Here is a 70,556-nt window from a genome sequence, read left to right on the forward strand (position 1 = left end):
TTAACCTTATCCAGGTATGGGGTTTGGGTATGATTACCAGCCAAGCAATCCTGGAGGCTTGGGGGTCAAGCATCCAACATGGAATGGGGAACATGGAGGTTGATGGGAGAGGGGTGGAAGGTTTCTGACCCATTCAAAGATTCTGCTGGTCTGTGGTGTCACTGGTCATTTTAAAGACTCCATTGGCTCAAATATTCATACACAACACTCCTTTTAACATATTTCTCGAAGTTCTCCAGACTTCTAACCAGATCAGTGATTTAGCTTGTGAAAGGTTAATGACCATGGAAAGTAAACTGGCGTCTTAGGAATGCAGATGGCTCAAATCAGCTGCTGGTCCTGTTCCCCTGGGGGGAACACTGCAGTGCCATTCCCAGCAAGAGTGACCTGTGGATACTGTGAGAACTCCTGACACCTGCAAATAAGCTAGTGTGGGCACCTGCACAGACTCTCTCTAGATCCTGGTTTGAAGGCTGATGCCAAACTCAGCCTCAAGAGGAGTTTACCTGGTGAGAAGCATCACTTTTTGCCAGACCCCAGGGGTGTCAAAAGGTGAGAGAAGTCACATTCCACTAATTTTTGAGTGCTCAGCATGGTACTGAGGTCAATCACTAGGAGCTGGTTAGAAATGTGGAATCTCAGGCCCAAATCCAGAAGCTATAGAATCAGAATCTGCAGAGTGCCAGTGGGTTAAGCTTCTGCCTTCAGCTCAGGTTATGATCCCAGAGGCACCCCCCCCCCCCATCGGGCTCTCTGCTCACCGGGGAGCCTGCTTCCCTCTCTCTCTCTCTGCCTGCTGCTCTGCCTACTTGTGATCTCTGTCAAATTAATAAATAAAATGTTAAAAAAAAAAAAAGAATCGGAGTCTGCATTTAAGTGAGGTCCCTGGGTAATCTATACATACATTGAGGAATGAGAAGCAGCACTCTAGACCGGAGCAAAAGGGTGCCAGAAATGACCTTTTCTTAGGTTAAGCTTCTTTGCCTTGGCAAAGACATAGGGTGAAGTTGGGCTTTGGAGGAAGACTCTAAGTCTTGGCTAACTGAGGCAAACCAGACTCGCTCACGTTAGCAGAAGCTAGGTGTGCTTTTTCAGGTTATGGACTGTGAGCTGTGCCTGTCCCGCTGAACACTCCAGACAAGAAATCTGGCTTTAGGCTCCTGGAACGGCTAGCTTTCTCCCAGTTGGTCTCAGACACAAAGTTACATTCTGATCCAGGTGCCCCTGTCTCTCTCTCTCAACTAAAGACTTTCAAAGGCAGGGAGATTTGTTCTGGTTTATAAAAAAAAAAAAAACTAAAAAACTAAAAACAAACAAACACCACCCCTCCACCCACCCCCACCCCCCCACCCGGCCAAACCCAAAAACCCATTTCCCAGTCCCTGGTGAGAAATGGATCAGATTTCCCTATAAACAGTAACCCTGGCCATGGCTTTCAATCTGACCTGTCCCTATACAGCAACAAAGGGTGCAAGAAAGAGCACTTGAGCCTTCAGACCTGCCTCAGTGCCCACTCTAAAAAGATCAAGTAGAGATTCACAGCCTCAATTGAAGGAACCCCAAAACTGTCAGGAAAAATCCTGGTAGACACAGCATGACACAGAGGAGGCCCACCAAATGGACTACAAAAGACCTATATAGCAGGGAAAGAGGATTTAAGTCAAGGGTGGAGAAAGAACGCTCACTGAGAAATTTTCCTTAATCATTTTTAATAGAGGAGAGAGAATTTCCCCCTCTATGCTTGGATACGGCTTCTTGTTTAATCTAAGAAAGCCGGACGACGCCGGACAGGGACATGTGTTTTCAAGTTTGGGGCCCAGATGAAACAAGCACATCTATGATCCTTAACAGTTGTAACGTTGTATGTTTTGGATCATACATACAATGGAGGGCTCAAGACCTCGGATCTGGCAGTGCTTGCCGGTGGTGGGACCATTGCCTGAGAAAATAAGCATGTGGCCCCCGAGGCTGCCAAGGGACCAGGCTGCCGCTCTCTGCCCGCGTTCGCCTGCACCCCTGCCTCAAAACGGAGCGCCACTATGTGCGGTGTTTTCGAGTAATTGGCCTGTGGGCCGGATAGTGGAGGAGGGTGGAAGGGAGGGGAGAAGGGCAAAGCGGGGTGAGGGCAAAGCGGGGTAAGAGCACCGCGAGCATGGTAGGGAAGTGTGAGCCACGAGGATTTCATCATGCAAACGGGCAGGCGGGTTTCATCAGCTCCTGTGCGCCGGGGCTCCCGGGCTGGGAGGGAATGCCCGGCTCCCGAGGGCAGCCCAAGTCTGGCCCCCACCCGTGCCAGCTCAGCTTCCTCTTCCTCATGCACTTTCAGGGAGGTCACACGGTTCCCCCTCCCCCCTGGACAGAAGGACGTGTTTTTCTGCACAGCCCTGCCCGCGGCCCCACGTCCCTCTGCGGAGATCCCACATGCGCATATGGCCACAGGGGCAGGTGAGGCACGGCCCGGGCAGGCGAGCGCCCTCACCCAAATCCTCCGTCACAGGGTGCTGGCCCACTGCAAAACTAGAGGTGCCTCAGGAAAGAGAAAGGATTCTGCAAGAGTCGTTTATCCCAACAGAGAACGCCCATCCCACCCCCTAAAAACCCCAGGCCAGGCCTCTCCTTACTCCCAGGCCACACTGATCCCACGCTGTGCTGCCTCAGAACGCCCCCACACCCACAAGGGGCAGCACACCTCAGCATGTGGTCGGTCTGGAAGCGAGCTATCTGTTTGGGCAGGGGCACTCGGCTGTCTCTCCCAGGAGGAAACTAATGGAGCAGTTTGCAGCCCGAGCTCGGAAGCACGCATCCAGAGGGCAGGCAGTGGGGGAAGCGGCCATCTGCTGGCTCCCGGTGGCCACCTCCGTAACCGTCGCTGCCTCCCTGATGCCTTTATTCCAGTCACCGCGCCCCTCAGCCCGCTCGCCCCGTCTGACTGGCGGCTCCCGAACCCTCTTGCACTGCCCAGTCAGTCCGCGCCACCCGCACCGGGAGCCCGCGCCTACCTCCCGGGGTGGTGCTGAAGAGCGTGCCGCCGGGGGTGGTGCTGTAGTCCCCGGGCGGCAGCTGCACGCCGTCGCCAAGGACCACCCGGCGGGTGGCCGGGATGGCCCGACTTGGGGTCTGGCTGCAGCCGCTGCCCCCAGACATGGTCTCTCTCGCACAGCGCCCGCAGCCGGAGCGTGGCCCTACGGCCGCCCCGGCCCCTCCCGCTTCGCCTTGTCCCGCCCCCCGCTCACCCCTTCCGCCTCTGAGCCTCGGCGCCCCCTGGGATTTGTAGTTGCCGCCTCGCAGCTGCCGCACCCGTCTCCGCACGGCAGCCCGTACGTGCGTTCCTCCACAGCCCAAGTCCGAGGCGCCCTCCCGATCGTCTCCCGCGCGCGGGTGCGGACGCCAACTCGCTTCGGCCCGCCCCTTTCGCTCGCGGGTGCCTCCCGGCACGCTGGCGGCGACTGGCTGGGGGCGGGGGCCGGGGGCTTGTGTAGGTCAACGCCTCGCGGGGTCGGGGCGGTGTTCAGGGCTGTGCGGTGATCCCCGCAGCCCCTGCCCTTGGGGAAGGCCCAGATTCCACAGGAGGACTTGGGGCGGGATGGTGCCCTCAACCCTTCTTATTCCGTGCTTTAGTTCCTCCGATGAGAAAGTGCGGTGTAATTAGTCATTCACCCCCTCGTCGGTTTTTTGAGGCTTCGCGGTGTAAAGAAATAACCAAGAATGGGCGTTCGGTGGCTTGGGGGACGGGGTGGGAGGACGCGTGAACAAGCGACCCAGCTGGGTCAGGAGGACTAACGCTAGAGCCGAGGTGGAGCTGACAGGGGCTGGACCTCGGTGGTGGCACGGGTGTGGGGGCGGGGCTCAGAGTTGGCCAGCGAGGTTCCCTGTGGCCCTTTGAGTTGGGTACAGGGGTCCACACGCAGCCTGGCAGTAGGGCCTCCTTGAACGAACGAATGAATGAGTCTTCAAGGAGCTCTCCAAGTGGGATCGGAAAATGCCAGAAGAGCGGAAAAGCCCGTCGTCGGTGAGAGAACAGTTTCTGTCATGACAGCGACATCATGCAAGGGGAGAGGAGACAGGAGAACAGTTTAAAAGAAAAATGGGGCGGGGGGGGGCACCTGAGTCGCTCAGTGGGTTAAAGCCTCTGCCTTCCCCTCGGGTCAGATCCCAGGCTCCTGGGATGGAGCCTGGCATTGGGCTCTCAGCTCTGCGGCAAGCTTGCTTCCCGATGGTGAAGGGTCTTTTAAAGCATGCCAAGGTGTTCAAACTTTGTCCTAGGGAGGTAGGAGATATCAGAAATCTCTTAAACTGGGAAGTGACGCGATTGGGGTGTTTTTTTGTTTTTTGTTTTTTGTTTTTTTTTTGTTTGTTTTGTTTTTCAGAAAGATAGCTGGAGGCTGTGGAGTTTGAGAGTGGACCCCCGGAGGTATCAGGCCCCAGATAGGAAGACTGGCTGGTCGCTAGGCCTCCACTTCCTATTATTAAGGCTGGTCTCCTGTGCCTATGCAGCAATTGAAATATGGCTAGTTCATGTTTACAAGTATAAAATACATAGACTTCAAAGACTTGGCATGAAAAAAATGTAAAATATCTCAATTTATGTTGATGACATGTTGAGATAACACTTTTAATATATTGGATTAAGTAAAATATTAAAATTAATGATACCTGTTTCTTTTGACTTTTTAAAGGTGGAATTATAAGAAATTATATGTATATATGTATATGGCTCCTAATATATTTCTATTGGACAGTGCTCCTCTAGAATGAGGGAGTAATGAAAGCAATCCTAAAGTTCTCAGAAACTTCCTCTTGGAAAACCATACAATCATCAAATTTTAGCTTTGGCCAGGTACACAGGAGGTCATCCAGGACAATATTCGTCACCATCTTATTCATTCATTTGTTCACTCATTCATTCATTCATTCATATTTATGAGGTAAAAGCTAATAATTAAGGAAAGAAAACTTTTCATTGGCACTAAGGTAAAAAAGAAATTCCAAAATAATTCTTATAATTTAAACACAGTTTTCTTAAAAGTCTGTCCTGGCCAAAGATTAAAAACTAAAATGATCTGGAAGAGTAAGTGGAATATGTCTTTCAAATGATCCTACATACATATTTTCTTCAGTTGAGGTTTTTACAAATAGAGCTAAGATAAACTAACATTCTATATCATAATCCTATAGTTCTACTGTGTAGAACTCACCACATTTTTTTTTAAATTCACCACTGTCTTGTTTAAAAAACAAAAACCAGAGTCTTTGAGATGCAGGGGTTTGCCCAAGACCACACAGCTATGAAAGACCTGAGGCAAAGCTGGAGGACCCAGGCTCCCTCCCTTCCAGGCCTGCCCTTTTGTCAACACACTGGAAAACAAAGTGGCCCATCCTCCTGCCTTAGGAGGAACTGGTTTGAAAGGGGGGTTATTCAGATGCCTTATTGGATGTGCATTTTTGGTTAGAGCTGAGCTTCCAGGGAAGGCACCCGCTTAGCTCAACTCTCACAATGATCTCCACACACAGGCTGGAGAAGTTTCCATCCCATCTTGTTCTATTTGACCTGTAGGTAGGGAGGGACAATGGACCAAATTTATCATTTTAAGTAAGTGGAATTTCTCTGGGTAGCAAACCACGCACACAGGTCTAGTCTTTAAGCAGCCCTGACTTCTCAGGTATTGGTCTCAATACATCTCTGCTGAACTGGACCAGTGCAGGGAAAGAGTGCCAACTCAGTGTCTTCTGGAGTGGCTGCTTGAGGAGGAAGTGGCAGGCACCACAAGAGTGAGTAACGCTTTCAGAGTCTTTAAACCACACTACAATACAGGCTGTTTTGGGATGCCCCTCGAGTTAGGGAGGAGTTTGAGGGGCCTAGGCAGTGGGAGAAAAGTGATCCATGTGTAAAAAAAAAAAAAAAGTGACCCATGTGTTAGTTTTAATCCATTCCTAACATTATTTGATGCTGAAAACGTTCCCCCTTCACCACTAGGAGTCCTTCACTTTAGCTAGTGTATCCTGTTGCCATGGCCCCAGTGGCCTCTGGAGGCTACTGCATTTTCTCATACAATAAGGGTTTCCTATGCTTCTTGCCCCAGATCAAGAGTCAACTATTTAAAAAAGACCTGTTCAAAACAAAAGCAAAAAAAAAAAACAAAAACAAAAACCAAAAACCAAAAACAAAACAAAACAAAAAACCTCATAGATACAGAGAACAGAGAACAGACTAGTGGTTGCCAGAGACAGAGGGAGGGGTGGGGGTGGGAAGGAATGGGTGAAGGGGGTCAAAAGTTACAAAAAAAAAAAAAAGACACTTTAAAGAAAAGAGGCAGATTCTTCACTGACTAGAGGATAAACAGACTATCATTGAAAAGAAACATATCTTACTGCGAGAAATACCTTTGCTGTTTGTTTACTGGAGGCAAAGCAGAAGTGAGAGTCATGGTGTCACGGCCCATGAGCACGAAGGGGCTGAATGCTGCGGAGCCCAAAGACACAGCATGAAGGTCACATGAGCTAACATGAAGGAGTCTGTTAAAAAACAAAATTTTACTGAGTGAATTTGAAGATCTAATTGGCTTTGTGAGGTAATTTCCGAACTGGGCAGGACCTAGCAAGTAGAGGGATGCCCCTAGGAGTTGTGCAAAATGGAGGGTTTTTCTAGGAAGGAGGATAGGGAAAGGATATTATTAGCAAAGGAAAGGATGGTTACATTTTTTTGAGGGGGAAGGGGATAGCAGAGTTCTTATCATGGGGATTACCTTACTAGAGCTGATTAGGAAATTTCAGATCCACTGTTAAAAGGTCACATTCCTGGGAGAGGTTCAAACTGCAATGAGGTTTTGGTTTGCTGTGGTTGGGGACAAATGATTCCATTTGAGGCTTCTCGTTCCTCTTTTAACGATTCCCAATGGCGAATTTAACATTCTAATATGGTTTATGGGCTGGAGAGATTACAAAAAATTCTAATGGCTCAGAGCAGGGTCTGCGGTCTTTAAACGGACCTCAAGATGTAGGTTCTCAGGCTTAAAATCATCTTCTTCCCGTGTGGGAACCACACCCTGGTGCTGGTGAGTGCCGGGAGTGGCCATCTGGGACTGGCTTGCGGTTGCGTCATCCCCCGCCCCCCAACCCCGTGAGTAGTGAGTGGCTCTGGGTGTGTGTCCACCTGAGAAGGTTTTGTGTGCTGCTCTGGAGAGGAACACAGCAGAGAGCCTCCGGTGGCAGCTGAAGAGCAGATCAGTGGGAGACCAGCGCCTTGGACCTAACCAGCCCTCGGAGATACATTTAGGGTCACTCAGACTGGGTCATTTGAAGAGAATTGGATAAAAGGGTGGTTTACGAAGGTGTGGGCTGGAGGTAGGGAAATCATAAGGTCAACTGCAGTATCTGGGACTGAAACCGGGCCTGAAGGAACACGGGGAAGGTGTGGGTACTGAAACCCAGAGAGAAAGAGAGTCCTCAAGAATGTGCACCTGCCAGCACAAGCCCAGACTCACTACGTGGAGTGGCTACACCAAGGCTGTTGCCTTCAGTCCTGCCCAGGCTCAGGGAGGGGGCTAGGGAACAGAAACTCAGACCTCTCCGACCTGCCCCCCAGCCCCGCACTCCACGGTCCATCTGACTCCCTACTGGGCTTATCCAGCTGGAAGACAAAGGACAAGGGATAGCCCAACCTCCTGGGGCATAGAGCAGGACAGAAAAGAGTGAATCTCAGCACAGTGGAGTAGAGAACACATCAGGAGGGCAGTGCTGTGTGGAGCGAGCCAGGGCAAATCCTAGTCTGGCAAATGCATGTGTGCACGTGCCCAAAGTGTGCTGAGCCTCACTATGCACTCTTCTTGTTTTGGGGTGATGGCAGTGACCCGTGCCCACCATCCCCTTGTGCACAAGGTGAGACGTCAAGGTCCTTTGTCCCCAAATGTTCCTCCAAACCCCCAAGCGTCTTCTCCACTCACAGACTGGTATTTGAACTTCTTCCATTTTAGCTTTTATCTTTGAGCTGAAGGTTCTGCTAAATGTAAACTGTCCTTGACATTCATGACTCCACAAGTAAGGAAAAAAGGAAGCGAACATTTCCTGAGTTTCTACTCTGTGCCTACACCCAATGCAAGAGGTTTGACATTGACAAAATCAATAAATCACACAACAACCTCAGAAGGCAAGTATTATCCACATGGCAGGCACAAGAGCAGGGGGCAGGGGCAGACTGAGAGGGAGCAGGAGCCTGACTTGGCACCAGACCCTGGGATCCAGGGGCCTGACCAGGAGGTAGCCGCTTAACCAACTGAGCCATGCAGGCACCCCTCTCCCCTCTTACAAGGGCACCAGTCTCACCAAGGGAGCCCTACCTCATGACCTCATCTAAACCTGATTACCTCCCAAAGGCCTCACCTCCAAATACCATCCCACTGGGGCTTGCCATCACTTGTGGATTTGGAGGCTGACACAAACATTCAGCCCTTAAACAGATAGAAATCTTTTTCTTTTTTAAAAGATTTTACTTATTTATTTGACAGACAGACATCACAGGAAGGCAGAGAGGCAGGCAGAGAGAGGAGGGAAGGAGGCTCCCTGCTGAGCAGAGAGCTCAGATGAGGTGTTTGATTCCAGGACCCTAGGATCACGACCTGAGCTGAAGGCAGAGGCTTTAACCCACTGAGCCACCCAGGCGCCCCAAACAGATAGAAATCTTGAGGACTTTTGCCTAAAGTAGTTCCACCCTGGTCTTCTGGGTGGTGACAGTGCCCTTGCCCAACCTGCCCAGGAAGGGCTCCAATATAACAGTCTTTCCTTTCCTTTCCCTGACTCTAGTTGAAGGCCCAATTTCAGTCTTCTAACCTCACTGGATCTCACAGAAAGCAATGCTCACGGTAGTACCATGTTTGATCTCAAAACCGACGCAATGGTGTTAATTCCATGGATTTGTAGACAAAGCATCCTGGGTTCAAAACCCACTTGTAATCCTGTGACCTTTTCCAATCACTCTGAAATTCAGTTTTCTCATCCGCAAAATGGAGGTAACACTACCTGTCACGCAAAGTTTACAGCACAATGTTTGGGACCATGTTGAACTTCTAGTGAATAGAGTTGTCTGGAAACCCGCCTCCTGATTCCCAGGTCTGGGCTTCTGCCTCTGACCCTCCATTTCCCTTCTTTGAAGCACGAACTGTGACATTTATTAAGTGTTCTAGCATGCCGGGGGAGGACGGGGGCGGGGGCGCTCGCACTGCCCGTAGATAGCCCGTCATCCTAACATCTGCGCCAGAGGGCTTGTCTGGTACACATGATAAAATGTACAGAAAAATAAAAAAGAAAGAAAGAACTGGGAGTTTGATGGGAAGGGGGTGGTGGCGGCTTGGATTTACTCTTTTATAGCCACCCTAGGGCGTGGGAAGTGCTAGGGAAACCCAAGAATTCTCTCAAGGGGGAGAATAATTAAACCTGCAGCAAGTCTGTGAGCTAGCTGCTGGGCTGGAGCGCCCTCCGGTGGCCATTCCGCTGAGCCTAGAGGTTCGGCTTTGTAAATTCTTTTTCCTAAGTCCAGTTTCTCGGACAGTCGGCCCCTCCTTTCATTCACTCAACAAATTTTTACTGAGAATGTTCCTTGCCAGGGGATAGTCTAGGCACTGGGAATATAGTGGTGAACAAAACAACCAAATCTTAGCAGTGTTCTTTCTCTAAACGAACTCGATATAGACATAGTAACTTCCGTTTAGATCCCTGAAGTTTATTTTTTAAAGATTTTGTTTATTTATTTGAGAGAGCGCACGCACACCGGGTTGGGGCAGGGAGGGGCAAAGAGAGGAAGAAGGAGACTCCACCCCCCCAATGCTGGACTTGATTCCAGGACCCTGGGATCGTGATCTGAGCCAAAGGCAGACACTTAACCGACCGGCGCCCGGGCGCCCCTGAATCCCTGAAGCCTATTATTCACTTCTTCTTTTATATTGCCAAAAGTGATTTTGTAAAAAAAACTGGCACACATGTAGCTTAAATAAAGGGGAACCAGAGAATCACGTAATATTGGTGTAAATTTGAGGAGTGAGGCTTTTGGCTCAATTTTAAGTGACTTGGCAATGTATCATAGTGCTTCCTTCCTTTATTACAGATTATGCTTCTGACTTTCATGTGCTTTTCAGGTTTGTTCTTGAGAGCATTTACAGGGGTTTCTCTAGGTCTGTGCTGTCCAATACAGTAGCTGCTAGTCACACATGACAAAGATTAAGTTAATTAAGATGAAAAGTTTCATTTTTTTAGTTGCACTAGTCACATTTCTAGGGCTTAATACCCACATATGACCAGTGGCCATCTTACTGGACAGGGCAGATATAGAATGTTTTAACTCATTTTATGAGGTCGGACAAAAATAATACTGAAAAATAGAAAACTATAAGCCAATGTCTGTATAGTATTGGAATTCCTAGCCACTGCAATAAGGAAGAAAAAGAATAAAAGGCATATAGAGTGGAAAGGAAGAAATAAAACTGTCCTTATTTGTAAATGATAGGATTGTCCTTAAAGAAAATCCCCAAATAATCTACAAAAAAAAAAAAATTCCTTTAACTGCTGTATGAGTTCTGCAAAGATGCAGGATAAAAGATCAACACAAAAAATCAACCACAGTTCTATATACTAAAAACAATCATGTAAAAACTGTAATTTAATGTAATTTACCATTGGGGTGCCTGGGATCGAGTCCTGCATTTGGGCTCTCTGCTCAGCAGGGAGCCTGCTTCCTCCTCTCTCTACCTGCCTCTGCCTGCTTGTGATCTCTGTCAAATAAGTAAATAAAATCTTAAAATAATTTACCATTTATATTGTTCCAAGGAAAATGAAATATTTAGGTATAAACTTAACAAAACATGCCGAAAATTACAAAATGCAAATGAAATAATCAAAGAAGACCTAAATAAATGGATATACCGTGGTCATAGATTGGAAGACTCGACATAGTAGAGACGTCAATTCTCCCCAAGTTCATCTATAGGTTTAATGTAGTTCCTATCAAAATCCTAGCAAGGAAGTGAAATAAGTCAGTCAGAAAAAGACAAATACCATATGATTTCACTCGTACGTGGAATTTAAGAAACAAAACAATTAAAGAAAAAGAGACCAAAAAAACGCCAACCCAGACTCTTAACTATAGAGAACACACTCTGGTTACCAGAGGGCAGGTGGGGTGGGGTGGGGTGGGTGAAATGGGTGAAAGGGATCAAGAACACACTGATCCTGACGAGTCCTGAGTAATGTATAGAGTTGAATCACTATGTTGTACACCTGAAACTAATAATAATATCGTATGTTAATTACACTGGAATTTAAATTTTTAAAAAAGACTTTATTTATTGGAAAGAGCTCACGAGCAGTGAGGAGGGGCAGAGGGACAAGGAGAAGCAGTCCCGATGCAGGGCTCCATCCCAGGACCCTGGGTCATTACCTGAGCCCAAGGCAGACGCTTAACAAGGGAGTCACCCAGGTGCCCCGCCCCCCATCCCAACTAGGATCTAAAAAAAAAAAAATCCTAGCAAGGTATTTTGTATACATAGATAAGGTTATTCTAACATTTAGATATAAAGCACGGGCCCTAGAATAACTAAAACAATCTCAGGGGAGAAAAAAAGGAATAAACTAAGAGGAATTTCTCTACCCATATAAGACAAAACATAGTGGGAAGCTCAGAATGAAAGGGAAGGAGGACCAAACCCTGGCCAGCCCTTCCCCTAAAGAGCCTGTCTGGCGGCTGAGGTATCAATGATCACAGGGGCCCCAGAAGGTCACAGGGGACACAAGAAGTCCTATTTCCCAGAGAAAATTCCCCATCCTCTTTTGGCATGGATTTACTCCATGATGCTTGGGAGGGAGAATCTGAAATGCTGCTGTTTGAGTGTGTCTCATGGAGAGTCATATGTTCTCCTTTCCTCAAGTGCACCCATAATTTGTTCATTTCATTTTTAAAAAAGATTTTCTTTATTTATTTGAGAGCAAGAGAGAGTGAGAGAGAATGAGAGCACAAGCAGGGTGAGCAGCAGGCGGAGGGAGAAGCAGCAGCAAACTCCCGCTGAGCAGGAAGCCCAGTGTGGGCTTGGATCCCAGGACCTGCAGATCATGACCTGAGCCGAAGGCAGATGCTTAACCGACTGAGCCACCCAGGCGCCCAGCACCCATAATTTGAAGGTAAACTTGTATCTTCTCGTTCCTGGTAAATAGCTGTGTGCTAGACATGACTCTGAATATATCATTTGCTCTTTGCCTTCTGTGAACTCTCATTTTAAAAGGAGAAGAGAGTGGTGCAGGGTCTGTTTCAAATTTAGGTTAAGAAGCAGGACTGAAATTGGGGCTCCTTAGAACAAGTCACACACACAGGTGAAATCAGGAATCTCAGTGATTGTTTATTTCTGGTTTTCTGTTTGATTCTTTTCTAAATCTGTCAGTCCTTTTCTAAAAAATGTCCTGTTTTCTTCATTACAGGCTGTATTCTGTTATCTCTTTGATAACTTTAATCTCTCTTGTTGTATAGTGTCTTCCAGATTATTCTATATTTCTAATTCTCGGGATGCTAATTCTCCTATTACCTGTGTCTACTGAATAATCTTCAGGTGGCTCACTTCTTGTGGTTCCTAAGTTGTTATGTATTCATCTTCTGCCAGGACTGTTTTACTTCTTCCAGTGAGAATGTTCTAGAAGTAGAGCTGTTTTGCATCCCCTTTTGCTAAAGCCCTGGAGTAAAACAGAACATGGGTGAACTTTTATGTTAATTTCTTGGCCTAGAATTCTCATATCATGGGACAGGTAGTGCAAATTTAGATCCACACAACATAGATTTGGGTTGGTAATTTCTTTTTTTCTTTTTTTAAGATTTTATTTATTTGACACAGAAAGAGAGCCCACGCAGAAGCACAAGCAGGGAGAGCTGCAGGGAAGGGGAGAGGGAGAAGCAGGCTGCCTGTGGAGCAGCAAGCCCGGTGCAGAGCTCGGAGCTCGAGCTCGATCTCAACACCCAGGGATCATGACCTGAGCTGAAGGCAGCCGCTTAACCAACTGAGCCACGCTGGCGCCCCTTATGTAATTTCTTATAGAGTGTATTTCCGTTTTTATCTTGAGCTCTGAGACACAGCAATCTTGCTTTCTGCTACTTTGGAGTGGTGGGAAGAAATTTTCAAGTCCCATTTGTGCTGCTTTATGCAAGGGTCTCAGTTCCAGCCCGCAGCCTGGCCCAGCCCCCACCCGCTTCTTGACCGCAGTATCAGGCTCACGTGACAGCTCTCTCTAGCTGTGAGTTTTAGAACTTGGAGATTTCCCTCTCCCCACCCTCTTTTTCTCCCTTAGCTTTTTTTTTTTTTTTTTGACCTTGGTTATATATATAATGAGAGAGAGAGAGAGTGTGTGTGTGTGTGTGTGTGTGTGATGGTTTATCCAGCACATTCATATAGTTTAGGTATTTGTTGGGTCAGGGGACCTGTTGCCATTAACCCATTCCTACATGTTATAGGAACCTCTTCTGAGGAATTTATTTAACAAATTAACTTCCGGAGTATCCACACTATATCTTGCCGTAAATATAAAATCCTCCCAGGATTCTAAATAAGCATGATCTTATATTTATTAGAGTAAGAAAAAATTTTTAAACACACATTGTTATAAAAAAAAGAATTTTGGGGACCTGGGTGGTTCATTTGGTTAAGCCGCTGCCTTTGGGTCAGGTCATGATCCCAGGATCCTGGGATCGAGTCTTGCTTGCATCAGGCTCCTTGCTGAGCAAGGAGCCTGCTTCTCTCTCTGCCTCTGTCTGCCACTCTGCCTGCTTGTGTGCTCTTGATCTCTCTCTCTCTCTCTCTCTGACAAATAAATAAATAAATCTTCAAAAAAAAAAAAGAATTTGATTAACTAGACCATTCTATTACACCAACATGCTGATTAATTACGGTCAGTCTTCCATCAGTTCAACCCTGGCATTTATTGCTGCAAAAGGATATCTTTGGTTTTAAAATTTTTCACTTGTGTTCTTCCTTCTCTAGGTAAAATCCTTTTTTTCTTTGCAGGAATATAACATATTACTTTTAATCCTCAACTTTGTATATATATACCTTTGCCCCCTCATCCATCAAGAAACAATTCAAAATTGAAAACTCACCTCCCTAAACCTCCTGGCTTAGCTCCTACCCTCCTTAATGTGCCCCTGCTCATACCCTACTTGAATTGCATCAAATGACTTTGCCTTTGTTAGCATGAGGGTTAGTGAGTATTCCTAATTTTTTTTAGGTGTGCTTCAATCATCTACAATAACATGGTGAGGGCATTGTTGCATCTTTTACTTACTTGCATATGTCACTAGGCTCAAGAAGGTGTTCTGTACCCAGTGGGTGTCTGGTTATTTTGCAGCTAGAACAGCCTGAGACGAATATTCTCACTCTACTCTTCTCAGGGCTTCTTGGTCCCCACCAGGCATCCTGTCTCCAGAGGCCATCGGCAGGCCAAGGTCCCAGCTTGAGACCTCAGAGGCTTCATCGCTTCTCTGTCCCAGCTGCTCAGGCTACTCCCCAGAGCTGGACAGGAAGAGCCTCTTGAATAATGATGACATCAGGACAGTCCCCCTTCCTCAAGCCAAACTCTGCTTTGGAGCCAGTGAGATGACCAGTCCCCCTGTTGGGCTGGAATTTCCTCTTCTGGTACTCAATGGCTTATTAATGGGTGGGGTCTGGGGGGAGGCAAGAGAAATGGGAAGAGTAACTAAATGAAAGACAGTGGCCAGTGACCCTTTGGTCTCCATGCTGGATGTGTTTGCGGAGAGGCAGCGTTTCATTGTGATGTTGGGGAGATGGAAGAGGTCATGCAGGATTGCATTACCAAATTTCTGTACCCTACAGAGAGGATCCCGACACTAGAAGTGGCTAAAAAGATAATTGCCTAGCCCATGGAGTAAGGGGTTCCTATTCCATGGGCTCCACTGTGTTTCCCTGTTGATTATAGAGGGTGTCTGAGTGCTCTTTCCACTCCCCACAAGCCTCGAAATTCCTGACTCCCACCACACTGTCCTCCAATGACTTTCTCTCTCCTAGGGCTGCTGCCTTTGGTCCCAAATGGCATCCCAACACTGGGATCACTTACTAATCTGAGGTAGATGTGAGCTCAGGAGTGGGAGTGGAACATAAGGTAAACCAAACCAAGCAAAGAAGCCTGAGTAAGATATGAGCCCTAAGTGACACCTAATTGTCAAGCATGACCTGGGCTGATTTGGTGGCTGCCGTGACCCGGTGCGAACAGGACTGACTGTGCTACTTCATCACGTGCTTCCCCTTGACGTGTGTTTTTCATGACCCCGCTCCCTGCTTCGCCCAGAGAAGGCTCCCAATCAAAGAGACAGCAGTAGCTGGCATTGGAGGCCGTTGTCCCTTTGGCTTGCCAGCTTTCTCCCAGCCCTCACTTGGAGCTCCAGAAGGGGGCCAGTCCAGCTCACACCCCCAAGCCGCCACCCTCTTTCCACTCTCAAGACAACTCCCTCACCCTCAGGGAAGCTGAGGGGACAGAGGAAGGACGGTCCCTGGAGAAGACCCCAGTAGGGCAGAGGTTGGACACAGTTGTCTGCTAGCATGAAATTTGGGAGGCAGTGGGGACAGGCAGCTGAGCTGTCAGAAAGAAAGTTTCTGGTACTTGCCTCTTCTTCTTCTTCTTTTTAAATGTAGATAGGGCACTGGGGGAGAATGTGGGGGTAGGGTACAGACAGGAAGGAGGGGGTGTGGAAGTAAGTCAAAACCCAGCAACTACCCATCTGACTTGCTGCATTCCTAAGGCTAGACTCATTCTACTCTGCTTGCAGTTGCAAAGGACAGATACAGGCATTGCAGGCTGCCTCCGAGATTGCAGATAGACTGTGCAGACCTGGGTGTCCCAAGAGTCCAGGTTGCAATGGCCCTGAGGAGCTTAGGCAAACTGCCTCATTACACAAACCCAGAAACTCTTCAGGAGGTCCCCGCTTGACTGAAATTTCCCCAGAGGGCTGGTCAACTCTAAAGGAGTCCCCTACAGGTCTACATTTGTTTGGTCTATAAGCACCAATGTAGCTGTTAAAGGTTTAATATTCCATTATTATTTGTTATTATTATTAATATTAGCAACCCTGAATTAGCAGGTTACTCTTATAGGTCCAGATCAGTCTTGGGATTCTCCAAGCCTTACAAGGCTGTTTGGTGGCAAGTTTTCCCTTGGCCTCCACTGCTGTGTCACGAACCCCATGAGCACGGGTGTGGCTGTGTTTCAACCAGATTTTATGTAGGGACACTTAAATTGGATTTCATATCATTTTCATGTGTCATGAGATACCCTTTTGACTTTTTTTATTGTGGTAAAAACACTTAACATGAAATCTATCGTTTTAACAAATTTTAAGTGTACGTATATATTTTTTTGACTATAGGTCTTTTGATTGTTTTTCACTCATAAAAAGTTTAAGAACTCCTTTAGCTTTCAAATCATACAAAAAAAATGGATGGTGGCCCAGAATTGGCTTCCGGACTCTCATTTGCCAGCCCCTGGTCTAGAAAACCTGGGTAAGAGCAGCCAACTTTGAAGATTCTGTTTCAGCATCACTATTGAAAAGCAAGGACAACAAAATTTGTGTTTTGTGAACCCGAGGGCCACTAGAGAAGAATCCCTAATTGCTTCTGTTACTTCTCTCTGTGTCAATAAACCTCAAAAAAAAATTTTTTTTAAGTTTCACATAGGAAGAGTCAATGAAGTTTCACTTTTGCTTTGTATAAGAAGAGAGTGTAAATGTACCAGCAATTTTATTACAGGTAGAGCAACAGCAAAACAACAGACATGGAACCAATGGTCTTGAAGCTCTTCAAGGATAAAGGTAGAGTCCTCTCACTCTCCAGAGTTCAGCTTCTCGATCTGTCATGGTGCTCACTGAGGCAGGCAGATGGGTCCTCATTCAGAACAAGGACTGCGTCTTGGTCTTTGTACTTCTGCCAGACCTTTAGGAAGCAACAGAATTGGAGGAATATTCTTGTATAGTCAATCCCATCACACCTGCCCCATGCAGACACTGGCGGTTTCCAACATGGCGCCATGAACCTTGAACTCCTTTTTGGTACATGTGTTTCCTGACTTCAGCGCCTTGATTCCTTGTCTTTTTTCTTCAAGGAGATCAGTCCATGTGTGGCTATCACAGAAGCAGATTTGAAATGGAAACCTCCCTGTATCTTTTCTACCATGATCCTGTGGCTTCTCATTTCCCACTGGTTTTAGAGGCTGGAATCTTCAAAAGAGACCAAATAAGCTGGTCAGTGCTTTGAGCAGATTTGCATCCCTGGGTTCAGCTCCACATCAAGGATATTAGTAGAAGTCTCTTTAGAAAGGGTTGGCTGGTCAGTGGCCGCTCACTTGCTTTAATACCCAGTATTTCTCTGGACACTAAGCATTACTTGTGGGCCTATGCAGAGAATCCTACCTGGTAGTCGGGTGGGATTAAGTCCATGAGTGTCAGGGGCTGGAGTTCTCGGCAACCCTCTTGGATACTCTTCAATGTTGAGGAACAGGTTTTCTTGTGGGGAAGAACTTTGCCTCTCAGTTCAGTTTGTTTGTTCCCTTAAGGATTTTCCAGGCATGCCCAGAACAACTATAACATAGCCACCCACCCTCCAAACCAAACCAAACCAAAATCTAAAAACCCCCCAAATTCTTAAGCTTATCTTTACTATTTCTACACTCAGCAATACTGAACAAATAGCTCTCTGAATCCACCAACTTCTTCATGCCCCCAGATCTCAGCTTATGCAGTTCCAGAGTGTTCCCTTTACCTAGAATGGCCTATTTCCTTTAATCTGGCTAACATCATCCTTTCCCAAAGAAAGCCTTCCCTTACCCCTGCCTCCCCTGCATCAGAACTTAGGCCCTTCTCCCCACCCCCCATTTCCTCTACATATCTGAATTTGCACATTTCTCTTACCCTAGAACAAGCCCTTCATCAGCCACATGACAAGATAAAAAAAAAAAAAAACCCACCATAATCTGACTTCAATCTGGACCAAAAAAAGCAACGATAATTAAGAAGAGTACTTGAAATAGGTTTCACATCCTCTAAACTTAATGATGAACTTCTCTGTAGGTGTATAGCTGAACTCAAAAGAGTAACTACAAATAGTTTGAGGCCACGGTGGTTGGTCTGACATTTGAAACCCTAGCTTCGGGAACATTTTATTCATAACATCTTGTTAGCAGGTACAAACCTAACTTTTGAATTATTGACAGATAAATATCTTAAAATATTGTTTATATTTTTCTCATTCTTTTTGTAAAAGATCTTATTTATTTATCTGAGAGAGAGAAAGAGAGAGAGAGCACACAGCCAAGAGTGGGGTGGGGGGAGGGGCAGAGGGAGAGGGAGAGGGAGAAGCCGGCTCCCAGCTCAGGCTCCCGGCTGAGCAGGGAGCCAGGACATGATGTGGGATTCGATTACAGTACCCAAGGATCACGACCTGAGCCAAGGGCAGACGCTTAACCGACTGAGCCCCCCCGGTACCCCTGTTTATTTCATTCTTATAAGACCTCAATTTTTGCTTCTTTACAATGTAGTAATAAATGTAGAGCACTTAGAATGACTAGGACATTTGTTATCACTTTTTATTATGGAATATTTTGAATAAACACAAAAGTATGGGAGATACTATTTCCATCTACCCATTGCCCAGCTTCCAGAACTGTCAATACATGGTCAGACTTGTTTCGTCTATATACTCACTGGATCATTTTGAAGTGAAGTGATTTGAACTCAGTGATCCTACCATTTCACCTATAATTATACAGTATTGCTAAAAGAGAAGGGCTTTTTATTAAAGAAACATAACCACAATGACATCATCATACCTAAAAAAATATCAGTAACTAATATCATCAAATTTCAGTGTTCAAATTTCTTGGATTCGCTCAGATTTTTATTCAATTTTTAAAGATTTTAAAAATTGTGATAAAACATATGTAACATAAGATTTACCATTGTAACCACTGTTAGATGGACAACTCAGTGGCACTGATTACATTCATAACATTGTGTCATTGTTACCATGATTTTTTATTTTTTTCATCACCCCAAACATAAATTCTGTACCTGTTACACACTAACTCTCCCCTTCTTGTCCCCTCAGCCCCTGGTAATTTCTTTCCTTCTTTTTTTTTTAGATTTTATTTATTTATTTGAGAGATAGAGAATGAGAGAGAAAGAGAGAGAGAGCGTGTGAGAGGGGTGAGGGTAAGAGGGAGATGCAGACTCCCCACTGAGCAGAGAGCCCTGAGCAGACAGCCCAATGTGGGACTCGTTCTTGGGACTCCAGGATCATGACCTGAGCGGAAGGCAGTTGCTCAATCAACTGAGCCACATAGGTGCACCGCCCCCTGGTAATTTCTAATCTACTTTCTGTCTCTATGACTTTACCTATTCTAGATATTTCATGTAAGGGCAATCATAGCATATTCGTCCCCTGGTGTCTGGCTTATTGTGCTTAGCACAATGTTTTCAAGTTTCATCCATGTTTTAGCATGTGTCAGAACTTTATTCCTTTTAAGGCTGAATAATATTCCATTGCACATATATATCTTTATACTGCATTTTGTTATCCATTCATCCGTCGATGGACACTCGGATTGCTGACAGCTTTGTGAATAATGCCGCTATGAACACTGGTGTACAAGTACCTGTTTGAGTCCATGCTTTCCGTCCTTTAGGGTGCATACCTAGGCGTGGAATTGCTGGGTCATCTGATAATTCCGTATTTAATTTTTGAGCAATGGCCAAACTCTTTTTCACAGTGGCTGCACCATTTTACAGTCCCACCAGCAAGCAGAGGGTTTCAATTTCTCCAGACCCTCTTCAGCACTATTCTCCATTTTCAAAAGTTACAGCCATCTTAGTGGGTATGAAGTTCTGTCTCATTGTGGGTTTGATAAGAATTTCCCTGGTGACTTATGATATACAGCATCTTTTCCTGTGCTTATTGACTATTTGTAAGTCTTCTTTGGACAAGTATCTATTCAAGTCCTTCACCCATTTTTAAATTGGATTGTTTGTCTTTTTGTTGTTGAGTTGCAGAAGCTCTTTATATATTCTGGATGTTAAACCTTTAACAGATGTATGATTTACAAATACTTTCTCCTACACTGAAGATTATGATTTCTTTCTTTTTAAAGGATTTTATTATTTATTTGACAGAGATAGAGAGCACAAGCAGGGACAGTGGAGGCAGAGGGAGAAGCAGGCTCCATGGTGAGAAGGGAGCCTGATGTGGGGCTTGATCCCAGGACGCTGGGATTGTGACCTGAGCCAAAGGCAGATGCTTAGCCCACTGAACCACCCAGGTGCCCCTGTTATTTCACTCTCTTTATAGTGTTCTTTGATGCACAAAATTTTTTAATTCTAATGAAGTCCAATGTATCTATTTCTCCTGATGCTTGTGCTCTTGGTGTTATATTTAAGAAACTGCCAAATCTAAGGTCATAAAAATTTTCCCCTCTGTGGGTTTTTTTTTCAAGTTTTATAGATTTACTTCGTAAATTTGGGTCTTTGATCCATTTTTAGTTAATTTTTGTATATAGTGTGTCGATGTTCAGAAATAGCAGAAGTAAAACCAATGAATCACCAAAGAAGTAATTAGTAGAAGTTTACTGTCCACACACAAAGAGGATACTTCATGAACTGGGAGCATTCAAACCAAACATGCAATGAGATTCAGAGGTATATTGTTATAAAGCAGCTTATATAGTGAGAGGGCAGGGACTGTTACTCTTCTCAGTGATTGGTTACAATGTTAGAAAGTTTTTAAATCATAGGGAGTTGGTTAGTGGTTATCTCATATCAATTTTGGGGAAGGGTTTTAAGTTTTGCTTATGTTTTTCAGAGGCATAAGCAAGAAGTGACCCAGGTCAAGTTAGTCTCACTTGTCTTGCAAAATAAGCTAGATTAAGCTTTGCTTGTATGATTTAACTGGTTTTGTCTGCTCAGGGAATTTTTAAGTTTGGTTTCTATTTATGTTTGATTTTAACAATTGTAATGTAAAGGTCCAAGTTCATGCTTTTATATGTGCATACCCAGATTCCCCAGCATCATTTGTTGAAGAGACTGTTCTCTCTTTATTGAATCGTTGTGCCCCTTCTTGACAACCCATGGACCATGTGAGGGTTCATTTTTGGGCTCTCAATTCCATTCCATTGGTTTGCATATTTATCTTTATGCCAGTACCACACTGTTTTGATTTCTGTTGCTTCATAATAAGTTTTGAAATCAAGAAGTATGAAGCCTCCACTTTGTTCTTTTCAAGTTTGTTTTGGCTCTCTGTAGTTTCTTGAGGTTTCATGTGAATTTTATTTTATTTTAAATTTATTTTTATTTAATTTTTTGAGGGGGGAGGGGCAGAGAGAGAGGGAAAGAATCTCAAGCAGGCTCTACGCTCAGTGCAGGGCCTGACACAGGGCTCAATCTCATGACCCTGAGATCATCACCGAAATCAAGAGTTGGATGCTTAACTGACTGAGCCACCCAGTCACCCCTAATATGAATTTTAAGATGGGTTTTTCTGTCTCTGAAAAAAGCATCATTGGGATTTTTTCCATTGGGTTTTGTTTTTGTTTTTGTTTTTTAGTACTCTCCACACCCAATGTGGGGCTCAAACTCACAACCCCAAGATCAAGATTCACATGGTCTTCTGCTGAGCCAGCCACACACCTCTCCATTGGGATTTTGGTGGAGTGCATTGAATCTGTAGATTGCTTCAGACAGTATTGTCATCTTATCAATAGTGAGTCTTCCAATCCAGGAACATTGGATTTTATTCCATTTTTTAAAGGCTTTCCTGATTTCTTTCAGCAATGTTTTGTAACTTTCAGTGTACAGGTATTTTGCTTCCTCGGTTAATTTTATTCCAAAATATTTAATTCTTTCTGATGCTATTGTAAATGAAATTATTTTCTCCATTTCTTTTTTGGATTGTTCAGGGGTAGTGTATAGAAATACAACGAATTTTTGCATGCTGATTTAGTATTCTACAACTTTGCTGAATTCATATATTAGCACTAACTATTTTTTGTGTGTGGATACTTTAGTGTTTTCTACATGTAAGATCATGTTATTTGTGAATAGAGATAGTTTACCTTTTCACTTAGGATGACTTTTATTTCTTTTTCTTGCCTAATTGCTCTGGCTAGAACTTCTAGCAACATGTTGAAAAGAAATGGTAAAGTGGGCATTCTTATCTTGTTCCTGATCTAAGGGGAAAAGCTTTCCATCTTTTATCATGTTGAGGAAATTCCTTTCTATCTTTAGTTTTTTGAGAGTTATTTTTTTAAAGATTTTTATTTTTTTATTTGAGATAGAGAGTGAGATAGAGAACATGAGTTGGGGGAGGGGCAGAAAGAGAGGGAGAAGTAGGCTCCCCACAGAGCAAGGAGCCTGATGTGGGGTTTGATCCCAGGACCCTGAGATCATGGCCTGAGCCAAAGGCTGACCCTTAACCAACTGAGCCACCTAGGTGCCCCTGAGGATTGTTATTATGAAAAGGTTTTGGATTTTGTCAACATCAATCTTTTTCTGCATCAATTGAGATGGCCATGTGTTTTTTTTTTCCTTCATTCTATTAATGTCATATATTACATTGATTTCAAATGTTGCATTCCTGGAATAAATCTTATTTATGGTATATCATCCTCTTAATATGTTACTAAATTTGGTTTGCTAGTATTTTGTTGAGGAATTTTGCATCTATATTCACAAGGGACATTGTTCTATAGTTTTCTTTTCTTGTAATCTTTAACTTTGGTATCAGGATAATGCTGGCCTCGTAGGATGAGTTAGGAAGTGTTCCCTTCTCTACAAATCTTTGGAAGAATTTGAGAAGCATTAGGATTAATTCTGCTTTAAACCTTTGGTAGAATTCACTAGTGAAGCCATAAGATTTTGTTTTGTTTTTTCTTTGTTGGGAAGGTTTTTTTTTTTCCTTTCATTAAGTTTTTATTTAAATACCAGCTAATTGATATGCAGTGTAATATTAGTTTCAGGTGCAGAATTTTTTTTTTCAGTTGTAGAATTTAGTGATTCATAACTTCTATAGAAGACCCAGTGCTCATCACAGCTAGTGCCCTTCTTAATTCCCGTCACTTATTTAACCCATCCCTCCACCCTGTTGGGAGGTTTTGGTTACTGATTCAGTCTCCTTGTTATAGATCTATCCAAATTTTCTATTTCTTCTTAAGTCAGTTTTTAAAAAAATATTTTATCCATTTATCTGACACAAAGAGAGATCACAAGTAGGCAGAGAGGCACGCAGAGAGAGAAAGGGGGAAGCAGGCTCCCCGCCAAGCACAGAGCCCGATGTAGGGCTTGATACCAGGACCCCGCGACCACGACCCAAACTGAAGGCAGAGGCCCAACCCACTGAGCCACCCAGGCGCCCCTTAAGTCAGTTTTGGTAGAGATTTGTGTTTCTAGGAATTTGCCCATTTCATCTATATTGTCGACTTTGTTGGTGTGTAGTTCATATAATTCTTTATAATCCTTTTTATTTTTGTAAAGTTGGTAGTAATGTCCCTTCTTCCATTTCTGATTTTAGTAACAAGTCTTTTCTCTCTCTCTCTCTATCTTTTTCCTTAGTCAAGGTGCTATGCACTTCTATCGCATTACATTGGGAGGCATGTAAAATCTGGCTGTCTCTCTTTTGGCAATTAAAATTGATTATTGGATTTGGGTATTGTCAGTCCAATTCACTCATTATAAAACTCTTCTTCAGCTTTCACCTAATGGTTTTGTCGGCTTTTGACAATCATTACCTACATCCATATTGCATAAGGGAATGCTGAAGTTTCAAAGAACATATTTTAATGAACTCAAATATGCCAAGACAGAATGAAAGATGTATTTTCAAAGTCCAACTTTCTGGTTCTGAAACTCAGTGTGGTAGAAAGGAAACACATCCAAGAGTGAAGAACCTGGAGACCAGCCACATGCTGTAAGATCTTAGATAAATCACTTGCCTCTTAAGCTTCAATCTGTAAAAGTAGGGCATTGACCGGGATGACCCGTCAAAGCACCTCACAACTTTGACTCTCCAGAGGTCTATTATTTTAATTTTACATGTAATCGTAGTTATGACCAGTTAGCCCAGTGTTCAGAATGCTGAACCCTTAGTTCCTCCACCTTATTTTACCCAGACTTTTGTTTTAAGTAGTCTCTATGCCCAACATGGCACTTGAACTCACCACCCTGAGATCAAGAGTGTCATGCTCTACCAACTGAGCCAACAAGATGTCCCCCCGAGAATGTTTCTTGATTCAAATTTTCATTGAAGATTATGGTTCAGGGCACCTGGGTGACTCAGATGGTTGGGCATCTGCCTTCGGCTCAGGTCATGATCTCCAGGTCCTGGGATCAGGTCCCACATTGGACCCCCTGGCTGTCTCAGCGGGGAGTCTGCTTCTCCCTCTCCCTCTCTCTCTTCCCCTGCTTGTGCGCTCTCTCTCTCAAATGAATAAATAAAATCTTTTAAGAAAAAGATTTTATTTTTAAAGATTTTATTTATTTATTTGACAGATGGAGATCAGAAGTAGGCAGAGAGGCAGGCAGAGAGAGAGGAGGAAGCAGGATCCCTGCTGAGCAGAGGGCCCGACGTGGGTCTCGATCCCAGGACCCTCGGATCATGACCTGAGCCGAAGGCAGAGGCTTTAACCCACGCCACCCAGGCGCCCCTGAATAAATAAAATCTTTTAAAAAAAATGAGATTATGGTTAATTCTGCTGCACTTCCATGGTTATGCTTGTCACGTGAGACATCACTTCAGACAAGCTGCTCAAAGACAAGGGACCATCCCACCCCTTTATCAAAGTGCTCATTCCCCCAAACACTGCCCACACTTGGGCCACGCAGAAAAATTTCTCCCCTTGTTCCTAAGATTGTCAAATATCTTCACATGTTCTACCTACCCCTTGCGCAAACTCTTGTCAGGAAAGCATCTTGTAAAGTCATTCACCCCAAAGTATAACCGACCCAGGGACTTTCCCTTTCAGAGTCTTTTCCTTTTAATACAAACTTCAGTAAAAAGTATACGCTTATAATGATGGAATTTTAAGAAGTTTTTTTTTTGGGGGGGCGCCTGGATGGCTCAGCGGGTTAAAGCCTCTGCCTTCGGCTCGGGTCATGATCCCAGGGTCCTGGGATCGAGCCCCACGTCGGGCTCTCTGCTTGGCTGGGAGCCTGCTTCCTCCTCTCTCTCTCTCTGCCTACCTCTCTGCCTACTTGTAATCTCTATCTGTCAAATAAATAAATCTTTAAAAAAAAAAAAAAGAAGTTTTTTTTTTTTTGAAGAAAGGCAACTTTTTATCCTCCTGAAATCATGTTATATCATCCTTAAAACAGGAGGATTGACAATGGTTCTAACAACAATTCTTTTCTTTTTAAATTAAAACTTTATTTATTTATTTAAATAATCTCCATACTCATCATGGGACTGGAACTCATGACCTCAAGATCAAGAGCCACACACGCTTCTGAGTTAGACAAGCTCCTCATCCAACAACATTTCTTGATCCATTGTTCTTCCTGGTGTGCTACAGTATCTTGGAAGCTGAACCCAGGAAAGATCCCCCTTGGGAACTTCTCCAGAGGGGATTCCTCACCATCCTCTTAGGCTAGTGAAACAGGCAAGAAAGGTACTCTTGGAGGAGGTCGTAGTGGATGAAGGGGGCAAGTCAATCAGGGAGAGAGTGTTCAAGAAAAGGTGGTGGGATATCTAGCCTTGGGAATGAGGAAACTTTTCAACAGGAAGGTACTACCTTTTGCCAATTCAAAATGAGAGGGGAGAACCAAAGTTCAATGAGTGTCCTCTATCTGTAAGTTTGAATGGAATTAAGAATGAATGGATAAGGGTAAGGCATCCAGGATTGAGGCTGAGAACAGTGAGTAAATGTCAGTGGGCCCTTTTCCAATGTGCCTGGTGTATTAGCCAAGGCAGGCAAGGCAGCTTAAAGAAGCTACACCAATCCAGAATGTTTGCTTATGCCAGTCCTACCATCCGGGATGCCATTTTTCCTTTTCTGTGCCTTTCTCTGTCTCAATAAGCTGCTGAACACTCAATTCCAATTCCCATCTTCGTGAAGTTTTTTCCTGATCATCCCCATCTGGAAGCAATTTCTTCTTCCTCAGAATCTGGCTATCACTGAGGTCCACTTCCACCCTTCTGTCCTCATCACATGGCTGTTATTCTCTTGTGTGTATGTCTCACCTTCCAGAGTGGAATCTGTTTGAAGGGCGCTCCCATGTCTGATAGCTCTTGGCCTCTCCCAGCACCTAGCCTGGTGCCCAGCGAATGGCTGTGGGCGGTTAGGGCTGACCGATGGATGGATAATCCATGCAATGGGGCAGGCATTCTTTCTCAGACATCTTTTTCCAAAAAAAGGACTTGCCTGCGGAATTTCCCTGGGACCGATGACAATGAAATGGGGAGAGCTGGCTAGCCAGTGACTGGTTCCTTCTGAGCAAGCAGGGCTAGGACTGGGTTTAATTTAGCCTGTGCTGCCTTTCATGCTTTAAAAGGACTTTCCCACGACAGACTCGGGACCTGGAGTTCGTGCTGTTAGCACCACTGCGGAGAGGTGAGTGGGGAGAGACGCAGCCAAGTGTGCTGGCCTCTGACCTGGTTCCGCTTCTGTGCTCGGCTGGAGCTTCTTGTAGCCGTGCGGTTTGCGGCTTCATTCCCAGCTCGCCAGATGGAGGGTGCCCATGTGCACACTCTGGGCTTTGGTGTGGGGGTGCGAGTTTGCATCTGTGGTTGGTGGACATCAGCCGGGCGCACTTGAGTCTGCATTGGCTGTGACGACTCTCTTTGGTGTACATCTGAGTATTTGCGTTTCTGCAGTGTGTGTGCCTTTGAAGGTGGGGTGTGCTTACGGGCCTGTGCGTGTGTGTGTGTGCGCGCGCGCCTGTGACACCTGTAGCCATCCAAAGTGAAGGTAAGCTGCTCTCCAACTGGTTTGCAAGAATAATGGCTCCTTTTTGTCCTCAGACCCTAACCATGGTGCCACAGGAAACAGATTCCAATTGGTCCATTGGCTCTTCCTCCTTCTTCCTGAGAGGGGAATGAAGGAATGGAGGGGGCCCACCATGTCCCTAGCAAGGACTCTTTTCCTTCCTAATGCCATTTCTTCTTATTTAATTTAATTTAATTCTTATTTATTTAATTTCTTTTCAGCGTAACAGAATTCATTGTTTTTTGCACCACACCCAGTGCTCCATGCAATACATGCCCTCCCTATTACCCACCACGTGGCTCCCCCAACCTCTCACCGCCCCCCCCCCCCGCCCCTTCAAAACCCTCAGGTTGTTTTTCAGAGTCCATAGTCTCTCATGGTTCATCTCCCCTTCCAATTTCTCTTAACTCCCTTCTCCTCTCCATCTCCCCATGTCCTCTGTGTTATTTGTTATGCTCCTCAAATAAATGAAACCATATGATAATTGACTCTCTCTGCTTGATTTATTTCACTCAGCATAATCTCTTCCAGTTCCGTCCATGTTGTTACAAAAGTTGGGTATTCATCCTTTCTGATGGAGGCATAATACTCCATAGTGTATATGGACCACATCTTCCTTATCCATTCTTCCTTTAAGGGCATCTTGGTTCTTTCCAATTCCAATTTCCAATTCCAGTTTAATGCCATTTCTTCTTGGTACTCTGTGGTTCTGAGAGGGCCCCAGGACCCACAGGAGCCCTGTGCTTTGAGTGTCCCTGGCATCATTTGGAATATTTTAATGGGGTCTAGATGCCAAAAGAGAAGACCCTTTTTAAAAATCCAGGGCTGTCTTCCACTGCCCCCACCTCCCAGGAGAGAGCAGACATTCTTAGCACTGTTTACATTTTTTTCTCCTTGCCTCTCTGCTACCCACGCCTTCCAGGACCTTTTCACTTTGGGCTTGCAGATAAACTGTGCCCCTATAAACAAAGCCCTCCTTCCTGGTCTGGAGGAGCGCAGCCCCACCCTGACCCAGAATCCCACCCTTCCTTTACCCATTCCTCTTCTACACCCTTCTTCACCACTGCTTTAACTCTTTCATCTCCTTTGTGGGGGGGGGGGGGTCAGGGGGCAATTCCAATTCCAGGAAGCAGAGGAGGTCAATGTTAATGACCACGCTTCTGGTCTCCAGCCCTCTCTGCACCTCCACTCCCCTACCCTAAACCCCAAACTGTTCTCCAGCAGAGAACATGGAACAAGCCGCCAGCCAAGGCAAGAGGCTGGAGATCCAGGACAACTGGCTTTGCTTCCCAGCTTCATCATGCCATTTCCTTTGCAGCCCCGAACAATTTCCTCACTTTGTCTGTATATCACAGTTTGTAAAAGATACCTGATCATCTGGCCTCCTCTCACTAATATCCCAGCTACCTCTCTGCTAATATCTTGTGGAGCCTCCAAGAAGCAACACCTGTGCTCCAGAAGCCCAGGACTCCTGGGGACAAGCTCAGGCATGTGAGAGTTGGCAAGTGTGACCTAGGCTTGAGTGCAGAGGGTTAAATTCTAGCTATCTCGCCAGCAGTGGGAAAGGGCCTGTGTGCTCCTCGGCAGCTGGGTAAAATGTACAGCATGTTCCCTTCTAAGTTGTCACCTTGGTATCCCCAAGAGAGACCCTCCTTTCTTTCTTTTTTTTTTTCTATCATGGGATAAAGCCACCCTATTCAAGGTCTATGCCCAAAGCTGCCTACCACAGCACTGGCAGGAATAAAGTGAAACCCAGCTCCTTCTTTGGGGCTTGGAGCTTTCCACCCAGCGGGCAGGGAAAGGGTCCTAGTCACCTGACTCTCCCTGGGGACTGGCACAAGAGAAAGTATGCAGAGCTGTGACTGAGAGCCTAAGAGACCCAGGCTGCCACACCTCCACCCAAGAGGTCCAGCCTGATGAATAAGGCTGAATGGAGAGCCTGAGGATGTCTCCTCCTCCTCCTGTTGCCCACTTATCATGAGAGGGGAAGACAGTCCCCTCCTGCCTAGAAGCAGAATGTCTTGCCTTCTCTTGGGATTAAAAAAAAAAAAAAGTGGCCTTTCCCCACCCATGACTTTTCAAAAACAGGAAACGCTTTCCTCTTTCCCCTGCCACAGCCTTTCCCATGGCATCTGGATCTTAGCTACCCCCAGACTTCATTTTCCCCTGATGGATTCATGGGGTTTGGCTTCCTTACTCTTTCTAGCCCGCATGACTTCTTGTTCCAGGCTCAGTTGGATGGGTCAGATCTTGTGAGGCATTGGTTTCTTTGTTGGAGGAGAAACCATCTTGGTTGTTTTGCTCCCTTTCCTTCCCGAGCACCAGCCACCCTTGCCTCAGGACCTGCTTCCTCCGGAAAAGGATGGGTTGATGTGAGAGAAGCGGCTGGAACACGTTCAGCTTGAGTACCTGGCTCTTGAGCCAGACCAGCTCCAGCCTTGTTTTCGATTTCCTTCCCAGGGAAGAGTAAGGAGGGAGATCACACATCCAAGAGGTGGGGTGGATCTGCCCTCTTCCCAGCGGAATCTTTCTCTGGATCAAAGAAAGGAGGTGCAAAGAAATCAGCCAAAGCATTATGCCTGGAAGGCCAGGAGAGAAACGTATCTGTGCTTGGTGGGTGCACCCTCTCATGCTCTCTCCCTCCCATAATGGATTGATTTCTCCCTTAACTCCCAGGGAGATGACGCCTTACTGAACTCCAAAGAAGTCTTGTCTGGGCTGCAGGTAGGGTGTGTGACCTTTCCCAACCCCTGGGGAGCAGCTTCTCCTAGAGTCAAGGACCTTAAAGATGACTCAGTGGGGCAACTGGGTGGCTCACTGCCTTCAGTTCAGGTCACAATCCCAGAGTCCCGGGATCGAGTACCGCATTGGGCTCCCTGCTCAGTGGGGAGTCTGGTTCCCCTCTCCCTCTGCCTCTGTGCATGGTATCTCTTTCTCTCTCTCTCAAATACATAAATAAAATCTTTAAACAAAACTAAACAAAGAGACTAGAACAAGGATGTCTTTTTCTCCTTCAGGAGTGAAGGAAATATTTCCTGGTCTCTTATTCCATTGATGGCCAGAAACAAATAGAAAAGACATTGCTAGAAAATCCTAAATGTGCACTCTCTCTCTGCCTGTATAAAGTCTGTCCCAGGGTAGCACTTAGGCACCAGAGGACCTTTTGTGTCCCAAGAATGAAGGCCCTTTCTCTGCCTCCCTTCAAGTTCCTTTCCTTGGGAAACATCAGATGTGTGTAGAATTGGCCATGCCGTGTCACAGAACACAAGGAAAGTCTTAGGTTAGGAGCTTCCTTTCAGTTCTAGAGGCAGGGCCGTGGTCTATGCTGGGGCCCAGCTGAGAGCAGGGCTGGGGAGTTGGGGGTCTGGGGGAACTTACGGAGAGGTGCTCTGGGAAAGGATCCAGCTCCTTGGATGCCTGTGCATCTGATAGGAATGCTTTAGTGGGATCGTGGCCAAGGCTCAGTTTCCCCTCTGGGCCTTGGCCTTTTAATTCTATAAAATGTTGTGTTGGATTTGATCTTTAAGACCCCTTTATCTCCGATTCTATGTCACTACCTTCTTATCCCCCTGGACTAATTGGAGGAGATAGGCAGGGTAAAGAAAGGGAAGAAATTTCCACCATGAACTCATGGTCTCTTTTAACAACTTTAAAGCAAAATGGAGAGATTATAGATCATAGACCATAACATCTCTAACACATGAACACCTCTAACATATGTAGTCTTGGAGGAGATGTCTCAGTCATCTGAACTCCCCACGCTTTTTTATACCCTATCACAGACACACAGACACACAGACACACACACACACACACACACACACACCCAACTGTGATGTGCATTAAGACAAGCTACTCAAGCAAGGGAGGGACAGCCACCCCCTTCCTTTCCCCCACAACCCCATTATCAGAACTTCTACCCATCAGGCAGCCTCTGCCTCTTCCAGTTCTACTGACCACATATTCTAAATCACAGACCATCACGCAACTGACCTCTTACACTACAGGATTGTTTGCATGCCTGGAACCCCCAACACATCAACAGTCCAGGGGGGCCTGAATTTGGCAGCTTCAGAGGCCCCCATTCACCGTCTGCTTTCAAGGGCACAGAACAAAGGTCATCTGGGGCCCAGGGCCAGGGTAAAGCTCTCCCTGGGCAATGTGTGCTTCTGTCCAGAGCTGGATGACCTTTACAGACTAGGCAACACTAAGTCTCCTGGGGCCAGTCATTTGGACAACCTCCCAGAGCAGCAGGTCACTTGCCTCCACTCTCCATCTGGCCATGGCCAGAGTATACATGGGTACGTTGTCTGGGGAGGGTAACTGGGCAATAAATTGCAAATATTAGTACCTTATGCTACAGCAATTCTATCTTTAGGAATGTGTTCTACAAATACTGTCATACATGTGTGAAAGGACACGTTTCAAGTGATTCAGTGCAACATCATCTATGAGTAGAAATTGGAAATGAATTGGATATCCACTAGTGACCAATTGGTTTCATAGGGTATGGTATAACCATGTGATGAAATATTAAAAATGGGACGCTATTGTGTATTGTATGGAAGGATTCCTGATATACATAAAGTGAAAATAAGCAAGGTGCAGAAGAGTGGGCATAATTTGCTGCCATCTGTGTAGAAAGGAGAGAACAAAAACACATATATTCGTATTGACTTGTTTACACAGAACATATTACTGGAAGAGAAAACAAGAGACTAAGAGTGATGACGCGTAAGGGAGTTGAAAACCCCTCAAGGAAGGCAACTTTCTTTCTTTCTTTTTTTTTTTTAAAGATTTTATTTATTCATTTGACAGAGAGAGAGATCATAATCATGTAGAGAGGCAGGCAGAGATAGAGGGGGAAGCAGGCTCCCGCAGAGCAGAGAGCCCAATGCAGGGCTTGATCCCTGGACCCTGAGATCATGACCTGAGCTGAAGGCAGAAGCCTAACCCACTGAGCCGCCCAGGTGCCCCCAAAGGCAACTTTCTATCACATGCATTTTGGTGGCTGAATAACGTGAACACATTACTTATTCAAAAGATTGAGTGAAAATAACACAAAAGCCCAGAAAAGAGAGAACAAAGTGGCAAAGGAGGGAGCCCTTCTCCCTGGCAGCCGCTTGGGCAGGGGGAGGCCAGACTAGAAATGAGAGCAGGAACTGGGGGTGAGTAGAGGGAAGCATACCATGTGCTTAAGCATGTCTCTGCTCGCTCATAAAAGCCTTCTTTAACAGGGGCCTGGAATTTCTCTGCTCATGCTTTCCTTCAGTTATTGGCCTAATCAGTCCCCAAACTCAAGCATACTCATGTGGCTTGGGAAATCTTGTCTTTTTTGAAAATGTAAACATTTTTAGACCCTTGGTCAGAATATCGAGGTCACCCGCTAAAGCAATGACATCCTTTGAAGTTGCTTGACTTCCTTGCCCACTTACCCAACTCTGATGTCCTGGAAAAAAAAATTGCAGAATGACATGTATTTGTTTTAGAGATTATTCTTTAAGAATCTTATGACACCCCTTTGAGATAACTGGCAACACTCTGGGGTGTTGCAAAACCCAACTGGGGAGTGATTGCCCTGATGACCTGCAAGAGGCCATAGCCAAGACTCAAGGCCAAGTGGGGCCTGCATCACTTGGGTGGGATTGGGGGCTTGGGGGCAGAGGCTAGGCTCTGGACCTCTACTCATTGGGTAGCTCCGTGGATCCAAAGACCTGCTTGGGGTATTGCATGGGTGTGGAAGGCATTGGTGTGGGGGCCAAGGACAAACCCTGCTTGTGGGTGAGCTGCTGGGTCCCTGGGAGACAAAACTGGTTCTTTCTCCTCAGGGATAATTTTAGGTCCTCACGTCCCCTCCCAACCCCTGGCTCAGCCTCCCAGAGGGATTGCTTAGACCAGTGACTATAGAGCGTTCTTTTGAAATATAGAGCTGTTCAAAGGAGACATGTGACGGTATAGCCCTGGAGGCATTTTCCATGATAATTTTTCCCCTTTTGTCCCATTGTTACAGGCGAGGAAGCAAGACAGCTCCAGGATCAGGTTCTCTGATAGAACTTAATAAAGGTATTACTGAGTCTTCCTGCCTCTCACCTTGAACCCAGGGGCTTCCTTTGCAGCCTCACCTCCCCACACCTTGCTTGACAGCAACTGGCTTAGAGATTGGGAAAGCTTATCTGGCAGAAACCACCTGAAGTCTGGGGGAGAGAAAGATTTTTAGGCTTGTCAGGTGATGGAGGCTCTGATGCACCTGTTGGAAAAACTTCAAGAGGCCTTAAAATACCAGGCCTGGGGTGGTGCCTGGATGGCTCAGTTAATTAAGCCTCTGCTTTTGGCTTAGTAGTGATCCCAGGGTCCTGGGATCAAGCCCCGCACCGGGCTCCCTGCTTAGCAGAGAGCCTGCTTCTCCCTCTCCTCCCTGCTCATGCTCTCTCTCACTATCTCTGTCTCTCTCAAATAAATAAAATCTTTAAAAAAAAAACAAACCACAACAAACCAGGCCTATCCTTTCACACACCAGAAGATGTAACATGTGAATTCCTCAGCTGAACATCTTCTAATTTTTGAAAGTTCATAAATAAAACCTTCAAGGAAGTAGAGTGAACATTTTACTATCCGGAGGGTAGTGATGGAAGATTTGTGGGTGGCTGGGGGTGAGGGTAGATAGGCTTCATGCCTCAACCTCACATCCGTCTGTTCACTTTCAACATGACTTTGAAGAATTTTTAGATGGAAAATTTTAAAAAATTTTGAAATTTAAAAAAATTTTAAAGAATTTTAAAATACAAAATTTTAAAGAATTTTAAAATAAGGGACCGTCTAGAAATTGTCTACATGGAAAAGTGTGTGGAAGGGACTATGTGCAATGGGAAAGATGCAGAAATTGAAAGTCTCAGCATCCGGGACTCCATGAAGCCAAATCAAAATTTAAATGAGTAGGCAATGCTAAAGACTCCTGGAAAATGTCGAATATCTCCAGTAATGGCAAAGAACAAGAACAGCAAAAAGACAACAGAAAACCAGAGGAGCAGGGAATAAGAGAAGGAAATAAGAGAAGGGAAGGGGCCCAAATCTCATCGGAATTGAGGTCTTGGGAGAAGAGAGAAGACACTGCTGCCCTCTTTTACTTACAATATTTTAGAGAAGGACACTCAAGTAGATGAGATGCTACCGTGGATGATTTTGCTTGCCCTGGGAGGGTTACCTTTTCCTCTACAAGATAAGGTGGCGGCGGCACGGGTGTGGAGGGGGCGGTCTTCGTTACCCATCAGCTGGCGTCGCTGCTGGATCTTCCTGGGAAACTGGCGCAGAGTTCCAGGAAACCAGGGCTGACCGAGTGCTGCGCTGAGTGCGTGCGGTGGTATGGCAGAAGTGGGCACAACGTGGCAGAGAAGTCCAGGTGTCGGGGCTCTAGACATAGTTAAAGGAAAACTCAGGCATCCATCTGTCTTCCCTCCCCTCCCTCCAGTTCCCTTCCTGACGCCCGGCACGCATAGAGACTACTGGCCGCTGCCCCTTTAAGGGCCTCCACTCCTCCCCCCCCCCACCCCAAGCAGTGGCATCAGGCGGGTGGGGTGGGGGGAGGCTGAGCGTTCCCGCCCGGTCAACTAGGGAAGATGGCCCAGGCCGAGGAAATCGCTCCCACGCCCCGCTGTCCCCTCCCCTGAGCTGGGGGAAGGGACCCATCTAGAAGGGAGACCCCCTCTCTCTTTCTTTCCCGCCCCACGCACGCCCCGGGAATGGCTCCGTGGTCTCACCGGAACAGCTCTCTGGCCTCGTGGCCTGCTGCCCCCACCCCGACGCCCAATACTGCCAACGCGAGTGGGCTGCCAGGGGTGCCGTGGGCGGTGGCCTTGGCGGGGGCGCTGTTGGCGCTGGAGGTGCTGGTCACCGTGGGAGGCAACCTGCTGGTAATCGTGGCCATCGCTCGGACGCCGAGACTCCAGACCATGACCAATCTGTTCGTGACTTCGCTGGCCACAGCAGACCTGGTGGTGGGACTGCTGGTAGTGCCGCCGGGGGCCACCTTGGCGCTGACCGGCCGCTGGCCCCTGGGAGCCACTGGTTGCGAGCTGTGGACCTCAGTGGACGTGCTGTGTGTGACAGCCAGCATCGAAACCCTGTGCGCCCTAGCCGTGGACCGTTATCTGGCAGTGACCAACCCGCTGCGCTACGGCGCGCTGGTCACCAAACGGCGCGCCCGGGCAGCAGTGGTGCTGGTGTGGGTCGTGTCCGCCGCGGTGTCGTTTGCCCCCATCATGAGCAAATGGTGGCGCGTGGGAGCCGACGCCGAGGCACAGCGTTGCCACTCCAATCCCCACTGCTGCGCTTTCGCCTCCAACATACCCTACGCGCTGCTCTCCTCCTCCGTCTCCTTCTACCTCCCGCTTCTGGTGATGCTCTTCGTCTACGCGCGCGTTTTCCTCGTGGCTACGCGCCAACTGCGCCTGCTGCGCCGGGAGCTGGGCCGCTTCCCGCCCGAGGAGTCTCCGCCGACTGCGTCGCGCTCTGTGTCGCCCGCCCCGGCCGGGTCGTTCGCTTCGCCCGCAGGGGTGCCCTCTTATGGTCGGCGGCCCGCGCGCCTTCTGCCTCTCCGGGAACACCGGGCCCTGCGCACCTTGGGTCTCATCATGGGTACCTTCACTCTCTGCTGGTTGCCCTTCTTTGTGGCCAACGTGATGCGCGCTCTCGGGGGCCCCTCTCTGGTTCCCAGCCCGGCTTTCCTGGCCCTTAACTGGCTAGGCTATGCCAACTCCGCCTTCAACCCGCTCATCTACTGCCGCAGCCCCGACTTTCGCAGCGCCTTTCGCCGTCTCCTGTGCCGCTGCCGGCGTGAGGAGCACCAGGCCGCCGCCTCCCCGCCTGGCGACCCCTCGGGCGCTCCTGCCGCACTGTCCAGCCTCGCGGAGTCCAGGCAGTGCCCACCGCTCAACGGGTAGGTAACAGAGGCGAGGTGGCAGGAGGCTCAAGATAGGAAGCATTCTGTGTCTCCTTTTGGTCATTTCGAGTTTGGCGTTAGGTAGGCTTTGGAGAGGTCTCTGCAGCGAAAGAAAGGGGGCCATGGAGTAGGGAACCAAAATGGAACCCAGGACCTTTTCCCGCATCTGACCCACCTGCCCCAGGGCTGAAGCAAAGGAGGGCAGCGGATTGTTCTTCAATCCAGGACCCACCCAGTGTGCGCCAGGAAGTGCTGCTGTCTCCTGAGCCTGCCTGGTCAGCTCTGGATTTTCTAGCTCAATTGTTCGGCCTTCCAGATTTCTTGCCACCACTTGGGCTGGCTTTTACTAGCAGAGAAGACTAGAGGCCTTCTCAAACTCTCAGCTCTGGTTTCTTTGAAAAGTTTGATAGCTATGGAGTGATAGTGAGAAACCTTTGGGTACCAAGGATAAACGGGAGTAGGGGAACCGGTGAGTGTCCTGAGTGTCGGTTCTCCCTGGAAGGAGCAGGGCTGGATTAGGGTTGGGGGTGGGTTTTTTTGCGCCTGGGTGGAGCCCAGCCCGGATGCTCTTTGTGTGATTACATAGGTATGCTTTCCAGGGTCCCTGACCTTTACTCTGTCCCCAATCTGTGCCCTTCACCCCAAGATATGTTATCTCCCTTTTCCAGGGCTTCCTGGGGGAATTTCTTAGGTCCTGAACGATAAGGAGAAAGAACTCTGTTGATCCAGACCTTTTGGAAAGCCTTTGGCCCCTGTTTAGAATGAGCCCCTCCGGAGTGCCCCAGCTGGAAATCTCTGACTTCCAGAAACTGATGACTTGGCCTTGGGATGGGGAGGGGGGCCTGTGGGGAAGGGGAAATCCTTACCAAGTGGGTTTTCATCAGCCTCTTGTCTCTCTGAGAGTTTTCTAAACCCCATCCCTGAACGTCACCACTACCTCAGCAGCCGAAGTATCCAGCAGTCTGAGCTCAGCTGCCGTTGGAGCTCAGGACTAGTTTTGAGGGCACACCTATGACCTTGCTCACTTCCATGCTGTGTGCTTAAGGCAAAGAGAGCACTCCTCCTTCCACTCCTTCTGCTGCCTGGACCTGACGGACTGCGCAGTGTTCTTCAGGTTCAGGGGCCTACCTAGGCTGGGAGCAGAAAGCTAGAAAAGGTCCGGGTTTGGGGTTTTGTCCCTGACTCCATCACTACAGATGTCTAAGCATTAGCTTCCCCCACTTTGGCACCAGAAGGACTTCTTCAGGGTTTTGGGGGGGGGGGGGGCTGGAGGGCAAACCATTAGAACGGATCCCTTCTCTTCCTTGGAACATCAAATTAATAAATATTACCAAATGCAGTTCATCCCCTACCTTCTTTTCTCCATTTCTTTCCCCCATAATCCACTTACTCCCTTCTTAGAGCTGGCTTGTGGCAGACACAATAAATTAGGACTAACATCTGCCCCCTTCTTCCTAATTGGGGTGAAAAAAAAGATGAAAAGTCTGTTTGGGTGAAAGAGAGTGAGCTTGAGCCTTTGCCGCTCTTATATCCCCATCTTTCCAAAATTCATGGAATCCAGTCGCAAGTGGGGAGCAAAGCCAAGCTGCCCACGGACTTGAGGGCAGTGCTCCTAGGAGGACATAGTTTGCTGTGCTCAGGATCAGGGCACATGGGGTGTATGTCAGCCCCCATGCTATAAGCCAGGGGTGCATTTGTAAGATCCCATTGCCATGGGGAACTAGTTTTGTCTAGTGTTGCCTGTGTGTGTGTGTGTGTGTGTGTGTGTGTGTGTGTGTGTGTGTCTGGAGGCACAGAGCATTGTTTGTGTTGGGCAAATGTCTTTAGTTATAAATATATTCTGATGTTTCCCATCCTTTCTACAACCTCTCCCTTTCCTGGGCTACAGAAATCAAAGTTATCCTTTTGAAGTAAAGCTGGAATTACAAGTTTGAGTCAGTTGATAATTTTTTCCCCCTTATTCCAATTCTTAAGAACCTTATCAGGCAGTTTCCTATGGAAAGAAAATTTCTGTGGAAATCACTGAATCGTTTTGTGAGTTCTTATTTAAACTCCATAAGCGGAGAGCATTGTCCCAGCTGATTTACAGGATGGCTCGTAAATCATCAAATGTTTACTGTGTGACAGCGAAGGGCAATGCACCAGAGAGGTTCCGGGGCTCCAGAGTTACAAAGCTTCGATCTGCCCTGAGGATAAGCTCAGTGGATTTCCACATATGGGTGTTCCCTGTGAATTGGACCGGGCCTCTGCAGTTCCCTTTCTTCCAGGAGTCCAGGTTTTATATCTTTGGATGTTTGCATACCAAAGATGACTTTCTCCTTCTCAATCCAAAGTTGTGTGAGATCTCTGGGGTCTGCGGTGCGGGAGGTTTCTTGGCAAGGCCTTTGCTTTTGAATCCTTAGTGGAGAAGGAAGTCTTGCTTTGTCTGGGGAGTAAGTACCAGGGCTCATCTCTCCATCTCTGGATATTTTTCCAACATTACCGAGGAAAGTTGTCCAGTCAGTCCTAGGCAGGGAAGAAGGATGATTTGGGAAGTTGGGAGGGGGGGAGTGGGGCTCTAGTTTATAGAAATGTCCTTGAACCTTATCCAAGAGCTCATACTGCCCGAGTCTTGCTTGACACACACCCATGTGCCAGCTGTCAGGCCCTTTTAGAGTGTTTAGACTTGCATGGGGCTGTGGACTCTGTCTGCAAATTGTCACCAGGGCATCTGACAGATGGGGAGTCAGCCATTCTGGTCATCCCTCCAGCAACTTGTGGCCAGGTGTCAGGCTGAGGGCGATTTACATCTTGGATGCTGAGCAGGCTGCTTTTGTTAGCACCGCCTGAGTACTTGAACTCTGGAAGACAAACAACTGTCCTTCGAACCTACAGAAGTGAAGACTTACAGACCAGTGAGAAGGAAAGAGCCCATGGAACCCTGGCCTTCCCAGAGTCTGTTAACAGGGGTTGGGTGTGGGCAGAAATGACAGGGTGAAGGGGGCTGAGCTCAGTGGAGAAGGAATGAGTGACTGGGTTTCCCAGAGGTGACTTACCTTCTGCATTAGGTCATCAGGTGGAACCGCTAAGGAGGAGGCAGAATTAGGGTAAGGAGGAGGTTGAGAACAGGCTTTTCCTAGGACTCTCCCTATGGTAGGTACTTCTGGAGGACGGGGGTAGTTGCAGACTGTGGGTCTAATGGGTAGTCATAGGGCTACCATCCCACACCAGCTTCCTTCCTCAGCTCTTAGAGAGTAGGAGCAGCTTCTCCCCTTTCATTCTAGGGGCAAGGTGAAGGCCATGGGAATAGTGCTCCTTTATTTAGGTTTTGATCCTGAAAGCCAGTCATCTGCCCCCCCCCCCCCCCCCCCCCCCCGCACCCGCGTGCTTCCAGGCTGCCGGTCTGTATCTGTGTTTGCATGTCTCTCCAGAACTGGGGGCCTGCAATGGGGAGGGGGTACAGCTGATGCTCTCCCCCACCCCATGCAAAAAGCCCTGGATGTGGTCCACCGCAGGCCAATTAGTTGAGACATAATATGCACCTCAGTTAGATTAGCAGAAACTCCAGGAGGCAATCTAATTATGACATTAAGGAAAATCAAGACGCTTTCCTCAGCGTCCTCATCTATGAAGTAAAGGGAGAAATGTTGACTTTCTCTCCTCTCTTGCCTTTAGAGGGGGAATGAGTGTGTCTGGGATGGCTGGCTCGCCTAAATCTCTGCGAGGCAGTCCGAAGCCCAAGGAAGAGGCAGCTTCGCGGCTTCCGGCTTTGCTCCCCCCGCCCCACCCCCCGCCCCCGCCGCAGGAATAAACGGTGCTGGGCGCCCCCTGATGGTGATAGGAGGTACAACAGGTGTGGGTTTGGCGGTGTCGGTCTCGAGAGGGGCCACAGAAATGCGGTTTCTTAAGGCCAGGGACTCTCAGAGCTGGGAGAGATCATAGAAACGATTTGGTCCAGTCCTTTGGTAAAGTAGACGAAGAAACTGACCTCTAGAGAGGTGAACTTTAAGTAGCCAAGATTACTTTAGTCAGAGAAAGGCAACACTGGTAGCATAGAGAGCACCAAATTTGAGGCTGGAGAAGCAAGGAAGGGAGAAGGAAGGAAATAGCCATTGACTGAGCACCAATCCACATGCCGATACTGTAAGAGGGGATCTGCAAATGTTATGTTGAAGTGATAATAAATAGTAGAGCCTCACAGAAATCAAATATCTTCTAACTCAGTCTACCATGCTCTAAAGTTCATCTCCACCCCCCCCCAAACACACACACTGATAATCAGTTATGTGACACTGAGCAGGTTACTTGGCCTCTGTGACATTTTGTTTGCCTGTGAATCAAATAGAGATTCTATTATTGTTCTACTCAGCTCACCCAGACGGGTTTTGAAGACCAGATGAGAGACTGCATATAGAGTGTGGAAATGGATAGGGTTCCTCTGGTGTAAACAGTGTCATCGGAGTAGGGAGCAAGGATTCATCTCAAGCCTCCTGGTTTTAATCTATGGGTAGTCCTGCTCCCACTGACAGCCTAGATCTTGGACTTGTCTTTGGCCTGGGTGGGCATGTCCTGCCTGGTCTTTCTTCTGCAGGTTCATCCCTGCCTCAGACAGATGCCCCCTGGTCTCATATCCACGTCACTGTGCATACAGACACACACACACACACACACACACGGCTCTTTTTCACATTCAGACTCTGGTCTGGCCTCTGCCTGACATGTTAGTCCTGGTTTGGCTTACCCTTCGTTTCCCACACAGCATTTGTGATGAGCTAAATCTTAAGTATGTACAGAAGTTTAGGACACAAGACACTTCCAGATGTCAGGGCTTTATGGCACATTATAGGAAAGATTATTAGAATGGGGCCCTAAAGAACCAGAAAAGAAGATGGTCCCTTAGTTTGCTAGGGTTGGTGTAACAAATTCCTTTTCTCATAGTTCTAGAGGCTGGAAGTAAAAAAAAAAAAAAAATCAAGGTGTTCGCAGGATCACACTCTCTCTGAAGGCTCTAGAGGAGGACTCCTTGGTTGGCTCTTGTAGCTTCTCATGGCTGCAGGCAATCCTTGGCATTGCTTGGTTTGTAGCTGCATCATTATAACTTTTGTCTTCATCTTCACACGGCCATGTCCCCCTGTGTGTCTGTGTCCGCATTTTCCCTCTTCTTATAAGGACACCAGTCATTGGATTAGGGCCCAGCTTAATTCAGTATGAGCTCATTTTAACTTTATTATATCAGCAAAGACCCTATTTCCAAATAAGGTCACAGGTTCTGAGGGTTAGGACTTCAATGTATCTTTAAGGGGGATGCGGTTCAACCCACAACAGAAGGTATTATGGGGAAGGAGGAATACTATCCTCCTAGCTTTTCCGTGTTCATCTTATTCCTGCTGTTTTATTATTTTTTAAAGTCTTTTTTTTAAAGATTTTATTTTCATTTATTTGACAGACAGAGATCACAAGTAGGCAGAGAGGCAGGCAGAGAGAGAGGAGGAAGCAGGCTCCCTGCTGAGCAGAGAACCAGATGTGGGCCTAGCCGATGGGGGCCTCAATCCCAAGACCCTGAGATCATGACCTGAGCCGAAGGCAGAGGCTTAACCCACTGAGCCACCCAGGCGCCCCGTTCCTGCTATTTTAAACCCACATTTTCAAGCTTCTGCTTCATCCTGTACTCAGAAGTGCTATCTATTCATGGATTTCCACTTCTGGATCTTTCTTCCCTTCTCCCTGGGTCCCAGATTTGAGAAGCCACTGAACAAGTCAGAACTTGTGTTTGTTGTCTCCTATGGACAGAAGTTGCTCTCCATTCTTCCCTCCTTCCTTTAGTGATAGAACCCCTAAGTTTTAGCTGGGCACATGGTCTTGCTAAGACATTGCAACCTCCTGGCAGACATAGGTGTGACTATGTGATTAAGTTCTAGCTGATTGAGGTGTAGAGCTTCCAGGTCTGCCATTAAAGGGAAAGGGCATATCCTCCATATCCAGTCCTCCCCTTTGCACTGACTGGAATGCAGGTGTGATGGTAGGAACTGAAGCAGCCACCTTAGGTCATGAGATGGCAACTATGTTTTACAGGTGACAGAAGAACCAGATAGGAGGAGCCTGGGTGTTCAACAATGTGGAGTCACCATATCCACCATGGATTGCTTCTGTTTAAGACTCTTACATGAAAGAAAAATAAGCTCTATCTTATTTAAGTCAGAGTTATTTTAGTCTTTTTTTTTTTTAAACAGCAGCCAAATCAAACAAATTCATCAATGAAGGGATAATAAAAGGGGATAAATGGATGGGGATCTGCTGACCTTCTGTGATGAATGCAGCTTGGGTGACAAAGCTGCCTTGCTTCAGTACCCCTTAGGGCATCCCTGATCTCTGGGAATTGGTATCTCTATAGAATCGGAGTTCATGTGGCACTCGAGACCACCAAGTCTGTCTCTTTGATGTTGATTCGCACGGGAGTAATTATCAATGAGTGTATTCATTTTCCAAGGCTGCTGCAACAAGTTGCCACTATCTTTGTGGCTTAAAACAACAGAAATTTATTCTCTCATGATTTTGGAAGCCAGAAGTCTGAAAGTGAGGTATTAACAGAACAGGCTCCTTCCAGAGGCTCTGAGGAGGAGTCTGTCCCATGCCTCTTTCCTAGCTTCTGGTGGCTCTAGAAATTTTTAGCATTCCTTGGCTTGGAGACATATCTCACTCCAATCTCTACCTCTGTCCTCACTTTCTTCCTGTGTCCATGTGTGTCTCTTTTCTGTCTCTTATAGGGACACACGTCATTGGATTTGGAGCCTATCCTAATCCAGGATAACGTCATCTCAAGACCCTTAATTGAATCTGCAAAGAACCTTAATCCAAATAAGGCCACATTCTGAGATTCCAGGTTAACATATATTTGGGGACTACCATTTAACCCAATACAGTGAGAGACACTTGTAAATCCTTTAACTGAGAGTTCTGGTCTTGAAGATTATCATCCACTCTAGTCACCCCTCAGGAAAGGACTGTTCTCCAGAAGCTCTTAGACTCTGTGGGAGGCAAAATTCTGAGAACTCCCAAGGACCCCTGTCCTTGTCTAATTCCCTCCACTTAAATGTGGGTGGGACCTATAATTTGCTTCTAAGAAATAATAATATGGCAAAGGTGATGGGATATCACTCCTGTGATTAGGTTGTATTACATGGCAGAGGTGAAAGGACTTTAAAGATGTAATTAAGTCTTTAATCAATTGACTTAGGTTAATTAAAAGGCAGATTATCCTGGGTGGGCCTGATCTAATCAGGCAAGCCCTTTAAAAGAAGGTCAGAGGTCAGAGATGGAAGACATCAGAAAGATACTCTGGCTGCCCTAGAGGAAGCTAGCCACCTGAGTTCCACAAGTGTAAGGAAGTGGATCCTGCCAACAACCACGTGAATTGAAAGAGGACACTGAGCATCAGAGGAGACTGTGGCCCTGGCTGACATCTTCACTATAGCCTGGTGAGACCCTGAATGGAAGATCCAGCTCCCCCATACACAGACTCTTGAGACATGGAAACTGTGAGGTAATAAATATATGTTGTTCTAAGCTGTTAAGTTTGTAGTAATTTATTACATAACAATATAAAACAAATGCAGATTCACTACACAATTCTGCCCAAGGCTGTTCTTTCTAATAGTCCTTCTCTTGTGGTGTTTTTTTTTTTTTTTTTTATTTACTTAAGCAGTCTCTACCTGCAACAAGGAGCTCAAACTCATGACCCTGAGATCAACAGCTGCACACTCCACTGACTGAGCCAGCCAGGTGCCCTTCTCTGGTGGTGTTTTTAAAGGTTTCCCATCAGAAACCAAAATCCAGTGGAACCACAAGCTCAGGAAAGATCCCATGACCAAATATGGTTTACTATTCTTCCAAAGGACTTTCAGAGACTCTTGCTTGGGTGTCTGAGGAACAGGGTCCTTTAGATTTTGTGTTTGATGAAGGCCCGAGGGAACAACCAGTCATTCTATGATTCCTTGGTCCACACATACCTTTTTAAGAAAATGAGGAGCTAAAAGTTCAAAAGCGATTTATTTCTGAGTTGCTAGTGAGGAGCCACCCTTTTTACCACAAAAACACAGCAAACATGGTTTCCAAAATCTTTTCAGCAAGAACCAAGAAATGTTGCTTCTGCTGTTGGTATTCACAGAAGGGAGAAGGGATGGGTCACTCCTTCCCAGGGAAGAGAGAAGTGGGATTCAGAGTGTATTAAAATTCAGAGTGTATTAAAATCAATACCTTAAACTCACACAATGTTGGCTATATGTCAGTTAGATCTCAATAAAGCTGGAAAAAAATAAAAAAACTTCAGGCATTAAAAAAAAAAAAGAATTTTGAGGATCAAGCCTTGCAGCAGCTCCGTGCCACCCACAGTGTCTCTGGTTTCTCACCAGTCATTGGACCACATGAGTGAGCTCTTCCTCCCAGTCCTCCCCACTGGGCCCGTCTGAATCTAATTGATGTTGGAACATTCTCCGGGAACCACAGGGAGGGACACTGGGGAACTAAGGGAAGAAGCTTAGGCAGCTGCTTTTCCAATGGAGAAATTCCTACCATTCTTGGGGAAGAAGAAACATATGGAGCTGATGGTGAATTTTACTGCTCCAGCAACCTCAAGATCCTGAACCTAGCTGAGTGATGGCTTCCTCCCAGTTTTGAAGGAGGAACTAGTCTTTTTTTTTTTTTTTAAGATTTATTTATGAGCGGGAGTGAGAGAGTGTACTTGAGCAGGGGAGGGGCAGAGGGTGAGGGAGAGAGAGAATCTCAAGCAGAATCCCCACTGGGTGTGGAGCCCGATGGACAGACAGATGGATAGGACACAAGGCTCGAACCTAGGACCCTGAGATCATGACCTGAGCCGAGATCAAGAGTCAGAAGCTTAACTGACTGAGCCACCCAGATGCCCCGGGAAGAACTAGTCCTAAGAACAAACTAGTTCTTACTCCTAATCCACTCTCATGCTCATCTCCTTGGTAGGGTTGCTGGCTAGCTGGTATCACCTGGTTGGTCTGCCATTGGACTTCTGACCTCATGAAATGAAAAAAATATTTAAACTTTGCTTTTGCTGTCCTTTAACATTTTTTGCAAGTTGTTGTATTGAAAAATTCTTTAAAAAGCAAGAGATAGTGGGGCGCCTGGGTGGCTCAGTGGTTTAAGCCGCTGCCTTCGGCTCAGGTCATGATCTCAGGGTCCTGGGATCGAGTCCCACATCGGGCTCTCTGCTCGGCGGGGAGCCTGCTTCCCTCTCACTCTCTCTGCCTGCCTCTCTGCCTACTTATGATCTCTCTCTGTCAAATAAATACATAAAATCTTTAAAAAAAAAGCAAGAGATAGAAAAGTTGCACAAAAATAAGTGGAGCTTATTATTGATGCATAAGATATTGTTTAAATTAAGTGGATATTTTTCAGGATTGCCCTTGCTTGCCAGCATCTCCCTTAATGCTTGGTCTGGTGCCTCATATTTTTAGGGGGGACATGTGGCAAGTCTACCCATTAGCCACTGCCATAGCTCAGGCCCTCATCCCTTCTTTTTTTTTTTTTTTAAAGATTTTATTTATTTGTTTGACAGAGAGAGATGGCAAGTAGACAGAGACAGAGAGAGAGAGAGGAGGAAGCAGGCTCCCTGCTGAGTAGAGAGCCTGATGCGGGGCTCGATCCCAGGACCCTAGGATCATGACCTGAGCCGAAGGCAGAGGCTTTAACCCACTGAGCCACCCAGGCGCCACCCTCCCCCGCCCATCCCTTCTTAACCAAATGAACTAAAGTAGTCCCCACTTGGCCTGCCAAGTTCTGGCTACCCTCCAATTCATCCTCCACAAGACCCCAGAAAGATTCTTCTAAAATATAAATCTGACAGTGTCATTCCCTTTCTTAAAATTATTAAATGACTTTCTAAAACATTTGGGGTAAGATTTGGAGCCCTCCACACAGAGTGTGGCATTAAATGGATAGTGCCTACCTTCCTTACCTGATTTCTCACCACTCTCCTCCTCCATACACTATTATTCCAACCACACTTACATTTACTAATGAACTCATTTTCTTCTTTATCTTTGTGTCTTCACACAGACTGTAGCCTCTGTCCTCCATCTAGACACAAGATTGTACACTGTTTTCATCCACTCATCCATCCATCTTAGCAGTAATAGTGAGAAGAGTCTCTAGAGATATTACAGGATAAAACAGATACAGTTTGCCAAGGAGTTGAATGTAGGATATAAGGGAAAAAGAGAGACGTCAGGGATGAGACCAAGATTTTTGGCCTGACCACCTGGCAGAATGGACTTGCCATTGACCAAAATGGGGGTGGGGCAAGGAAAGTGAGATATGAAACTATGAGTTAGTTTTTCGACACAATAAATTTGAAAAGTCTATTAAATATTTGTTGGAACATCAATAGGCATGTGGATTTCCAAATCTGTACGTTAGGAGGAAAGTTGGATCTGGATATATAAATTTGACAGATGGATATTTAAGCTCATGGAAGTGGAATGAGCTCACCTGAATGGTGACCATAGACATAGAAGAGAAAAATTCAGAGTGTATTAAAATCAATAACTTAAACTTACACAATGTTGGCTATATGTCAGTTAGATCTCAATAAAGCTGGAAAAGAATAAAAACAACTTCAGGCATTTAAAAAAAAAAGAATTCTGAGGATCAAGCCCTGGAGCATTCTAACATTTAGATGTCAGAAATAGAAGGGACCAGAAAAGGCAACTGAGGAGAAGCAGCAGTGGGGTGAAAGGAGAAACCACAGTAAGTAGCATCCTGGATGCCGTGGGAAGAAAGTGTTTCAAGGAGTGAGTGGCCCGTTGTGTCATATGCTGCTGACATCTCAAATAGGAGGACCAAGAATGCACCATTGTCATGTTTGACCTTGATGAGAGCTGCTTTGATGGCATGGAGGTGATGGAGTGGGCACAAGAGAACTTGGGAGATGAAGAAATGGAGATAGAAAATATAAAACATTCTCTCCATAGCTACTGTTCTGAAGAGGATCAAAGAAATGTGGTGGGTGGATGATCTCCTTGTCATTTTAGTTAATCTGGGCACCTGTATCCTAGAATTCTTGTTAGATTCTGGGTTAGAGTTGACCAAAAGAGGAGAAACCTGCCAAAGATGTGAGAGGCAGAAAAGAAGTGGCCCCCACTTAACACCGGAAGGACTTCAGAGTGAGAATAGAAAGCACACGTGTTGGGCCGGGCTGCTTGTCTTCAGACTCTCCTCCGTGCCAGGCCCAGAGCAGGTGCTCTGCTTCCAGAGTGTGGGCTCTGCCGACTGTGGGATCCCACACCACTGGGGACTTGGCTGCAGACCTGCAGATGTGGGAGCTGCGCAGAAGCCCTATCTTCCCATAGAGCCCTCCACGCATTACCCCTTCTGAGTCCCAATTCTGTAAATGATGTGTTTGGCTTCTCAGATTTCCCTGTAGGCTCTGATTTGTCCACCTGGGGGTGCTTCGGGCAGCCTGACAAAGGATTTTTCTTTAAATCTCCAACTCCCTTCCTGGGACCTTCCTTTCCCTGGGTCCTCTTCCAATTGCGTGAGGTCTAATTCCTACAATACCCACATCGCTCACAGCAGTTCTGCTTCTCTGGTTGAACCCTGACTGACTCATGGGGTAACAGCTGGAGAGGGGAGGGGAGGTCACCAGAGCGGTGTTTGTTTTTAAGATGGGAGTTTCGCTGCCTGTTTATACGCCTGAGAGAATGTTCTAGGGAAGAGGGGTGATTGGCGATAGAAGAGAGAAAGGACAACTGCAGGACAGTGCAGCCAGGACCCAGGGCACCAAGGCAGAGGGTGGACTGAGATGGGGCCCAGAAGAGGGGGGGCTTAAGCACCCTACTAAGAGAAAAGAGAGTAGGTGTGTACTTACGTCAGTAGATGGGCAGCTGCGATGGGCGCCCATGAAACCCTCTTCTGATAGCTTTTCCTGTCCCTGTGGAATAAGTACCCTCAGTAGTGTGGGAGGAAGTACGGGGGTGTTGGAGGAGAGAGGGAAAGGGATGATATAATTGTGAAAATTTGTCTTTTTTGGATGCCTAGCCGGTGTACCTCTTTCTAGAAGAAAGTCTTCCTTTTCTGACCCTCGTTGGAAGGCAGCGCCCACCTGCCATAACTGAAGCTGTAATGACCAGACAGACTCTCCTCCCACCCCTTAGCTAGAGCTTTGGGGGCGGGGCACAGGATCACGTGAGTAGGCTCAGCCAATCAGGTACGGACTTCCGGGTCCGTGGGCCTTCCGAGATGCGAGTTGTGATGGAACGACCGTGGAGGGTCCTGATCCACAGCAGTAGCCGTGGCAGCGAAGACCCAAGTCTGCGACCTGCAGTGGCAGCCGGCCTTCTGGTGGCCAAGCAGAGGACTGTGAAGGTGGGGCCAGTCACTGCGTCGTCTGATGTTCAGCAGTAGGATCCCCACCTGCTTCCTTTCGTGGTCTGGTGGCGGCGGTGCTTCCTGCTCCCAAATCCCCCTATCGCTTACTCGAGCGACCATAGATCTTTTCTATAAATTCCTCTTATACACAAGCCAGCTAGAGTCCATTTCTGTTGCTTGCCACCAAGAAACCTAAACGGATACTGACCGGAATCAGAGACTTGAGCCAACTAACAGACATTCTTCTTTTCCGATTTCTCTTCACAGGCAGTTGACGTCATTTTGGGCGTTTCCCACGTGGCGGGGCCAGTAGCTTCTGCGAACTTTAGGATCGTTTACGTACAGCTCTATGACTAGAGAGTAATGGACGGCCCTTCTCTACCAGCTCCAGCAAGACTCCAAGAGCCCAGGCTTGAGCCACGTGCCTCTTCTCCCAGGAAGCGCTGTCACTCGGATTCAAGGACCAAAGCTGTGGAGAGGACTGGGGCCTGCTACCAGAAAGAGTAGGAAAAGGGTTTCTAGGTGGACTTAGAGAAAAATCACTACCTTCCACCTTTTGGAAGCTCATCAGCCCATATTTTTCTCCAAACATGTAATTTTAAGAATGGTCAAAACTAACAGAATACAGTGTTTCTGCATGCAAGTAAAAACTTGCTCTCTCCTCCCAAAAGGAACAACCCAAACTCACATCCGACATCCAGTTAGGATCTCTGGGTGAGGTGAATTTTCTTCATTTGAAAGTGGCTACCCATAATACTGCAGCTTATGGACTGAAACGGAATTTAACTATTCCCTAATACATCCAGTGTTCAATGCTGGGAGGGAAATGGCTATGAAGGCCAACTAGAAAAGCAACACAGTGATCACTGGTCCAGAGCATATACCACGTTTATGTGGACAGGGACAGAAGGAGCAACCATTTGTTTGATCTGCGTTCCTAGCAATGGAATGAGCTGTTTGGGTCAGTTATATGGACACCCCTCTCTCCGAACCCTTTAGGATTTTTCTTTACCCTTTGTCCTCCTTGGCTGAGCCTGAGGGGTCTATGAGAAAATTTCCCCACGAGGACTACTCCACTTTAGCAGCCAACTTCTGTGACCATGGTTACTAGAACCTGAAGATTGGGGTCTTGCAATTTCCTGTGGGAGGGGGGAACCCTTTAAAAACCTAGTCTGTTCAAATGTTAGTTTGAACTTCCCAAATACTCTGTGTTATAAACTCTAGACTCAAAACTTCCTTGGATATTGATATGGTGCTTTCTGTCTCTTGGTAGCCTGAGGGGCATGATCTTTTCCATAATAAACCTCACACAATTCTATAATATTTGTTGATCCCCATTTAAAAATGCACAGGGGCTCCTAGGTGGCACAGTCAGTAAACACTGGACTCTTGGTTTTGGCTTAGGTCGTGATCTCAAGGTCATGAGGTTGAAGCTCATGTCAGGCTCATGCACACACACACACTTTCAAAATAAATAAATAAATCTTAAATAAAATGCGTACACTGAGGTGGAGAGAGTTTAAACCACTTACCTAAGGGTATATAGGTGTTAAGGGGGAAAGCTGAGATGGAAAGCCAGATCTGCCTTGCTCTTCTGTCCGCTCTACTATGAGGCTCTAGTTGACAGTCGGGGGGTGGGGTTGGCGGGTCTTACGTCTGAGTGCTGTGGCCAAGATGGAAGGTAGATAAGAGCTAAATGGGTGGCTCAGTGGGTTAAAGCCTCTGCCTTCAGCTCAGGTCATGATCTCAGGGTCCTGGGATCGAGGCCCGCATCGGGCGCTCTGCTCAGCGGAGAGCCTGTTTCCCCCTCTCTCTCTGCCTGCCTCTCTGCCTACTTGTGATCTCTGTCAAATAAACAAATAAAATATTTTTAAAAAATTTATTTAAAAAAAAGAGCTGAATGAACTATTTCCAGGGGACTCTGAGGGTTACAGACATGTACTGACTGCTCTGGTAGGTGAGAGTTTATGGCTTTGGAATCTTTAGGAGAATGGGTCCTTGGTGTTCACACTGGTGTCCTGTAGTTGTCAGAGTGGTCACTGGTCCCTGTGGCAATAGGGAAATGCTGGACCCAAGTGATGTCCTACGAAACAGATGTGGACGAGGGGTATGACTGCACTGGATGAATGGGAAAGAACGTTCCCCAAAGTCACACAAGAACACCCTGAGAATGGTCAGGAACAATTGGGGAAGATTAAGATCAGCTAGTGGTCCATACTGTGTAGGAAAAGGCAGGTTATTCTAGTTCGTTGAACCATGTCTGTACCTGGGCTGCTGAGAGAAGCGAACGTGGGGCCATAAACACTTCACTCCAGTTATCAGCTGATCAGCTCCCAGACAGAGCCTCTGGCATGAGCCAGCCAACTCCTCCATGGTGACTGCCCTCCTGCTGTCACACTCCATAGCCTTGGGGTCATCCGGAGAGCACCTCCCCTGCATCCCATGGCTGCTGAGACAGCAACGAGGAGCCGGGATGTTTAACGGATTTAGAAGTACAAGGACAACACATATAAAAATAGGCATTAAAACTGGTGGTTTTTAAGACTTCAGAATGGATGATGCAGTGAACCCTTGCTGACCACTTTCCTAGCATCCCTTCCCCACCCATTCCCATTTTTAAGAACACTGGAGATCTCTTTTAAGGAAACCTTCTGTCGCTTGTCTCTCGTGTGGTCTGGGAGGGATCCACCTCAGCCTCAGCTCTAGGCAGTTGGTTTGAACCACTAGAGTATCCCATCATCTGCCGCCCACCCCCCCCACCCCGCATGATCAGGTCAGAGATGGGCCAGTGACTCACTGCAGCCAAGAGAAGTGAAAAAGGAGACTGGGGGCTTCAGGGAAGGAAACGTCCTCGTTCCTCCAGGGACCTAAGAGAAGAGGTGCTCTCCCTTCCTCTGGATTGTAAGGATATGGTGTCCAGAAAGGCTGTGGCCATTTTTAAAAAACATAAACACAGTATTTGAACGGGAGATCTATGTGTTTGGTTTAACATGTCTCAAGTACAAAATGGTGTACAATGAAAAGCAGGTTAGTCTTCCTCCCTGTCCTTATCCATCAACCACCCATTTCTACTCTCCAGTGGCAGTCACAGTTACCTGCTACAGAGATTTTCCATGCATATACATGTTAATGTATTTTTTATTCTCCCCACACCCTCCCCCCAAATGTTCCTCCACTTTGCTTTCTATTCTGTACCTCCCTGTTTTTTACTTAAGGTGGTATCTTGGAGATTTTTCCACAAAGGTACACAGAGGGCTACTTTTTAAAAAAAAAAAATCTTTTATTTTTTAATTTCTTTTCAGTGTTCCAGAATTCATTGTTTATGCACCACACGCAGTGCTCCATGCAATACGTGCCCTCCTTAATAGCCACCACCAGACTCACCCAACTTCCCACCCCCAACCCCTTCCAAACCCTCAGATTGTTTTCAGAGTCCACAGTCTCTCATGGTTCATCTCCTCCTCCAATTTCCCTCAACTCCCTTCTCCTCTCCATCTCCCCATATCACGGGGCTACTTTTTTTTTTTTAAAGATTTTATTTATTTATTTGACAGACAGAGATCACAGGTAGGTAGAGAGGCAGGCAGAGAGAGAGGAAGGGAAGCAGGCTCCCTGCTGAGCAGAGAGCCCGATGCGATGATGCGGGGCTCCATCCCAGGAACCTGGGATCATGACCTGAGCCGAAGGCAGAGGCTTTAACCCACTGAGCCACCCAGGTGCCCCCACAGGGCTACTTTTAACAGCTGCATAGAATTCTATTATATGGATGTTCCATTATTTTTAAGATTTTATTTATTTATTTGACACAGAGAGAGATCACAAGTAGGCAGAGAGGTAGACGGAGAGAGAGAGGGAAGCAGGCTCCTCACTGAGCAGAGAGCCTGATGTGGGGCTTGATCTCAGGACCCTGAGACCATGACCTGGGCTGAAGGCAGAGACTTAACCCACTGAGCCACCCAGGCACCCCTATGAATGTCCCATTATTAATTTAAACATGCCTTTAGTAATTGGTATTGTTTCTTTACAAATAGAACTGCTCTGTAAATTTCTTTCAAATGTGTATCATATTGTACTTGCTACATTCACTTTTGCTCTCATGCCCAGAGTTGGCTGGAGAACCAAACTGAAGCATCCAGAAGAGCAGAGTCAAGGATATCACAGGGAATGAAGCCGGAGCCCTGGCGACTCTGGGATCATGATCTGAGCCAAAGGCAGCTGCTTAACTGACTGAGCCACCCAGGTGTCTCTTCACTATAGTTTCTTGAGGTTTAAAAATTTTCTACAATAATAGGGATGATTTTCATAATCATTTGTCGCAAGGCAGGTTCCCTAAAGGCACAGCCTGAGGCACAGCACCCCCTGGGATTTGGGGTTCATGATTTGCAGAGGGAGCACACTGTAGGAGGAGACTGTAAGAAGTAGAATTGTGAAGGGGAAATGGGCTTTGCAAAGATATGGTTCCAAGTCAAGTCTAGCCTTGACCTGATTAAGGGTGTGGGCCGTGGAGTGCAAATTGAGCCAAGAGATACCTCAAGACAAGAGGCCTGGCCTTTTGCACGCCTGGATTAGAGAGTCATTTGCTGCCCCCCGTTGGTGAGGGCATAAACTGCAGGTGGATTTTGGGTGAGCAAGTACCTGTCAGCCGAGGCTACTCTCCGGAGAACTGGATCTGGAAGAGGAGCCTTATCCGCCAGCAGGACCGGTAAAGGATATCTGCGTGAGACACCAGCAGTGTCTACAACAATCACGTACAAAGTTATTTTTAAGAAATAAAAGAAGAAAGCAAATCCTAAGACTGATCCTACAGAGGCCGGCTCTTTGCGCCCTTGGTTTCTGCCATCTACACTTGCGGCTGGGCCACTGACGAAATGGTTAATCAATGTAGAAGTCTTGGCTCTTGATCTGAGAGAAAATAGGATTGGCATACGGAATTATCCTGTTTCTAAACATAGGAGTCTTTATTTAAAATAACTATGGGAGGAAACGGTGCTTTCTTTCTATTCCTTTTAAAATCCAGGATCCTGGGGCGCCTGGGTGGCTCAGTGGGTTAAGCCGCTACCTTCAGCTCAGGTCATGATCTCGGGATCCTGGGATCGAGTCCCGCATCAGGCTCTCTGCTTAGCAGGGAGCCTGCTTCCCTCTCTCTCTCTCTGCCTGCCTCTCTATCTACTTGTGATCTGTCTCTGTCAAATAAATAAATAAAATCTTTTAAAAAATAAATAAATAAAATCCGGGATCCTTAGCAAAACAAAAGTAAAAGCTTTTTAAATGTATCCCTCAGGGGCGCCTGGGTGGCTCAGTGGATTAAGCCGCTGCCTTCGGCTCAGGTCATGATCTCAGGGTCCTGGGATCGAGCCCCGCATCGGGCTCTCTGCTCCGCAGGGAGCCTGCTTCCTCCTCTCTCTGCCTGCCTCTCTGCCTACTTGTGATCTCTCTCTCTGTCAAATAAAAAAAAAATGTATCCCTCAACTTGGATTATTGCTGGGTCGAGGTTTTCACTTTTGCACCTGGCTTCTGGGCAGCCTGCCTTGCCCTGTCTTCCAAGGGCTGCCTTGCTACTTTGGTTTGGGCAACAGGAGGGCCAGAGAAGGCAGTAAGTTAGAGAGAGGTGCTTGTGAATTCCAGGTCCATCCCCTCTCCTCTCCCATCTCTGCGCGCTCTCTCAGGGAATGGTCCTTAACTGCCATGGAATATTCCCATAGCCTTTGGGGACCGCCACCATGGAGACTGGGAATTGTAGCGTTCTATTGCTCTGGTGACCAGTTGTCCAGAGCTTCTGCATTGGATCTGCCAGGGTTCTGGGAAGAGGCAGGTCTGGCTGGGCCAGGCTTGGAGGAAGGCTTTGGAGCAGGGGCCCAGAACAGCCTAGGCTTGGCTGTACTTGTGTTTCAGTGATGACTACCCTTTCGGTGTTCATGGATGTGCCCCTAGCCCAGAAGCTAGAAGGCAGCTTGTTAAAGACCTACAAGCAAGACAGTTGTCCTAACAAGATTTTCCTGGCCTTTAGAGGTAGATGCCTTGTGGTTTGGGAGTGTTATAAGACATAGTACTCATAATCCTGATTACCTCTAGGAGGACGGTCTGCCCCTGCTACAGAGGAACCTGGAAATGGTCACTCCTCCGCAAGTGGAGAGTTCTGTTCTTGTTAACATAATTGCCCCGTGGGAAAAGTACAAAAAAATGCTCTGGGTCATTCTGTGCCCTTTGCCCTTAGCTGGGGGCTTCCAGGGGTTTGGTAAGAGCTACATCTTCGCCTCCAGCTCCATGCTTCGGGGTCTGCATGGGCACTATACTTTCTTTAGCCTCTTCTTTCTCCCCGCCCCTCCCCTTTTCTGTTCCTGAACTAAGAAGGGTACCCCAAAATGACTCTTCTGAAATGCAGCCAGCCCTTGCCACTGTGAAAGTCGGGGTTACCTTTGTTTAGTCTCATGGGTCTAGAACTCCCACGTGGTATGTCATATTTGCCCTTTAAAATGGCACGGGCTTAAAAAAAAAGAAGGCATGGCTTCAGCTGTCTACTTTTTAAAAAGACAAAAATCAGACATCCACTCCCAGCACATTGTTTTTATAAAGGGGAAGGAAAAAAAAGAAAGAAAGAAAGTTGTCTTTTCCTAGGCAACTTTCCAAAGCCCCAATAAAGCCAGGACCAATGAGTTGTTTATGGGCTGTCTGCAGAGCCCAGACTTGGAGGCCCTGAGTTCGGCCGTCCAGAGTGCCCCTGTGGCTTCCCTCACAGTCTGCCAGACCAGCAAAGGCCATCCCTGGGTGTCTTCTGTGGTGCCCAAGATGCGCCTGCAGATCGCCCAGGATCCATCTCTGAACTACGAGTACCTACCGGTGAACGGCATGAAGTCATTCACTGAGGCGGCTTTGAAACTCCTCTTTGGAAAGCACAACCAAGTCATTGTGGAGAACAGGGTGAGAAGAAGGGCCCTTTGCTTACTTATCCAGACACAGGGAGTGGAGCTCTGGGGTTGCACAGTCCTTAACCAGAAAGGGGTGCCTTGGAGGGCTCCCGGGCATTGACAGAGGGTCCCTGAGACTCAGAGTCCGGAGACTTAGTCAGTGGGGCACAAAGTCAGGATCCAAACGTGAAGCCACCATTCTTTGCATCGGTCCACACTGCTGGTGTCCAAGATATTTCCAGAAAGGAATCACCTGGGTCTGAGGCAGGACTTCATCATTATTACTCTTTTAAAGAGTTATTTCTGTTTATTTTCTGCTGGCAGGTAGGGGGTGTGCACACTGTTGGGGACAATGGTGCCTTCCAACTTGGGGCCCAGTTCCTCAAAATCTGGCGTAAAGATTCTCAGATAGTTTACATTATTTCTTCTAAAAAAGGTGAGTTATTATACAAAATGGGGGTGACAGAAGATCCTTCCCTCCTGTTCCCGAATCCCACCCCATTTGCCATCTTCACTGTTGCCCTTCTCACTCTCTGTCATGAGCAAGATGGCGGACAAGCCAAGTATGCTTGTCCTTTTCCTGTTACTGTCCCCACCTTCTGCCAGTGACCCTCAGACCCATTCCCTGGCACGTCTGCCTCCATTTCCTCAGTACCAGCTGGAGGGGGGCTGTGTTCCCACAGAACCCTATGGACTCGTCTTCCAGGACAGGGGCTTTATAGTTCGTGAATACTCCTTCTGGGACTCCAAGCAGCTGTGCATGGATGCCAACGTGCTCCTCAATGTGGTGGAGGTAGAGAGGTCCCACTCAGAAAATTCCCCTCAGACCTGATTACAGTTTTATTTGCCTTTTGTCCCCGCTGCCCCCGTTGTCATGAAAGCCCTTTCCTAGGCTTGAATTTGCCTGGCCCTTTAGTAGGAACCAACATGGAGGACGACTTCTCCTCCACATACCCTGGTGCCACTCCCACTTGGTAGGGGAAGTGCCTGATGAGACGGTGTCTACCTGTAGCAGGCCCCGCATGGCTGTATCTTTGTGATTGGGAACATTTGTGACTGCAACTTGACACAAAGTCAGTGGGCAAAGTTGATGGCTAGCTTAAAGGTGAGCCCAACATCTGCCCAACTTTCTTTCCTCATGCTGTCTATCATCTCCTCCATCAACCTCATCCTTTTTCCATTCTCCTTTCTCCGACAGAGCAAGCAGATATTCCCATTTTTTGACATTCCCAATCAAGGTTTATCCACCGGGGACCTGGAAAAAGATACTGGATTCTTACAGTACTTTGTGTCTCAAGGCTTTGAGTTCTTCTGCAGCCAGTCTCTGTCCAAGATTTTTGGCATCTATGGTATGGATTGGGCAGAAAGGAAAGGGAAGGCCTCATGCTGAAGTGGTGACTTAGCCATGGCACAAATGATGTGCTTGGTAACTCCTACGCTCTGGAGAGAGCCAAGGACTCCAGAGAGAGCACCATGGAGGCAGAAGGGAAGAGCATTGAGCTACAAGTCAGGTTTTGTGGTATCATCTCAGCTGGCCTGAACTGGCTACTAAAACTGACTCTACTTCTTTTTTTACATTTTATTTATTTATTTGTTTGTTTAGAGAAGGGGGAGAGGGAGAGAAAGAGAGAGAGAGGAACTCAAGGGGCTTGATCTCATGACCCTGAGATCATGACCTGAACTGAAATCAAGAGTCAGACATTTAACTGACCAAGCCACCCATGTGCCCCAAGACTGACTCTAGTTAAATCATTTTGCCCCTTTGGGCCTGTGTTTCCTCATCTATAAGATGAGGGGGAGGGCTTAGTGATCTTTCAAGTGCTTTCCATCTTTGAGGCTCTTACTTATAGCTACTGTTTCTGGAAGAACAGCCTCTGGCCACTTCCTGGGGTCTGGATACAGTCCTGGCTGGGAAGAGGGGGGTGGGCCTAGTGATCCAACCCTCTCTTCTGCAAGGTTGGATGTAAAGTCATAAGAGAAGGCTCTGGTAATGGAGGACACTGAGGGGCTGTCTGTCTCAATGCTGCAGATGAAGGAGTAGGGATCCTGGTCGTGGTGGCACTCAGCAATGAGCTCCTGCTCTGCGTCCTCTCCCAACTGATGAAACTCACCCAGGTCCTGTGGCTAAACCCTCCTACTTCTGGTGCTCGCATTATCACCTCCATCCTCTGTAACCCTGCTCTTCAGGAAGAATGGTAAGGGTAAAGTACAGGGCGGGAAAGGATGGCAGAGCCTCTAGACATATGTACAGACTTGCCCATTCACAAGATTCTTCCTGCTTACTTGCCTCTTTGACACCATTCATTCACCAACATTTGCTGAGGACTCATTGTGTATCAGCAGCGGGGGCTGTGCCCAAAGTTGCCTTACCTTGGGGGAGTGGGCCATGGGATGTTCTTTTCAGACACAGTCCAGTGAATTATTTGAACTCTTCCAGGTTGGAGAAGATTAGGCAGCCTCAAGGACTTGAGACTCTGGCAAAATCTGCCTATGAGCCTGCTTGACTTGCTTAAATTAATATGGGCTGAAACTCCTCTCCCACTTGTAGCAAGATCCTGGGCTCCACTGGGACGCCCTCAGGCACTGTGGTTGGGGCTTTGGAAGGCAAGAAGAGTACAATGGCAATGAGGAGGTTGACAGCAGGGAAACCTCATACTTTAATTTCCTGCTGTCTTTTCTTTGGCAGGAAGCAGAGTCTGAAAGGGCTTGTAGAGAACATCATGCTGATCAAGGAAAAGGTGAAGGAGAAGCTCCGACTCCTGGGAACGCCTGGCCCCTGGGATCATATCACAGACCAGAATGGGTCCCATAGCTATCTTGGACTTAATGGTAAGTGTCTAGGAGATGGTAGCTCCCTCTTTTCTGACCCTGGGATTGTGTTTGAGCATTAAACTTCACTGACTGGGTGACCAGTCCCTAGCTTCACCTCAGAGTTCGATTGGAGGGCAGATGAGTTGCTTTAAAGACCCTTCTGGATCCCAGAAATGCCGAAACTTCCTATTTCCCCTGTCATACGCCCTGGGTTAGGGGGAGTTAGTATCTCAGACCCTGGGATTACCACCAGTCCAACAGGTGGAATACCTGGTCAAGAAAAAGCATATCTACCTCCCCAAGAATAGTCGGATCAACTTCACCTGTATCAATGCCCACAACATAGATTATATCACTCAGAGCATCAACGAGGCTGTCCTCTCCACCAAGGGCTTGGAGTAATGTCTTCAGAAAATTGATGAGCCCCAGCTGGAATAAAAAGCTTTAGTCTTTGCAAAAATTCTGTGCTGATTGTTCATTGCTGCAGTTCATTTCTCTCTTCATGAAGCATTGGTCTGGCCTCAGCAAAGAGAGGTTAAAAAGGCCCAGAGAAGAAGGGAATGTTTATCTTCAATGACCATCTCATATTTATTGAACACTATATTAAGGTCCTGATCAGGTGCCTTAGTTTGTTTGGGCTGCTATACCAAAATACCAACCATTCAGTGTCTGGTGAAGGCCCTCCTCCTGGGTCATAAACGGCGTCTTCTAACTAGAACAACACATGGTGGAAGAAGCAGGGGGTTTCCCTAGGGCTGCTTTCATAAGGACACTAATCCCACTCACAAGGGCTCTGCCTCCATGATCTAACTATATCCAAACACCATCACATTGGAGATTAGGTTCCAACATATAATTTTTGAGAGAACACAAACATATAGATCATAGCATCTGGGCATCAAAGGGAAGGCAAAAAACCAGGTACAATCCAGTGCTCTTTCTCCAGAAGCTTGTAGTCTAGTTGAGAGATGAGCCTTAGTCCTATGAAAGTTAAGCAACATTTCAAGGTTGACTATAATAAAAAGTCAAATAGATTATGTGAACAGTAGATATGTCAAGAATTTAGAGAGAATAACCTTAATGTGGTTCAGAACAGTTGGGAAAGATCTCACAAGGAACTACAAACTGGTTTGGGTACTGATGGACGGCTAGGAGTAGCGGTAATAGGCAGAAGGAGCTAGAAGTGTATCCCAGGCAGAGAGCAAACTGAGCAAGGGTCACTGGCATGTATTTATTGGGCATCTGCTAATATATAATCAAGCCACCAAGATACTAAAAGGTATGACAGTTGTTCTTCTTATGGTGCCCTCCACCCTAACTGGGGAGACTCAACTTACATGGTAAAAATGTAGTTAAGAATAAAAGGTAACATGGGACACCTGGGTGGCTCAGTGGTTTAAGCACCTGCCTTTGGCTCAGGTCATGATCTCAGGGTCCTGGTATGGAGCCCCATGTTGGACTCCCTGCTTCATGGAGAGTCTGCTTCTCCCTCTCCCTTCCTCCAGAACTCCTGCTCTCTCTCAATCTCTCTCTCTCTCTCTCTGATTCCATCTCTCTCTGAAATAAATAAATAAACAAAATCTTAAAAAAATAAGAAGTGACATGTAATATGTGTTAGATGAGTATGAGTAAATGGTTAACTCAACAGGACTTGCTTGCTCAAACTGTGTACAACTGAAAGGTCTTTGGGACTGGCCTTTGACTGGTTCCTGAACTCTGATGAACTCTGAGCCCTTGGAATATCCTGCTTGATAAAAGAGGCTTTGCATGCCAAAGATCTTGAGACATGTTTGACCTCTGGGGGCCAGAGACTGAGTGGTTAAGTTCAGTTACACAGGCACTGCATACCTATGTGATTGGCCCCCAATAAAACTTTGGATCCCAGAGTTTTTGTATCCATGATTGGCAACACTTTATACACATATCACACATTGGTGCTGAATGGGGTTCTGTCTGTGCTGAGTTTAGCACAAGGATTTGGGCAAATAAAATGCAAACTTTCTTGTATTCCATGAAGACTGTTCTTACAGGGCATACAGAAGTGATCAGTCTTATGGGGTTGGGCTCCAGATCCCAAAGCCTGTCTGGCAAGACTAGTGGGTTCCCGCCTGGAAGGTAAATAGTAGCTTTCCCATGGATTGTGATTCTAAGGCTAGGAGGCGGGGCCTCTGCCTACAGGTCTCATAAGCGAGGAGGATTGCAAGCAAGTTCATGGAGCAAGCTTACAGATGGATTTATCTTCAGTCCCTGTGTTTCCTCACCGATGGATGAAGATAGAAGTTATTCATCCAGGTTTTCTCAATCTCTAGGACTCTTGCTTTTGGAATCCAAGCCACTGATCTGTGGACAATCCAAGCAAGCTTGCTGAGAGTCATGTATGGGTATTTTGGCCCTGGCCCTACTGGAGATCCCACTGACAGCCAGTATCAACAGCTAGACATGTGTTGATTCCAGCCTCCAACCTTCAAGCCGTCCCAGATGACTGAATGAAGCAGAGATAGAGATAAACCGTCTCGCTGAGCCCTTCCCTTATCACCATCTAAGAGCAAATGAAATGCTGTTATTGCTAAGTCACGATGTTTTGGAGTGATTTATTACACAAATATAGCTATGTAGAACAAATATTTTGTCTTTTAATTCTGTCTTTATAGTTTCTTCTTCCATGGTTTTTTCCCCCCCTAATCTTGTGATTTTTTAAAATTGAAGAACTGGGTCTTTTGTCCTGTGGGGTTTCCCACAGACTGAGTTTTGCTGATTCCACCCCATTATTATAATTTAACCATTCCTCTGTCTCCCTGTATTTCTTGAAAATAAGAATTTAAGGTGAGAGGCTTGATCAGATTCAGGTTATTATTATTCCTTATCTTAGTAAGGTCACATCACTGATGGTGGTGGTATGTTTCATCAAGAAACACATGATACTAGTTGTTTTTCTGTGATGTTAGTAGTTATTGTGTGATCATTGCCCAGCTCCATTAATTCATTAGTATTGAAGAATGGTGATATTCTCAGTCTAACATTATTTGTTCATTTTTTAGCTAGAATATGTTTACAAATAGGAATTTCCTCTCACTGTGATTTGATGAATCTGAGCTGCATTTTATATAAGAAAGAATTAATGCTTCTGTCCCACTGTTTACCAGTGTTTAAATCAATGAGTTATCATACTAGCATTCTCTAAAGGTGGATGGTGAAGTATTTTAAAAAGTGTTTTGAATGTATAGGCTTAAGCGTATTTTATGTGTTTGATTTCACTGCAAACAATACCCTTATTGATATTAAAATGTCCCATCTTTGACCTGTAGGAGCCAATTCAAATTAGTTTCTGAGATCTTTTGATACAAGCCTAGTACTCTGATAGCTTCTCTGCTTTCTGGCATGACAAGATGTTCCAGGAAATTTTTGAACATCTTCTGCCCCAGATCTGGCGTTAGTCATTTCTCAAAGGAGCTGTAATCACTTTTAGCATAATAAAGTATTTATAAAACCACAATCTGGGCTCTTGAAATGTTCACTGCTGCTGGCCTGACTGGTCATCACTTCCAAGCCTTTTCAGTAACATAAAATACATCGAATGCTTACTGAGAAGTCCAACCACAGTTCAGAAATTCATTGTTTTTACTGACCCCATTAATTTTGTATCTTCTTACAATCTCCTTTCTCTCATGCCCCAAATTTCAGCTTTTGACAACACCAATATGATTACTTATTTGCTTTAACTGACACTATTAACACAGTAGCTTCTCAAACATAATTTCAATACCAGTACTGATATGATTTACTAAAAGCAGCTAAAAATATTTTTTTGGCAGAGGTTTTATCCTTGGGCTACATCCCACTGGGGATATAAACCCAAATTACTTGTTTTAAAGACACTTAGAATAGTTCCTCTGAGTGGTTACACCACCAGTTCAATTGTTAGGGTCCGTGATCAAAGGAAAGAGACGGACACAAAGTGAAAGTCAAGCAAAGCTTTATTTCGAGCCAAGCATGGAAAATCAAACTGACCAGTCGGGGCCATCTCTTACAAAAAGGCGACGACAACCAGGACACCGACCCTGACCACGCCGACCCTGACCACTACCCTACCCGAGACCACTACCAACGATGACCCTTCCCGATGAGGATGCTCCTGGCGGCGCTGCTCCCCGGCAAGGCCGCTCCCCTGCGACTCCCGCTTCCAATGACTCCTGCTCCCGCCTCACAGACTAACTTTCATACAGGTGGTTGAGCCTGGCCTATACACAGGTGGCCAATGGGATTGCAATACACAGGGAAAACTGCACAGTCGTGCTAGGTCGGCAATACGGGTGGCCAATTGAATTTCAACTTACCACAGTAAATATGTGCTTGCCCTACTGATTGGATGTCTCTATCCGGCCTGGCCCACCCTTGTATCTGGGCTCCGCAAGTAAGTTCCTCTGGGAGGGGCAGGGTCAATCAAAGTTTACAATGAAATGGCTCCCTCTGGCTAACCAGGCCCTTACACAATCTACAGTTGAATTCATTTGTTTTATTTCACTGTTGCTCTTAGAGAATAAGTTTTACTTTTTTTTATTATGTAAAATACTTACATGGGTCCAAAGTCATATCTACACAACAAGGTATATTCAAAGAAGTCTGTTTGTTTTTTACTATACCCTCCATGCTACTCCCTTCTCCCTGATAGATAACTTTTCTCAAAGTTTTTAAAAAAATATTTATTTATTTGGGGCGCCTGGGTGGCTCAGTGGGTTAAGCCACTGCCTTCGGCTCAGGTCATGATCTCAGGGTCCTGGGATCGAGTCCCGCATCGGGCTCTCTGCTCAACGGAGAGCCTGCTTCCCTTCCTCTCTCTCTGCCTGCTTCTCTTGTGATTTCTCTCTGTCAAAATAAATAAATAAAATCTTTAAAAAAATATTTATTTATTTGATAGAGAGAGATCACAAATAGGCAGAGAGGCAGGCAGAGAGAGAAGAGGAAGCAGGCTCCCTGCTGAGCAGAAGCCTGATGTGGGGCACGATCCCAGGACCCCAGGATCACAACCTGAGCTGAAGGCAGAGGCTTAACCCACTGAGCCACCCAGGTGCCCCAACTTTTGTAAAAGTTTTATGGTTTATTCTTCCATATTTGTTTAAAATGGTAATCAAATATCTATGTGTGTGTGTAAGAACTCCTAACTTTTCTTAGGCAGTAGCCTACCAAGCATATAAGTAGTATTTAATTGGTTGATCTCAAATTTAATGCTTCAGCCTCAAGTAACTACATTTACCCTATCCACATCTTATTTATTTATTTATTTATTTGACAGAGAGAGAGATAGATAGTGAGAGCAACAACACAAGCAGGGGCAGTGGGAGAGGGAGCCTGATGCAGGCGGCGGGTTTTCGGGCCTGATGCTGGGGCCAATCCCAGGACCCCAGGATCATGACCAGAGTGGAAGGCAGATGCTTAACACCTGAGCCACCCAGGTGTCCCGCTCTTTTTTTTTTTTTTTTTTAAGAGAGAGAAACAGAGAGGGCATGTGAGAATGGTAAGGGGAGGGACAGAGGGAGAGGGAGAGAGTGAATCTCAAGTAGGCTCCGTGCTCAGGATAGAGCCCAAATGGGGCTCAATCTTATAACCCTGAAATTGTGACCTGAGCTGAAATCAAGAGTTGGATGCTTCACTGACTAAGCCACCCAGGTGCCCCTTAAATTTCTTAAATTATCTTAAATTTCCTTAAACTGTCCAGAATGAAATATATCATCACCTAAAATTGCTTCTGGCTCTTAAATTCTACAAGACTAGGTCAAGCATTTGCCAGGCTGGCTTCTCTAGAAAGCAGACTTTGTGAATTAGGAAACTTTTGCTCTAAGATATTTCTGTATCATTTCAGTCATCATCCACAGTAAATTTTGAGCCTCCTTTATGTTTTGTATGAGGAATGTTTTTAGCTCATTGGGATACGGAGAGGTATAGGACATTATAAGTTGAGTTGTTTAAACATCATTAAAAAACAGCAATTATGGCCCATAGTATTTGCTTTTGGTCCCAAAGTAAACACACACACACACACACACACACACACACACAAACTTGTTGGTTTGCAACATATATGACATCAAGAAAAGGACTGCATACCTTGAGGTGGCTGGCTGGCTCAGTCTGCAGAAGATGTGACTCTTCATCTCAGGGTTGTGAGTTGGGAGTCCCATGTTGGGTGTAGAGATTACTTAAAAATAAAATCTTTAAAAAATATATATATATATATTTTCGAGAGACAGAGAGAATGAGTAGGGAAAAAGGCAGAGGGAATCTTGAAGTGGACTCCCAGCTGAGTGTGGAGCCAGATGTGTGGCTCTATCCCACGATCCATGAGACCATGACCTGAGCCGAAACCAAGAGCTAAATGCTTAGCCAACTGAGTGACCCATGCACCCCCCAGTTAAAACTAAAATCTTGAAAAAAAATACCTTGATGGGAAATAGACATAAACAAGCAACTTATTAAAGAATTTAGGACATTAGCAAGCAATTTCCTAAAAAGGCAACTTTCAATCTGAAAAGATTATTACTGATCATTAATTAAAGAATGCAAACAAACTAAAATAATTGGCAAGAATGTGAAGAAAGATTCAACAGAGCATAAAACAGTTAATCTCATCATCTGAGGGCAGGAAATGAGATATATAGTCTGTGATACAGCATTGGAATTGAAAAATCAGGAATCAATACCCATTTCTCTCCTCTTTAAGAGTGGGAAGTATTAATTAATTGCAGTAAGACTGTCTGCTTTTGTGGAATGCCCATTGGGTAAGGTTATATGGTTTTCTCCAGTAAAATTCAGTTACTCATATGCAGGCTTGGAGTAAGAGGGTAACCAGGTGTGATCAGGTCTGGGAATCCTCCAGTAAAGAGTGTAACAGAGGAGAAAAAGGAAAGGGGGAAGGACAGTTGACATGAGGGGAGGAAGTGAAGTGACGTCAACGAGAATAGTGCTGTAAGGACCTCTGAAAATTCTCTCTTCCATAAAAGCAATGAGAAACTGGTAAAAATTATCAGAAGGAACCTTTTCATAATTCTAGAAATTAATCAACCCGGGGAGGTTTTTTTGCAGCAACCCAGGGAGTGTTTATTAAAGAAAAAAGAGCTGACTCTTGATAAGAGCCATGAGCTTTGTGGGATTTTAACTTGCCTTGTTCCCATCCCCTGTCTCTACTCTGTGTAGTGTTAAAAACCAGCAGTGAAAAACACAGTGAACACCAGCAAGTTGGAGTTCCTTCAGAGCCTTATTCCCAGCTAGCATGCAGCTGTCGGCATTCCCCTAGTGCTTCTTGCACAAGAAACTGCACCTAAGTTATGTTCAAATTATTCCCTAACATATCCATTGTGTTGAAACAAATTCAAGTTTTCAAAACAAGCATTATAGCAGAACTGCTATCCCACCAGCCTTTTTAAAAAAATAGATATTGGGGTGCCTGGGTGACTCAGTGGGTTAAGCCTCAGCCTTCAGTTCAGGTCATGACCTCAGGGTCCTGGAACTGAGCTCCACTTTGGGCTCTTGCTCAGCGGGGAGCCTGCTTCCTTCCGGACAACAGCCCTGCCTGCTTCTCTACCTACTTGTGATCTCTGTCTGTCAAATAAATAAATAAAATCTTTAAAAAATATATAAAAAAATAAAAAGTAGACATCAAGGAGCTGATTCTTAAAACTCATGTGGAATCAAAACTGACTGGGAAGTCATCAGAGAGGGAGAAAAACCAGGAGACTCAACTCTAGGAAACAAACTGAGGGTTGTTGGGGGGGGAGGCAGGGGGAGGGGGTAACTGGGTGATGGGCATAAAGGAAGGTATGTGATGTGATGAGCACCGGGTGTTATACTAAATGGATAAACTAAGGAACACTACATCTGAAACTAATGATGTACTATAAATTGGCTAATGGAATTTTGATTTTTTAAATGGAAAAAAAAAAGAAGTTTTGGAGTCAGAGAAATATAGAATGTAACAGTCTGTGGGTGGGAAGTTAGACAAGATGTCCAAAGCGGTGCATTTTCCGGTGGAGTTAAAATGGGAAGGAATAGGTTTCCACTTTTTGTTCTTACTGGTCTCTTTACCTTTGTAACCCAGCGTAGGACATGGAAATACGGGTACTTAGGTTGAGTCAGTTGTCTGTAAATGCATCTGGTTCTTCCAATGAATTCAGAATGTAATAACAACCATTGCTGTCCTAGCTAATGGACGTCGAACGCTCATCTGGAGCTGTACTGTTCTAAGCACTCCTCGTCCAGCATCTCATGTCTTGCTGAGCATCCCTAACTGCCCAACTCAGGCCACACAGCTAGGAACGGGTTGCAGGGATCCACGCGCATAGTACCTTGACCTCTGCTAAGGGTGCTGCATTTCCCCACAGGCTGCTCCCATCACTCCTTCACTCTCGCCCTCCCTCCGCCCCAGAGCTCTTGCATCTAACTCTGAGGAGGTAATAAGCCCGCAGAACAGGACCCAGAGGGACACTGCTCTGGGACGGGGCGAGAGGAGCCTCCAGGCTTAGCGCACCCAGAGCCAGCGGTAACCTGCGCCCTACGGAGAATGGGGAGCTGCACAGCTGCATTTCCTTGGAGCAGATACAATCCTCTGCGAGGGAGGAAAACCTGGTGCTCAGAGGGACTGGTGAGGAGTTGGATAAAGGAACAGGTAGGAAGGACGGAATGGTGGATAGCCTTTCTCCTGACGTGGAAAGCGCGGTGAAGGGACGCTGGGCGCCCCGGGAGGGCGGGCATGGCTGCACCGTAGCCAGGTTTCGCCGCAGAGACTCGAGGCGGTGTCTGCACACACTCTGCGACTCCGCTTTTTCTGGTGGCTGCCAACGTGGACCACGGAGCCCGGGCTGCTGCTCGCATCTGTGCGTACGTGCACAGCGCCCCAGGGGATGTACTCCGAAATGCAGTCATCTGCGCCCGGCGCTGAGCCCCGACCTGCCGCTGCCAACGGGAAGCTGGATCTTCAAGGGAATCCGCCTCTGAAGGTCCCTGGCAAATCCGAGGTTCTCCCCGTAGGGGCGCTGAGATTCCAGAAGGTTCCGTGGCGTTCCAAGGACGTGCGCCCTCGTGTTTATTCATGGGTGCAGGCGCCCGAGCCCAGCAGTTAGTGGGTGAGCGCGCTGAGCTTTACCCAGCATTTCTTGGGCTGCCTTCTCCCGTTTTCCGTCGGCCGTGGGTCTTAGCAAGACCTCGTAGTCAAAGCAAAGGAGGTGGGGCAGGTAGGCCTGCCCTGGTCAACAGATGGCTGCGGACGCGCAGGAGGAAAGCCCGGCACTGGGTGCTTTTTCCAGCGGGGGACTGCGTTCTCCACTCTCAGCAGGCAGTGATGGCCCCAGCCTCGGGGCCCAAATCCCCTGTGTGCGTGCGTCTGTGTGTTGTCTGGGGTGACCCCTCGCTTCAGGGTGATCCCGGGAAAAGCCGTGGATGGGGTTCTGGGGCGGAGCAAGGTCACGGCCTCTAGGGCCACCAGGACCGCACCGACCGCGGGGATGAAGGCGTGATTGCTGACCGTGCTTCAGACCTCGGGTGCTGGGGCGGACAACCAGCCTGCGGGGTAGGCGGGAGCCCAGGGGTGGGAGGAAGGCGTTTTCCACCCAGGCATCGGCTTGGAGCCCCGGGCTAGCCAGAGCTGAGGCTCCCGTTTCCGGACAAGGACTGGAGGGCGAACAGCGGAGGAAGCCCCACAGCGGACCCGCGGAAAGGTGGGGGTTAGGGGTGCGGGTGGAGGACTTGAGCGCCCCCAGCAGGCCTTCGCCTTTGCTCGAGGTTTTCATCCTGTCCTGGCTCTTAGGGTGGTCCTGGGCAGCGGAATCCGCGTACTCGCCTACCCTTCTCCTTGGACCCTGAATAGGGACCCTCACCGTACTCTGTGATGCAAGATTTAAGCCCTTCTCTCGCTTGTTCACCACGCTGCAGCCACACCGAGCTTCTTTCAGTTCTTGGAACAGGTCTTCCTGTCTCAGGCCCTTTGCCCACGCTCTCTTTTATGCCAGTAACACTTTCTCAGCTTTTGGCAAGATCAACTCTTTCTCCTCGTGTGGGTCTCACTTTTCAGCTGAAACGTCTCCCCCTCAGAAAAGCTGTCATGTAACCCTCCTACGAAGTAAGGTCTCCACTCCCCACGAACATATTTATTTCCTCTTTCTTGTTTCCTTTTATACCTGTTTGTGTACACTTTGTGTGTCTTTCATTTTATTCTCCGACTTTGACCATTTAACGTAACGTCAAGCAGGGAACATTTTTGTGTTGTCAAGCCTGTGACGGGCACATAACAGGTTCTGAAATTTTTTTGTGATCGCACTTTTACTAACGAATTGGCTCCTTGTTCCATAGAATACTAGAGCCGGAAAATGCCTCTTGGGACAGGGCAGCCTCCCCAGCTCTGCAGAAACCTGCTCTTCCGCCTGCAGTCTGTCAATATGTAAGTTTGGCTCCTAGGTCCAGGCTTCTTTCCTTAGAGACCTAAGTCAGCTACCTCTGTAGGCAGTGTTCCTGGGACCTCGTACAGGGTCCAGCACTCAGGAGCTCAATAAATATGGGACCCCGAGTCTGGGTGGGCTGCCCACGACCCTCAACCTTGGCTTTTCACCATTCGCCCTTTGAAGCAAATCCAGCATATCATCCCATTTCTTCAAAACTCATCTTACACCACAAAGCTGAAGCTGTCATGGGGACAAAGAAGTGAATTTACCCCATATAGAAAACTTTATTTTTAGGGGGGGTGCCTTGAAACTCCAAGATATAATTGAGTAGCATTTTCTTACAATCAAAAAATCGTTGATCCACCTAAAATCCTTTTCATCTTTTTGTGTTTGAGTTCACAGATCTTTATGTCTTTTTAAAATTAGTTTTGAATTTTCCTTTTTTTTTGAAGATTTATTTTATTTATTTGACAAAGAGGTAGAGAGAGAGCACAAGTAAGCAGAGCAGCAGGCAGAGGGAGAGGACCCTGGAATCATGACCTGAGCCGAAGGCAGCCGCTTAACCCACTGAGCCACCCAGGCGCTCCAGTTTTGAAGTTTTAATTCCGATATAGTTAACATACAACATTTTGTTAGTTTCAGGTGTACAATATAGTGACTGAACACTTCTGTACGGCAGCTAGTGCTTATCATGGTCAGTGTGCTCTTAATCCCCTTCACCTACTTCATGCTCTTAATTCCCCATCCCCAACCCACCTCCCCTCTGGTAAGCAGCAGTGTGTTCTCTATAGCTCAGAGTGTGTTTCTTGGTTTCTCTCTCTTTCTTTTTTTCCCTCCCTGAGCTGCTCACTTGTTTTGTTTCTTAAATTCCACCTAGGAGTGAAATCAAACGGTATTTTTCTTCTCCAGCTTATTTCACTTATTTCACTTAGCGTCACATTATTCACTTTGCTGTTTTATTCCTTTCATGGCTGAGTTGTATTCATTGTGTATCTATATATACTGCCTCTTCTTTACCCATTCATCTATTCATGGGCACTTGGGCTGCTTCCTTAATTTGGCTATTGTTGATAATGCTGCTATAAACATAGGGGTGCATGTATCTCTTTGAATTAGTGTTTGTATTTTTGGGGTAAATACCCAATAGTGTGATTACTAGATCATAGAGTAGTTTTATTTTTAAATTTTTGAGGAAACTCCACACTGTTTTCTGCAGTGACTGCATCAGTTTTCTGTCCCACCAACAGTGCACGAGGGTTCTTTTTTCTCCACATCGTCGCCAATGCTTGCTGTTTCTTGGGTTTCTTATTTGGCCATTCTGGCAGGTGGGAGGTCATAACTCAAGAAGTTTTGATTTGCGTTTCCCTAGTGATGAGTGACATTGAGCATCTTTTCATGTGTCTGTTGGCCATCTGGAGGCCTTCTTTGGAGACATGCCTGTTCATGGACTTCTATCCTTTTTTAAATTGAATTATTTGTTTTGGGTGTTGATTTCTGTAAGCTCTTTATATATTTTTGATACTAACCCTTTATCAGAGATGTCATTTGCAAATATTGTCTCTCATTCTGTAGGTTGCCTTTTAGTTTTGTTGATTGTTCCCTTTGCTGTGCAGAAGCTTTTTGTTGTGGTATAGTCCCAGTAATTTATTTTTGCTTTAATTTTCTTGCTCCAAGAGACATATCTAGAAAAATGTTGCTAAAGCTGATGTCAGAGACATTACTGACTGTGCTCTCTTATAGGATTTTTATGGTTTTGGGTCTCACATTCAGGTCTTTAACATATTTTGAGTTTATTTTTGTTCATGATGAAAGAAATTAGTCCAGTTTCACTCTTCTTCATCTAGCTGTTCAGTTTTCCCAACACTGTTTGTTGAAGAGACTGTCTTTTCCCGTTGGATATTCTTTCCTGCTTTGTTGAAAATTAATTGACCACATAATTGTGGGTTTGTTTCTGGGTTTCTATACTGTCCAGTGATCTAGGTGTCTGTTTGGTGCCAATACAATATTGTTTTGATTCCTACAGCTTTGTAATATAACTTGAAATCCAAAATTGTGATACCTCCAGTTTTGTTTTTCTTTTTCAAGATTGCTTTGGCTAGGTGGAGTCTTGTATTGTTTCATACA

At 46.4% G+C, this 70,556-nt stretch overlaps 3 protein-coding genes across 4 annotated transcripts in view; 2 read left to right on the forward strand and 1 right to left on the reverse strand.

Moving 5' to 3' along the window:
- The window catches only part of EIF4EBP1 (eukaryotic translation initiation factor 4E binding protein 1), a 19,575-nt gene extending 16,360 nt beyond the window's left edge, over positions 1-3,215 (reverse strand). The window contains exon 1 of the mRNA XM_045991539.1: positions 3,000-3,215. Within this exon, the coding sequence (XP_045847495.1) occupies positions 3,000-3,144 (145 nt within the window). The 5' untranslated portion in view covers positions 3,145-3,215. The remainder of the gene's footprint in view (positions 1-2,999) is intronic.
- A 31,352-nt stretch (positions 3,216-34,567) lies between these two features.
- On the forward strand, positions 34,568-44,219 carry ADRB3 (adrenoceptor beta 3). 2 transcript variants are annotated; one of them, XR_006816113.1, is made up of 3 exons: positions 34,568-35,917; positions 42,664-43,439; positions 43,602-44,219. XR_006816113.1 is itself a non-coding variant. In XM_045986704.1 (2 exons), exons 1-2 carry the CDS (start codon positions 34,722-34,724, stop codon positions 42,695-42,697), a joined length of 1,230 nt encoding a protein of 409 aa, XP_045842660.1. In that variant the 5' UTR covers positions 34,568-34,721; the 3' UTR covers positions 42,698-44,219. The 2 variants fall into 2 exon arrangements, 1 of the variants encoding a protein (XP_045842660.1); XM_045986704.1 differs by having other exon boundaries at positions 42,664-44,219.
- A 9,967-nt stretch (positions 44,220-54,186) lies between these two features.
- GOT1L1 (glutamic-oxaloacetic transaminase 1 like 1) lies at positions 54,187-58,410 on the forward strand. The gene is made up of 9 exons (XM_045997447.1): positions 54,187-54,301; positions 55,029-55,210; positions 55,522-55,633; positions 55,881-55,990; positions 56,210-56,302; positions 56,396-56,546; positions 57,227-57,392; positions 57,884-58,026; positions 58,262-58,410. The coding sequence occupies exons 1-9, from the start codon at positions 54,187-54,189 to the stop codon at positions 58,408-58,410; spliced, it is 1,221 nt and encodes a 406-aa protein (XP_045853403.1).
- The last annotated feature ends 12,146 nt before the right edge of the window (positions 58,411-70,556 follow it).

Source organism: Meles meles, chromosome 2 (genome assembly GCF_922984935.1).
Source record: "Meles meles chromosome 2, mMelMel3.1 paternal haplotype, whole genome shotgun sequence".
NCBI lineage: Eukaryota > Metazoa > Chordata > Mammalia > Carnivora > Mustelidae > Meles > Meles meles.

What these genes read in the sequence shown, in the direction of transcription:
- ADRB3 (XM_045986704.1), top strand. Translation starts at nt 34,722, where the DNA reads ATGGCTCCGTGGTCTCACCGGAACAGCTCTCTGGCCTCGTGGCCTGCT. An exon ending in CAGTGCCCACCGCTCAACGG is followed by an intron (nt 35,918 to 42,663) that starts GTAGGTAACAGA and finishes TGTCTCTTATAG; the next exon opens with GGACACACGTCATTGGATTT.
- GOT1L1 (XM_045997447.1), top strand. Translation starts at nt 54,187, where the DNA reads ATGACTACCCTTTCGGTGTTCATGGATGTGCCCCTAGCCCAGAAGCTA. An exon ending in AGTTGATGGCTAGCTTAAAG is followed by an intron (nt 56,303 to 56,395) that starts GTGAGCCCAACA and finishes TTTCTCCGACAG; the next exon opens with AGCAAGCAGATATTCCCATT. An exon ending in CCTGCTCTTCAGGAAGAATG is followed by an intron (nt 57,393 to 57,883) that starts GTAAGGGTAAAG and finishes TTTCTTTGGCAG; the next exon opens with GAAGCAGAGTCTGAAAGGGC.